The sequence below is a fragment of the Poecilia latipinna genome, unplaced genomic scaffold (assembly GCF_001443285.1).
Source record: "Poecilia latipinna isolate Pla-1442-1.1 unplaced genomic scaffold, P_latipinna-1.0 Scaffold17, whole genome shotgun sequence".
Lineage (NCBI taxonomy): Eukaryota > Metazoa > Chordata > Actinopteri > Cyprinodontiformes > Poeciliidae > Poecilia > Poecilia latipinna.
Window position 1 is genome coordinate 758,519 of NW_015112633.1, and position 61,114 is coordinate 819,632.

The window sequence follows — 61,114 nt, forward strand, 5'->3', positions numbered from 1 at the left end:
CACTTTAGTGTGGAAGTTTATGATGGGTCAACACAAAATAACAATTAATTGTCAAGTGGAAACAAGAAATTAAAATTCAGCCTCCTTTAATCTAGTAGCCATTAGTGCAAGCAAATGCCTTCATGAGTCACCTTATTAGTAAACAGAGTGTGATTCTGTGTGATTTACGTCGACTGTAATGCATGGAGGTTCGCTCATCAGGTGGGCGAATCTGTTGAGAGGACAACCATTAGTCATATGGTCCATAAATCTTGACTTTATGAAAGAGCTGAGAGAAGAAGAAAAAAAAAAAACGTTGTTGCAGTTTATTTCAAGGTATGTTGAGGACACAACACATGAGTGAAAGAGGCTCTAGATAGATGACGCATAAAAAAATGATTTGATTGAAGCAGAAAATGATGTGAAACTAAATTCACATGACCATAAACACATCACACCCGTAGTAATGAAAGGTGGTGGCAGCATCATGCTGTGAGGATACATTATATCAGCAGAGGTTACATATTTTTTTCCATTTAATGACTTTAGCCAAATAGTTATGTATTTTTTTTAAATAACTGTTTTATATGTTTTGAACTGGTGATTAGTACCTTACATTACTAATCAGTCTGTCACATAAAATTCCCATCAAATAATGTTAATGTTTGCGGTTACAGCATGACGACATGTGAAAGATCTACAGGGGTACCAATACTTTTGCAAGGAACCTGCATGCAAACCAAATGAACCAATATGCACCAGTGTGAGGTAATTATCCAGATTTCCACTGAGCTCCCATAAAGTCAGTTTAAATCATTATTTTATGGAATAGTTGTTCTCTGCATTGACTTATTTCATCATACTGCAGCTCACAGAATGCAGTTTTGTGCTTCGGTCAACAAGTATTTCAGTTATTTTGTGCTTGCATATCCATTCTGTGCCTTCCCCAGCTCCTCTTTCTTCAATTTCAATCAACTTGTGCATGATTTACACATTAGATGACTCATTCCAGCAGCCCGGTGCCATAATCCAATCAATGTGAGTCCGAATTCAAAACGAGGAATGATATATGACCGTATTTATGCTGTGCTACTCATGCACTTTTCTGTTTTCATTCGTCCTCAGTCTATCAAACTTTTTAAAAGATTTGGAAAACATTTCACCCGGAGCTTTTAAATCAGCCTCACTTCCCTCCATCATGGACTACTTTGAAGCCATTTAATATTCCTAATTAGTTAATGGAGGCGATTGCGTTCATAAAACCCTGCAGTAAGCATTTTTATCCTCCAAGGCATCCATATTTTTTTTCATGTCTTCCCTTCTCCTTCTCTCTTTTTTTTTTCCTGTAGAAATATTATCAGTGTGAGCACTCTAACAGGTCCTCGGGCTCCTGCACAACCAAAAGTGGCAAAGAGCCATCTCCATCTCTGCCTGAATGAAAAAAGGCCTCTTTTTTATTCCTCTCTTTACTAATTGAAGAGAGGAGAAAAATGGGACTAGAGGGAGTTTTAATCCCTCTTCAGATCCATGTGATAATTCTTCTCAGGATTCTAGCCTGGAGGCTTTAAGCCAGCATCATTAAACATTGTTCAACGGTCATCTAAAGACTGTCCAAGCTCCTTTTTCCCTTACTTTGTTTTTGCCATCTCCCTGTAAGTGATTTGATGTTTTGTCGAGGCCCACGGTGGTTTTATTTGATCAAAGACAACAGAAGTTTAGAGCTCAGAGAGACTGCTGTGAAGGGGCGCTTTTACATATTCACAAGTCGGAGCTTTAGTTGTACAGCAAAAACAGATTGCAGGAAGACATCAAAAAGGTTTCTAACTTGCATACATAATCTTTTGAACAAATAATTGTGTCAAAGCAAAGTTGAAGTAACTGAGGTAGATCTTTTTTTTTCCTCCTCTCTGCGAAATGCACCAATAGCATAGACAGTGAAAAATAATCCCACAGCCTGATGCTTCCATCTCCATGTTTTTACCTTGTAAATTCCAGACCCGTCTGAAAGCATAAACTTTTATTTCTTTGTGCAGTAAGACTGGTGTTTTGGGTTTTGGGTTGTTCTAGAACACCCTAAACAATATTTTTTTATTAGCTGGAGACTAAAAGACAGTTCAGTGTTCCAGTGGTACAATAATCCCAAATTTTGGTTGGATATTGAAAAGGTGTCCAGTTTAAGCTCATAAAAGAATTAAATATCTCAGTTGTTCATAGGTCAGATCCTGTCTTCAGCCACAGCAGAGTCATATTACCTGTAAAAAAAAAAAAAACTTTCTGCCTCACTGGAGCATAAGTGATCCTTCCTGTTGTTTTAATTACTGGTTACTGGTTACATTTTGCAGCTTCATTTCTTTTCTTCTAAACTGTTTGTTCCTTTCAACTCAGACATCTGTATCCACTTTTTATCAGAACTTTACACTAACTCGTGTGCATGGTTGTCATGGTAATTTTAGGCTTTTAATCATTTATTTTAATAATTACTTTCTCATGATGCAATACACCTAAACTCCCATCTTACACTTGATCACATAAGCTTTGTAGTTTCCAGCAAGCAGAAAACTGACAGAAAACTGTCAGTGTAACCAGTTTTCTGGTCACACTGACACTTTTGGCAAAATCGACTAAGTTAATTTAAATCCTGGAATGGTCTTCACTTTTTATTGAGGTTTCAAGTTTTCTGCTTATACATTTCATATCCAGTTTTGCCTGTAATTCTGATTTGTTTTACTGTCTCCCTGTTGATGTTTACTGGGAAATTTGAAAACATTTCTCCGTCTTGTATTTTCCATCCAGTTTGTGCAATGCACCAGTTTTAAAATGTGTGAACCCACAGCATGATGTTGCCATCACCATTCTTGGCAGTTAGAACAACATCATTAGGTTTAACCAAATATTAATACATACATCTGTCTGTTAAAACTCCAGATAATAAAGTGTACTCCCCTGATTAGATAATGCAAACCTTTCACTAGTTTCTATATTGGAGATCATTTTTGACTCTTGACATAGTAAAACACAGTCATTAGTTAAAAACAATGTTTATTTGCACATTTTGCTGTTATTATTGTGAGAAAGGAAATAAACTGTTGTTGATTTGTGTTGGACTTTGCTGATATGAAATGTTGATGCATAACACAGAAAATGCTCATTCTCTGATCGGATATGCAAAGGTTCATCTTTGTTAATATAGTGTTTGTTTCTTCTTTTTCTTCAGCTTTGTATGTCAACTTTTTATAATAGAAACCTCAAATTTTACAGCGGGTGTCCTTTAAAAGTTTTAATCTCACTGTTATTTACAGTTAAAGGAGAACTTGAAGCTTGGAGTTTATTGAATCTATAAAATTGAAGATGCCAAACTTGTCTCATGGATGAATGACCTTATCTAACGGAGGAAATGAGGCTCCATATCTTTTTTTTTTCTTTTCCCTGCACACCCTAAATTAAGTTTTCGCCTCCTATCTTCTGAATATCTATTACAGTTTCTGGTTATAAAGTGCTTTTGGTTCCTAATAAATGATTATCAGCTCCACAGATATTGCTCCATTTTGATTTTTATTCTCAAATCAACCTGAACAAGAACTGAGCCTATAACAAAGCCTTCAAAGTCTTGCACTCAGCAGTTTTAACATGGTATTTTAGCTTGTTGAATTTCTCTGGCTTGGTATGTAAAAGAAAAATGGTTGTGGTGAATGTGAAAGTAATAAAAGTAATATTTTTTTATCAAAATAAAAGCTTTTGTGTGTCTTTATCTGTCTTTCTCCTCCCTATCTTCACACTCTCTTTCAATCTCCCAACTTTTCTTTTCATTTATAAGCAAATAATAATAATAATAATAAAATAAAAAAAAACACTGATCCTTATCACCCTATGGAACTGGTGGGGAGCCTGGCTGAAGAGTACAGCGTTATATTCTTCCCTCGACAGACTGAACACAGACACTACAAAAGGTTTCTGTGTGAGATTTGTTGTTTGATCTCTTTAGAAAACTTTAAACGAGATCGAGGCGATTGTACCGAGCGATTTCCATCTACAAATGCAGCTGCTGTGTGCTGACAGCGTCGGAGATGGACTGATGTTATCACAACATGATCTAAACTCTGGAGTAAGTGAGTGGACAGGGGAGATTAATGCAGCTTTTCTTTCTGTCTCTCCAACAGATCAGAAGCCTAAAGATTCCGGAAACGATCCTGTTTTCAATCACAAGCAGCACATCAATGAAGGTAAGGTCCTCTCCTCCGGCAGCCAGAGGCTACACTGTCTGTCTCACCCACACACTTTAATGGAAATACTGTTAGCAGAGGCATGCCTGTAGCTCTTCTTTATACATGAAGTTCCACAAGAAATAAGCCTGTGGCAGCAGTCTGACAGAGTTTGCACAGAAGGAAGAAGAATGTTAGCGAGCATTCAAACGATTTTTTTTTTGCATGTAGTGTCTTTTTTTGTCGTTGTTTTTCATGTTTCAATGACCCATAAAGCACGACAGACAGATCACTCCTGTACACACAGAAAAACATGACTGTAGCAATCACAGTCTAGAGAATTTTATTTATTTATTTATTTTTTTGCTTTTTCCAGCCCCTAGACATTTACAAGAGAATACTTGCAGTTTGTCTTCTAAAATGCTTGTTTACTGTCTGTCTGGAGCGTTTTTCTGTGTGGGCTTCTCATAAAATGCTAAAAAAGAGACATTTGCATCACTGTTTTACCACATAGATAAACAGGCATCATTCTGAACCAATAAAAGAAGTTTAGACATTGAAAAGCCTCAACACGTCTGCACTCTACATTTTGCAGATGCAAAATGCAAAATATAGTATTTTTGTAATAAAAGTTTTTAACCATAAAGACAATTAAAAAGGTGGGTTTAACAGTTCTTCATGTTTTTATGCAATACATGTGTAGAAAATCTACAACAGAATGGCAGCAATTGTACAAGACTTGTAAAAGTAATGTTGAGGTTTTGATTTATGTTTTTATGTAGGCTACCATTTACAAGTTTTTGCCCTGGGTAAAAATTTCATGATTAATTTCTTCTAAATATGAATACATGTTTTAGTTTAATTTCATTAGCTTTTCAATTACAACAGATCATGTAGTGCATATTGATACATGTAATCTTTTTGCGGTTCAAGACATTTTATTTTGTAAGTTAGGGGAGAGAAGCAGCTTATTGACTTAAAAGATCAGAGCTGTCCAACTCCTACATCAAGCGTCTCCGTTCCAACATAGCAAAGGCGATCACTGAATTACCCTCTCAGTATGTCATTAAGTTCTGCAGAGGCCTTTGGAATTCGGAATGTAATGTCACAAATTAGCAAGCACCGCCTATCACCTAGCAACCCCAGTCAAGCCCAGCCCGTTACCTGGCAACCCAAGCTGAGCTTCAGCATTGGGTCAGTTGGTTTCACTTATATGCAGTGGCTGCTGGAAAGACAACTGTTTTGTTGTTGACTTAACATCCAGAAACCACTTCCTGCATTATTGTTGATTGTGCATGAGGCTCCACTTCTGCTTTTCAAAGATGTATAATTGTGCATCTATTTGCAGTCATTTTCACGTGCAAGTGTAAATGTTGAGTTGGAGGGCGTGGCTGCTTATTTGGATTTAAAGTGACAATACGCCTTAAACAGCTCATTCTGAAAGGACCTCAAAACGGCAGAACCGACCTGACTAACATCTCATTACCAAGAAAAACTTTGTGGAAAAAATGTAATGAACATGTTGACCTATCTTAACCTGTTCCAGGAAACATAACAGGTCGCCTCTAAGGACAAGGATTTGTCAACCCTGCTTTAGATCAGACCACATCCATGCATTAGAACGACCCAGTGAAAGCCCAGACCAAAATTGAAAATTTGTTGCAAAACTTCCAAGATGGACAGAAACTTTAGCCTGTAGGTTTTTATCGCACGTGTAAAAGTATTTTTTCCTAAATTTCTTGTGTTGTCTCCAGATTTTGACTTCACTGGCTGGCCGTCGTCCTTCTCCACCCCGTCCTCCGACATGGACCCATCCTCAGTGACGCTGGTGTCGGAGAAGGACAAGGACAACGCCTGGCTGTACACGCTGGACCCCATCCTCCTCACCATCATCGTGATGAGCTCGCTGGGCGTCCTGCTGGGAGCCGTTTGCGCCGGCCTGCTCCTGTACTGCACGTGCTCGTACAGCGGGCTCTCCTCGCGCTCCTCCACGACGCTGGAGAACTACAACTTTGAGCTGTACGACGGGATCAAGCACAAAGTGAAGATAAACCAGCAGAGGTGCTGCTCAGAGGCATGAGGAATGACGGACATCCCCTGAAGATTTTCCTTCCTTCTTATTTGGACAGAGACATGAAAAAGAAGCCCTATCTGAAATTTCAACCCTCGTCCCTGCCTGAAATCTTGCTACTCCTTAGCTCTGATGTCAAACGGGGGTAGCACTGAACTCTCTATGTGCTGGCGGTGGGGGGTCTAGAGCGAAGGAACGTCTGATCCCTGATTCCCCTTAAGCAACTGAGTCCCTTTTCTCCTCTGCCTGCAGGAGAAACCTGCTCGATTCTAAAAGCCTGTGAATGAATGATTGAATGAAGGAATGAAATAAAAGAATATAAATGACTGAAGTACCATAAGATACATCCCACCAACCACTGGAATGAAGTGGACTTCAGCACCCGTGACAATCTGGACATTTAGACGTCTAATGGCAGCACAGTCCGGGGTGTTCTAGTTACGAATTTCTGAACGGTACTTTGCAGAACTTTAGATGTTTTTCCTCATCTTCCAAAAGAAGATGGGTTGAAAAAATCTAAGTGTTTGCATCCGATTGCTTGTGAAGACTTCTCCAGTGGTCCGTTTTAATCTGGGTACTTTTGACTCAAATCAACACATATCAAGTGAATGCCTACCATTCTAAATAGCTTAAAAAGGAAACGACGTAAAAAAAAATCTAGACCTTTTTTTTTCCAGTGAAAAAGGAAAAGGAGACAAATATTTTCTTTCCCTTTCGTTTTGTTTCTGAAAGTTTCTGGTATGAGTTCTGTGAGTTTTAAACGTCAATAAGCCTGCCATGCGGCGCCCGCTAGCTCCTTTGTCCGCCTTCGGTCTGCGCTTTGTGAAACCAGTGGCATAGAGAAGTAATGGTGACTGTTTTTGTTCTGTTTTAGACTTGTGTCCACTTGGATGAAAAAAAAAGGTGAAGAAAAAGCGAGCTTCAGTTCATAGCAGCCCTGTAGAGCTTTTTATGCCATTTTTAGACCTTTCTTTTAGAGTTTTGTTGAACTCCATGGTCTTAGCTGTTACTTTAGTCCTTTTTCTATTTTACTTTTCCCATTACAGATTATCAGTCTAAGAGTAGGGAAAAGTTATACTCAAGACAGAAAATCAGAGTTTTATCAAAAAAAAACAAACAAATCTAACATGCTGTTATGGAGTTGTGCTTTAGATTCAGTATTCTAGAGTTTTTGGTTTTTTGGTATATATATATCTATATTTTTTTGCTTTTCAGACTGTATGATGCCCAAATGATGGACAGACACTGTGTAAACAAAATGTCAGTAATTATTTTATTGCAACCTATGGATTGCCAAAGAGCTGTGTATGTGCTCAGTGGGTCTGAACAAGTGTTAAATGTGGCTGGGCGGACTGGGAGTGATGAAACGACATGATGTTGTAGCATCGCTCTCAATTCTAAGAAGCCTGTTTGGGGGCAAAAATGCAGAAAGATGACTGAAGATAAGGATTGGGAATCATACCGTTGACTTCTTTAGACACACAATGGAGCCTTAAGCAAATTACAGTATACGCTGTATTGGAGGACAGCCATTACGGAGGGCCAGTGCTGCTGGAGAGACTGATGCTTCAAATGAGACACACACTCACATCTACACACACATGCAAATATCTACGCTCCTCTGTTTTCAGGACTTTACGTAATCCTCAGGCCCACACCTCAACTTTAAAGGTGGAGTTTGGTTTGTTTGATGTTATGCAGAGTAGGTCTGAGCTGCGAGTATCTTACCTGCAGCAGGAACCTCAGTTTGGAGAACCAAAAAGAAATCACATTTTTCTTTTTCCAGGAACATCTTGTTTTTATTGCAGTTTCCCAATGTCTACATGTTGAACCTAAATAACTTGAAATTATTACTAAAACATATTTGAGAGTTTTCCCTAAATCAAAAAATACTGTAATAATTCCAAATGAGAACTAAACCCCTCAGCTAAAATTCACTTTGTTTGTTATTTGACTCTATTTTTATTTTCTATGTTCTATTCTTGAAGTATTAGTCGTTTTGTAAGTGACTATTTTGGGGTACAACATGATACAAGTACACATTTTTTACCAGCTATCCATCAATTTCTACCACTAGTTGTTTGAAAGCGTATTTCTGTAATCTAATCTTAGTCTATTGTAAGGAAATGTGGCAACGTAACTACAAAAATATTGTCACCCCTGCTCATATCAGTCATTTTAATTTGATCTTGGGTCATAATCGGCTAGATTTTATAAGGAAACATCAAATTCAGTACAAAGTTTTCACTGAATGATACGCAAATCACATTAGATTTGAGCTTTTTCAAATAATTCATAAAAATGCAAAGGTACAAAGAAGAATATATAGATTTACCATGGTTTGACAATGGAAGTGGATTTTGTTTGTGTATCTGGGCAGTTGTAATATTTTCAATGCAATCGTAATATTGTGTGCCCATTAGCCATTATTGAACATGTCGTGATTGAGAACATTTTTAAAAAGTAAAACTGTTCAAACTGTTGAAAAAGTGCTTGATAGTTTTTTGGCTTTAGTTGTTTCATATATGGACAATTTCCTTTTAAAGTGGAACTTTAGCTAGCTTAGCTCTCCTTCATCTCTGATTCTCCAAACTGAGATTACTCTGACTGCTTTCTAATGCAAATAAAACTCCACTATTACTCTACACAATCCCACTTAAAACACACAAATCATGTTTTTATCATAAACTAAAGATCAAATCCTAAACTTATCTGTTTAAATTTCTATGTCTAGTATTTTGATTCCCATGTTTCACATCTTACAATTTATTTCAGTTCTGATACCTGACAAATAAAAGCTCAACAAAAGACACAGAGGAGGTCAGAAAGAAAGTAACTTAAGGCAATGGTTATGTTTACTTGTCAGAAAAAAAATCAAAATAGGTCCAGACTTTAATCAGTAGGAAAAATTAGACTTAAACACATAGGCATAGTAAGTTTTCAGACTCATTTTCTAATTTTATTAAGAAGAGCACATAAAAAAATCAGAGCTAAATGAAAATGTTACAGTTTTTCTTGTGGCCTTGTGTTGTTGAGCTGGTGGCAGAAAATTCAGATGAGGTGCCTTTAATGCTTCACATAGTATAAAATATCAACAAAATATTTACAGTGAAAAATAATCACATTTGTCCTGTGTCATTTATAATGTTTTAAAAGGTTTGTGCAAATCATGAAGGATAGCGAAGAATGCTGTGCAGCTAGTCTGAGTTTCCAAGGTTGGTGTTGACTGATTTTCATAAAGCGCTAATCATAAGCATTGGTTCTGCTAACATGCTATACCAACATTAGCAGAAGCTAATGCTAAAGCACTAGTTAAACTTATGTTTATACCCAACATGTGTTGCAACATGTAGTATATCGCCCTAAGCAGGGTCACATTTGTTATTTCACACCCACATGTATGGTTGCGTTTCAGGAAGTGATTCTTTCAAACACCGTTTATTTCAGTCTTATAGTTGTTGAGTATTGCTAATTTTGTGCTGATTTAGCCTAATTGTCCATTTCTGGCTTCAGTCGGCAGATTTTAAATTGTTTGCCAGTTTTACAGCGATGCGTTCCGGGTACAGAATAATCATCATTTGCTTCACCGCAACAAAAGATGGGCGGGAAACGTGAGGCGAGGAAATTCCTTGAACTGTACGCATAAACAGTCTTAAAACACTTCAAAATAAGAGCATGAACATATACATATCTAACTACTTGGAGAGTTTTCAACAGTCGACACCCAAAACTTCAACACAGATGTTAAACTCAAAGTTAAAGAAACCGCCAAGTACATTAGCACTTTAGAATTTATCTGGAAAAATAATTAATAGGAAACTAAGTGCGCTTAACATTTTCAAAGTTAGCAAAAACACTAAGGGGCTAAACAAAAGATTAGCTCTGCTGTTAGCGCTGATCTGCTGATTAGAAGTAAAAGTATTTATGACCAGATGACTAAAAATAAGAAACACCCTGTTGGAAAACCCTTCAAATCCACAAAATACATTGAACTATTGAACTTAAGAGATGTGAATACTATTTTTTTCTCTTATTGTATTTAAAGCACTGAATGGACATTTTTTTAGGGATTTCTAAAGCAACAGAAAATGAGAATCCATGAAAGTTAAAAAAATACATCTTGCCAGAAAACAGGGCATGTTATTCACATTCTATTTATTAAAACTTGGTCCTCTGAAGAAATACTAGGCTGGTGGTGGTGAGGAGTGACAACGTCATCTTCAGAATCAGACACAGACCTCTCCCTGTTTTTCACTCTCTATGTTCACGTTTCACTCTGCTGGATGATCAGATTTTGTCAAGTCCTTCTGAGTCTCTGTTCCCTGTGAATCCGATAGGATTTGGGTCACACTTGTCAGAAAAGTGGAAGTAAAGGAGAGAAACGAGTTGCATCTTTGCCTGGAGCCCATTTCGATTTCCTCTTTCGTCTCTCGACTGTCATAGGCATGCGTTAATGTAGCCATAAAATGCACACAGAGAGTAAACGCATCATCTTTGTTAAATGATTGCCAAAAAGAGAGAGAGAGAGAGAATAAGGAAACAAAAGAAAGAGATGAAGAAATTTCTCTCCATTATTTTCTATTATTATTATTATTTGGACTGTTTTCCAAGTGCCTTGGAGCTTTCTATCTTTTTTGATCTCTGACTCTTTCTCTTTCCCTACTGATGTCTCACTCCGACTCTTCTCTTACACACAATGCAACCAAAACATCAATGAGTGAGCAGTGAGCACATGTGCAAGGTTAACCTGTTCTGTCTCCCGCTTGGCTTTGCTTCATTTCCCTCTGAACACCCAGATAGTATTACCTCTTCTGTCTTTGAAGGCTACACACAGGCACACATATTGACTTATGCACAACTGACTGACACAAACACAGTACATTATGACACACCGACGGCACTGGCCAGAAAACTCAAACTGTTGTTTGTAGACTTTGTACAGAAGAATTTCTTTTTTTAATGTTATTATTATTTAATAAAGGCTAAATAACAAGTAATCGCTCTGTATGTGCTTTTCTTGTTGTTTGTTTATGCTTAAGATGTTAATTTCATGCAACCCTAGAATGACTAATAATTTTCATAATGAATATGCAAATGGTCTCCAGACTCTAAGACATCAAAGGCTAGAAAAATCTACAAGTCTTCTACCTTTGAAATAGTTTATTATATATTTTTGAATGTTCCGTAATGATATACAGCACACCATAGCAGTTGTTTATCAATTTAATTGAATTTAATCTTCTTACCACCAATTCACAACAAATACCATCTCAAGGCAGCAGATTAATTTCATATACAATTATACTATATATCATTTTCATCGTACAGTCCAGTCATGCACAGATTCAGATCTAATTGCATGCAGTCAAGGGCTGCATAAGCTATTGAATCATTAAATTTGCAGCAATACTTTATCCTGAGTAAGCATCCGGTGATAGTAGAGAGAAAGAACTCTATTTTAACAGGAAGTTCTCCAGCAGAAGTGGCATTGGTACCACTGACAGTGACTGGCTAGGGATTTAGATTTCATGAAGGAGACATTGAAAAAAACACAGAAACCATGGGCAATGGCTATTTTTTTATGAAATAAGAAAGACAAGCTTTCTAAATAGCTCCAGTTAGAGAAGAGACATAGTTAAACACCCAAGCCCAAAACCAGGTGTACTTTCTATGGTAAATTTTGGCAAATTATGACCTAACAAGTCATTTGAAGGTGTTCTGAACCATTTTCACTCAAACCTTTTTCCACTGCGCCTTCGGGTGACACCTGCTGGCACAATGATGCACAGCCTTTTAAGGGTTGCTGATTAAACTTGTATCTCCACATCACAACCAAAGTAACATTTTTATTCTCAAGAATCCATATGAAATGACTTTATGAGGCGCTAGATGTAGGTACATGTTATTACAATATAACGTGCAATATGAATCGGGTCAGAAAACACAGTGAAATCCACCGGTAACTCATCAAGCTCCTGGCCAGTTAAATAATCAGAAGAATAAGAATTGTATTAACTTTGTGATCTTTGTAGTAAACAACGTGGAAAAGATACATGCTGCACATATTTGCATGTTGAGCAGCTCATTTTGCAGCCCACACACACATCTCGCTGCCTCAGCAGGACACTCATACCCACACATAACATTTCATATTTCCAACTTCTTTTCTTGTTCTCAATGTTTAAATAGACTTTATTCAACAAAATACTGTGACTTAATGTTATTACAGGATTAAGGAAGTAAGTTTACATTGATGAAATATTTGTAAATCAAATAGCGACAAAAGTTAGCTTCATCTATGGCTTTGGGAAACTCACATAATCATCACTATGCAGCTTTAGAGTAAAATTTTGTCTTTGATAACCTTATATAATGACTTTCAAATGATTTGGATGTGCTAATATACATTTTTGGCCAGTTTAAGTGTTTCAAACGTCAATTTGTGCTGCACTACTGGGAGGATATGATGCATCATATCAATGCCTTGCATTGATGGATGACTTCTCATTACTTCTCAAGGCCAAATATACTGTTCAACGTAGCAGAGAGTGGGAAGAGACTTTATCAGTCTCACCCTTGTAGTTCAGAAAGCTGGAAATGAGTGGATGTGTAATGAACTGCTAACAACAAGTGAATCATTTGATAATGTGCACAAAAACCAAACTTATTGTAGATATTTTCATAACCTTTGAACTATTTACAATTTTTGTTATGTTATCTCTATCTTATAAAACCTGATTGTTGGTCATCCAAACTTCGACAAAGCATACATGTCACCTGCAACCACATATAATAAAGTCTGTATTGTTTGTATCCGCCCTCTAATTATCTATGGCACCAACACCACTGCCCACCTGCATCAGCATTTCTTCACCGTTTTCTTATTCTTGTTTCACTTCTCCCTCATTTATCTGTCCATCATCCCACTGCTCCTCGTCTCCCCAGGAGACTGACCTGATTCTCACGCTTCTTCTGACATAAAACAGCCAATTGCACACAGAAGATGTCTATGCCAAGCACAAGTGTCAAACATTTCTGCACACTCTGAGTTGAACAGAGGCTTACACAACAAACTGGAGCACGGCGGCGTAAAGCCCATGGATGCACACGAGCACTTCAGACAGGTCTCTTGTGGCTGGCATTTGCTGAGAGTGTAACCTACTAACACGGATTTTCTTCTCTCTGCTTAGCAGCACAAATCACTGATCAAACACACATGTACACAACAAACTTCAGCTACTTCAGCTTGTTTTACTGCTGTACTGGTGATTAAAATTTCTTAAATAAACAAGATTACACCTTAAAGAAGAGAAACATCAAACATTTATGTTGTTTTAGGTTGTATTAAAATGTTCTGACTAATTCAATTTAAATTAATGAGCACTTTGAGATAGAACGTTTGATAGAAAAACACCCTTTTTGCTGTCGGTGCAGTTTATCGGGGTCCAAACGTTGGAGGCGTCTAAACAGATGGACAAGAATCGCTCTCCGTTGTGACCCCCTGAAGCTTGTCCTCCTCAGGGAAACTGAAGCGTTTCCATGCCAACCAAATGACACATTTTCTCCAGAGTATTTTGAGCTTGCCCTGGGCTCTTCTTAAGGCAGAAACTATCCAAAATACCTCGCTCGGGAGAATGCTATGAGACAAAACACAGTTTCAATATTTTAGCTTTGACTCACATTGTGAGCCAATGACAGAAGTCAACAGCCACCAGTAAAGTGCAATTAACAAAAATATAAACGATGGGGATGCCAGGAGTTTAAGTGACTCCAATGTTTTTTAGGGTTAATGTAATAAAATATTTGACTTATCAGTGGCGATTAGAATAACTTTTCAACATAATACAGGGTTTATTCTGAGATAGCTAGCTAGATTTAAGGTAATTGGCTTATGTCTAGCTAGCTTAAACGAGAAGCTAGCTAGCTTAAATCTTGCTAACTCTTCTTCAGAATAGCTCTGTATTGTAATAAAAATTATCCTAATCCTAATCTCCACAAAACTTTCTATCGTTCTAGCTAGCTAGCTGATTTCTATCTAGCTAGAACTATAGGCATAGATGGATGGATGGATGGATGGATGGATAGATGGATGGACTGACGGACGGACAGATATATCACACAGATGATAGATCAGCATCAACAACTGAAGTCCTGTTTGTCTGTAAACCGCCCATGACCTCCTTATAAATCAGAAAATTAATTCAAAAAGCTAAAGAAAAAGAAGTACACATAATTCTGCCACATTAGCTGCTGAGTTATCCTTTGGAGAACCATTTTTCTTAACCTAATATTCTCTACAAATATTACATTTGCATAATAAGCATCAGTGCACTACCAACAAATCCTGATAAACAAAATTTATTGAAGTAAAAACTCACAATTTACATCACGTAGATCAATATTTCTGCTTCACTGAGGCCCCACTCAGCATGCTGAGGAACACTATCTGCCTTTTCATTTTTTTATTTTCCATGTGGGCATTTTATTATTATAACCCACACAGTGCAACTTGCAGATGTGATTTTTCTGTAATTTTTCTATAATTACATTGAAGACGTAATTATAGAAAAGGTGTAATGAACACTCTCCACTATGCTAATGACTCATCTAACGTTAAAGGTTCATGTATTTTTCTTCTTCTGAATATAACGTCACTTTCTTAAAGCTGCACTAATAATGGCTTAAATAATCAGGACTGAAAAACAGTTTCAAAATAATGAGTTTCAAATTTGGTTTCTGAACTCCAGCTGAATCCTTTATTTGCAAAGTGATTGTAGGCTAAGCTCACATGTCTCCTTTAGTGTTTATAATTCACGTCCTTGTTTTATCTTCCCCACCTGTGTGGGTTTCTTCGGGGGAGAGAGCCTGTTCGTTGTCTTGGCAGCTTCCAGCAGCCTGCGCCGCTAAAGTCCAACACTCACCGGCTGCACGCTGCGAAATCAAATTACATTTCATCAGACAAAAGCTTTTTATTTCTCGATACACATGTTCAAGTTGGATTGTTGTAAATCTCATCACAGCATAAGGTTTATTGCTTTTGCCTCTTTGGCTTTTCATGCTTTTGGCTGTTGGCCAGATACGTGCAGCCGTCCCTGAAAAATTTGGCAAATCAAAAATTTACACTAAAGCTGTGACGCTCACCGGAGAGGAAAAAATAATTATTCACTCTTTATCATTCAGGATTTGATTCTCTGTCTTTATTTTACACCCATCAGTGTTCTCATTCATGTTTTAAACTTGTTATTCTTCATTTCTTTCATTTCAGTGCTGTAAAATGTTCTTTGCTCTTTACAGATCAATTTTTTCTTAAATTTTTCATCAACTGCAATTACAAAGATATAATAGCTTAGTCAATATCATTAGTTAATATCTTTTAAAAAGGTCCATCACATACCCAAAAAAGTGAGCATCTTGTTACATCTGTAATAAAACTGATAGCATTTCAGACATAAAGAGCTATATTCAAGGATTTTGAAAAGGTCTAGTCAAAGTTGAGACTTAAATCCAATTGAGATGGTGTCATATATCTTTCAATCCGCTGTTTATTATCAAACACCATCCTGTGTGACTGCTTTAAAGTAAATGTATAAAGAAAAGAAAGGTTGCTCCATAGTGATCCAAACACTCATTGTGAATCATCACAAACACTTGGTGACAGTTGTTTCAGGGGCAATTACTTTCTCACATACATACAGGTTGTTTCGAATAGTTTTTTTTTTTCCATTAATAAATTAAACAATCATTTAAAAACTACTTTTTGTTAGTAAATGGGAAACTTTTGGTCTGGAAAAAAAAAACATTTATCTGATGATGAAGGAGATTTAAAATGTCACAAAAAAGCAACAACAGCAGAAATATTTTATGGTCAGAGTTTTTCATTGCATTGAACTTTAAATGCTTATTTGCTTCTGGAGTCGTTTTTCGTCTCCCACAGTTTATGATCTTCCTCACTGTTTAATATTCAGTCATTATTAAATCTGTGAAACACCCTGTCAGTGCAGACTCATTCTGTTATGATGATATCAGTCTTTCCACTCAGAAGCCTCTAGTTTAGACAAAGCTTTTTGCTTGGCCATTGACATTTGAGCTTTTAGGGGCGGCTGTTGACATTGAGTAGGTGGTTTTCCACTCTTGAAGGACTTAGTGCGGGAATGTGTGTGTGAGTGTGTGTTTTGGTTAACGACAATTAAGGCAGGAGCAAAATCAGACACATAAATAAATATCAAAATGATCCTATTTGGAAAAAAAAACAAACATACAAAATCCAACATATATCACAAGCAAGACAACACACTCTGGTATGACTGCTGACTTAGTTCCCCATAAATGGCAACAATAGTCTTCAACAGGCCCTCTTGGGGAGCTGCAGAGTGGTCCGCCATGGAGCCAAGTCTTTCATCTGGGTAGGTGGCGCAAGTGTTTAAAGGGGTGTTTCTGGCACCGGCAGCAAAATGCCTGTGTTTAGCACTCGCTGTTCTACCACACACAGCCGACTAACTTCACTTAGCTGCAACTGTACCCACACACACCTGTCAATATGTGTTGGATCAAACACAGCCTGCCTACAGAGCTGCCTCTCACTCTGTAAGCTGTTCGCAGTGGATTTATCCCTTCCTTTTAAACTTGGTTTGAGGTTTTTTTTTTTTTTTTGGGGCCTTCAGGTGTCAAGGAAAGAGGTGTTGTTTTGTTGGGGGGTTTTTACGTGGAGGATCGATGGTATTCTGACATTGTTTTTAAAAATTAATTTTTGAACAATCTCACACCAGCTTTACATAAGTTGTGACTGGAAACTGTAAGTTCACCTGCTCCCCTGAAAATGCAACTAAAGTCAACTAGAAAATGGTTTTTGTTTTTAATCAGAAAATAAAGTTTATCAAGTTGATAAAACAAGAGACAATTTGTCAACATTGCAAAAACACTAAATTTAGGTTTAGTTTCTCAGTACACTTGGAATAAGATAATAAATTTCTTTTCTGTACAAATTAGAAGCTTCTTTTAAGTTAATATTTCTGCAGCACTGAGGAAAGGTATAGTTTCACTGGCAGATTATTTCACTTATAACAAGGGAAACATGGCTTGTAAAAAAACTCAAAGTCTTTCTAGACAATTTCTGAGATTAGTTTCTAAATGTCTGAGTTTTGGGTAGAAATATTCTTTTTTCTGTATATAACGCCATTGTATAATCTTGATTCATTTATATTTGTTAATATTGACATAATTTGTTTTAACTGTCTACATTTGTATTTTTTGTTGATTGGGTCTAAAATGTGAGAAAGACTGAGTTTGGAGTATGGTTTATTTCACTCACATTACTTGAAAGCTTCACTGTGCTAGTGTTCAAGTCCAATCAGTGTGAGCTGATTATTACCGCACTGCTTGGTATAATACGATTCAATGGGACACCATCCTAATAAGTGAAAATACATTTTCTCTATATTTGATAATATCTGCTATATATCTAACCAAAAAAGAAAAATCTGTGACTATTTTCTTGAGCTGTCATCTCAGTACGAACTAGGGGATCGTGTTTGTGCCACAGTGTTACCTCTTTCTTTTTGCTGTTGCTTGGCAACCCCACGCTCACATTGTTTGCACCAGAAAGACCAGCTGATTACATTGATCCTTACCAGTATGGTGACGAGAGTGGCTGTGAACATCCACCAGTAGAACAGAGAGGGAAACGTAGGATCCAAAGAGAGCAGAATAACAGGACCAGTGCAGACAGCAGTACCTGATTCACTGGAAAAAATGTCCTTTATTTTTCCCTATTGCATTCTCTTTAAAAGCCATTAGATTTATTTTTTACATTTGTATTTCCAATGAATCAACAAAAAGTAGGAACATAAGATTCTGCAATAGAAAAAAGAAATATTTTTGTAGTGTTTTCTGCAACAATTAAAAATATGGGGCCAAAATACTGTAACTCTTTGGTTTAACCAGCCACCTGATCTCTGGTGATTAATCCAACATCTTTTAATTGTCCTTGGGATGGTTTTACAACTTGACTACTTCTATATTTACTCATTGGCCTATTTGGGTGTATGTCAGAGGACAAGACTTTAAATGAAATGTCCATGAGCAAACAACAATCTGTTCATTGCCAAACCTAGAACAATGTCAGATTTATACATAGCATGGAGAGACTCACAGAAAGCCAGTCATCAGTGGAGAACGCACAAAATTATGCCTTTTTGAAATGGCTGAGAGACTGAAGTCTCACAAACAAAGAATGTAAAAAAAAATGAAATTGTGCCATATTTTAGCAGTTGTATATCTAGAGAAGTAAGGCCTCTCTGAGCTCATAAAGCCATAAAAGTGATTTTTCCTTTAAGAAAATCTTCTTTTTAATGATAAGCATTGCATTATCTAGTTTCGCATGTTTTGTTTTCCATTACATCTGGTGTCTATTGATCTTTCCTTGACGATGTATTGTGATTTATACATGTGCAATACATGTATTGTACATGTATTGTGATGTATTGTACATGTACATGTATTTGCCACTTCTTTTGACAAGAAGTGGCAAATCGGGACTTTAAAAGTAATTTCTCCGTTTTCATAGACTACTTCTAATAAATTCAAGTTAGAGGGAAAGGGGACACTTAAAATACAGAGCTTGAGGTTACTCTACAATGTAGGATTTATCCTAAATCTTGGCAAAGTCCCCTGGATCTGGAATATACACAGCTTTTATTGTTCCCAACATGGGCTTTTAAGCTGACGCAGTCTTTACTAACAACAAATGATCGCAAATTAGGAATGAGCACCTTCCATCTGATGGCGAGGGACAGATGGATCGGCCGTCTGAACAGGAAACTTCCTGTGCATCTTCCTTTGGAGATTTCCTGGGTATGTCTAGCTTGGAGGAAACCCCAGGGCAGGTCCAATACTTGCTGGAAGGACTGTACATCCCTTCAGGCTCAGGATTGCCTGAGGATCTTTCATGAATAACTAAAGAAGATCCCTTGAGTAAGGGAATGTCTAGGATTCCTTTCATCCTAAACTTGTTATTTCTGTGATCCTAATTCAGCCAAGTGGAAGAAAAGAATGATTATGTGACATACCATTATTCAGTCAACATGTGTAGGTAGGCCACATTTGCTCACCCTACGTGTGGGCTAACGGTGGCTTGGCACACAATGGTCTCTGATTTCTATCGGACTTATGTGGGTTGACAAAACACAATCCAAATCAGTAAACCAGTCGTGTGCTAAGTAGGTCTTAGATGGTCTGCTCAGTTCTGCCAATTTTGAGCTCCTTCAGAATGAGCAATTTTAGAGCGTCTTGTCACTTTAAATCCACGCCACTCAACTCAGTGTTTATACTAGCACATGAAAATGGCTGAAAACAGATGTGCAATTCTACAACCATACATCTTTGAAAAGCAGAAGTAAAGCCTCCGGCACAGCCAACTGGATGGTAAGTCATCAACAATATACTTCTGTTTTTCAGCAGCCATTGTAAAGTGCATACAGTGGCAAAACCAGGGTTGCTTGGTGACAGGCTGGGCTTGGCTGGGGTTGCTGGGTGAAGGGCAGCGCCAGCTGATTTGTGACGTTACATTCCAGAGGTTTCTGAAACAATTTATTTTCCAGACACCAAAGAACACTGACTTATTTGAGAAGCAGTAGAAACTCAAATGGAAGTTCAGAAACATGCAAGATGTGAGTTTTACACAACAGATCCTCTTTAAACAAATTTAGCAAGAGTTGACCGGCTTCAACTCTCTAAAGGCATTGAATTATGTAACATGCAGACAGTCCCATCTGGGTCCTATTTTGCAGGCTATATCCTTCTCATTTAGTCCACTTACATAAATATTGGCCAGGAAAATAATAGTAACCCAGATATTGGAACCTTAACCATTTCTTCCATGCTGTAAATCAATTTTTTTCTAACCCTATTTTTGTTACTCATTCCTATAGTTGTCCCTTCGAGAGAATTTGTTCTGGATTTCTTCAATAGTAATTCTTGAATTTCCCCACAAAGTCTTGACAAGTAGGAAATACCCCACAATATCTGGTGAAGCAGTTTTTGTGTTGGGTTGTAGTGAAGGATATAAAAACCAGACGACTGACCTTTCAGAAATCCCAACCAGTAACTCGAACAGTAAAAATCAGACATTCTCATTACTTTCAGAGATAGCATCAAAGACAGATTGCAGAACCACTGTAGCCCAAAAACCTCCCGCTACTGAACAAAAAAAGGTGCCAGAAGGTGATGAAGGGATTTAAAACTGTCCTCGTTTTTCTGAATAGACATTTTTTATTCTCACTTTGTGTCATTAAGTAATGGTAATTACTTAAAAATGTGTTCCTAATGAACTCCTAAAGGTATTTCAGACAATTTGCATACAAGCCATGAAATTACTATTCCTACCTGACAGCGAGAATTTGCAGTAATAGCTGCCTTTGTTCCCATTGTTTCATTTCACTTCATTCTTTCCAAATGAAAAAAGAGGCTTGTGGAGTTCTGTGATGTTTTTTAATGAAAAAAATGACACATATCCAAACTGAAGAAAAAATAAGCAATGATGTATGAGAGCAGATCTGCCATCATGCATAAAGGTTGGAATAATGCCACTGTTTTCCTGTGCATCAGTGTGTGTGTTTTCTATACCTGCAAGGGATGTAAGGCCACTATCAATTATTTTCTTATAATGCCCCCATGGTTAAAAATGTGAACAAAGCTCAGAAGCATCAATCACTGTTCAGAGCGTGCCTTGGTGTACTGTAAGTGGTGTTTTGTCTGTGCTTGTGCAGCAAGGTTGTTTGTACTTACTTGTGTGGTTTTCTTTGTGTGTCTGGGTGTGTTTTTTTGGTTTCTCCATGCTGTGCATTTACAAGCAGCTCAGGGCGATGTGCTTATTGGATTGGTGACAGATTGGTGCATTATTCATCACCTGATGGAGAGTGACAGATGATTCCCTTTAAGAGTGTGTGTGTATTTCGACGTGTTCATTTAAAAAATACATAATGGAAAGGTTGTGCTGTTATTCCAGCTGTATTTACAAATAGCTTGGACATTAAATATGTGTGTGAACATGTTTTTTTTCTCTTTGTTTCTGGCCATTGTAAGCATACAATGACTAATTATTGAAGTGAGGAAAGACCAAAGTCAAACTAAACAAGTCAGAATAAATACCTTTATTCTTTAATCTCCAAAGGATTTTCACAAAAAATGCACATAAATAAATAAGAAAATCTATGGATAAATTATTCAATTTCTTCCTTAACATTTGATTTACAGTAGGTTTAATGTTTCAGAGTCTCTGATTGGCTTCAATGCCACATTGTTTATCTGATCTGTAATAAGTTGATGACGGCATGCTGCTGAAACGCGTCCTGTTCTTGCCCTAATTAAAACCTAAAAATATTTTGGAGTGTTGGTTATTTTTTTTTTTTTTATTTACATAAGGCTAAAGGAACTCTTGTACCAGTCTCAAAGACCATCAGGTCCAATCACATCAAATGTGTTTTAGCAGGATCTAATCCATATAGTCAGATTTACATATAAATCCAATGAAGTTCAAATCAATGAGATACAAAATATTTTGCTCATATAATCTCATTCCAAAAAAAATTCACAATGAAATATTTACAACCACAAATTATTGTGAGATTAAAGTAGGTGGACAAATCAAGTAAACAAAATTTTTGTAACATCCATCAATAATCACAAACGTCCAACATTTTACGAAGAACTGATAAATACGGCAATATACTAAACGTCCAACCTCACTGAAGCACTTGTGTGATTTGTCTAAAATAAATCATGACCGCTTCAAGCCAAAAACAAAAACATGCATTTTTAGTTCAAAAACGATTTAACAGTGCTACTTAATACTGTATTAAAAATACTAATATGCTGTATTTTCAAGACTGCAATGAAGAATTAGTATAAATTGTAAATCAATGGCTTTCGTTTGTCAGAATATTTCTGACTAAGCCAGAAATATTCATAAAAAGAAAAACCTCCAACATATTTCACACAATATTTACAGAGTTAAGTAATTGATACACTGCTTGTACTCAGCACCAGACTGGCTTGAATCATCCATCAACCTGCTAAAGTGAATAGAGTCAGCAATAGTAGGCAAGGTTCCTCTGTTTCCTGCTGAGTTAAGAGAAGGTTACTTACCCCGAACACCTTCTGCACAGCGTGATGTGTCCTTGTGTGTGCGACAAATAATGCATTTTGTACACTTTCATGCTCGCTTTAATACGTGTGCCTTTGTGTGTCCTTTTCTGGTCTCCTCTCAGCGTGTAGTGAATGACAGCTGGTGATTTTCTGCAACAACTGTTCAGACTTGAGGAACCCCAGTGTTCAGCTGTAAATAAAAAGCTTGTTCTGATTTAAACACTGGAACCCCGCCAGTTTGGCCCTAATACATAACTTACGTCCTGCCTACAGCTCAGCAGGTAGATGTTTTCAGTGGGAAAGTTTTGATAAACCCACTGTACGCTCAAAAACCAGCAACACACAACAACAAAGTGAGTCACAGCCAAAGCTGTTGCAGCAAAAGCATAGCAAGACATTTCACAGAGGAGTTGTGCTCTGCAGGAATAAAAAGAAGCTGTCAAAATGCCAAAATCTTGCTTTATCTTAATAGCAAAAAGAAAATGGGACTGATGGGTAATGAAAACAGAAAGTCGTTTTAATTACAACATGGAGTCCATAAGTGCCATTCTCTACCTGGAGTATTGTTGGCTCATTATGTTGCACCTGAATATAATTAGAGGAGGAACATCCAACAAATATACCACCTGAGGCTGCAATGCACATGCAAAGCCTGCAAATTTCCAATGCTGCTAACTGGTAAAAACAGAAATTTCATTTGTAAATGTAAAAGGATGGTATTTGAACCTCTGAGCAACATGACAAATCTTTTACTGCGTTTGAACTTTCTTTTTCCAGAGTGTCTTAATTTAAAAAAAACATGCAAAAGTTGTAGCCCATGTCAGGGACACATCTGTGTGTGATGGATCTGAAAGCAATGACACTATCTGCAGTCCACGACATTCGACTGTTCCAAAAAACTCTTGGGTGGCTTTGCATCGCAATCCTTTGGTTATCCATATTTCATGTGCACATTTCTCAATGTTTTAATACAACAACACCCTTTGTGATGTAATTTCTATGTCAAGTTTGGTTCAGTTGAAGGTTGCAGAGATTCTGATGTAAACAGATTTTTAGTGACTTCTCACATGAATAGGTTTATTCACATGTGTGATTTTAATTGCATTTCTTATTTAATGGACACATTGCAATTGCAAAAAAATGTTGGTTTTTTGTTGTTTTTGTTTTTTGTTTTTTTCTCATTTTTTGTTATTAAAGTTTTGCAAACTTTTGTAATGGAAACACAATCCAGTCCAATCCAAGTGACTCCATTCCAACACAACTTCCAACTATAGTCTTCAAATTTTACAGAGATGTAACACGCTAACTTTATGTTTTTCACCTCTTAAAGAAAACCCCATGTCAGCTGTCAGCAGTTACAGCTCTTTTGACAGTAAAAAAAAAAAATCTTTATCCAAAAACTCAGTTCTCTATTTGCTCAAGATTCTTTATTTTTCTTCCAATGATATATATAATTTATTTGATGGATTTAAGGTTCCCTTTTGTCTCACAGTCAGACTGGTGTCCCACCATATTTGTGTTTGGCCCCATCATTTTAATTTTATCTAGAGTTTGCATAAACATCAAAACTCCAGTGGTTCTCTCGTCTATTATCAATTTGGCAAAGGCAAAATATCCTATGAACATAAAACCTGAAGAAATTGTTCCCAGGTTTTCTGTAAAAATATATTTAAAAGTAAAATATTGTCATTTTACACTGCTTTTTATTTTTCTGTTCAGGTTTTCAGAATTCTGTGTCGGCTATATTGGTTTTGCATCATAGAGGTAAATTATCCAGGTTTATTTTCATTTGTCAAGGAACCTAAATTATGCATGATAAGAGTCACCAGTGTGTTTTATTTCTGCCAGCTACCCTTGCTTTTGCTCAATAAATTCTTCATCTTTCTCGTGTTTTCTTCATATTTGCTTTCGTACACATCTGTCCTCTTCCTCTCCTCTCCGTGATTCACTCCCTACAGGCAATGGCGGTCCTTCTCTTATGAGAACCCTAGATCTCAGTCGCAACTTTTACAGAGGCTCAATATTGTACAATCTATCACTCTGCACTGAGCTGCAGGCAGCATCAGCCTCAGAGGACGGGGAACAAGATTTACAACAGAGGATGACGCCCTGAGTAGGTGGTGGGAGGACAGACAAAGGGAGATGGAGATGCTATTGGACATACTGAGACAGAGAGGAATCCATGCTGGAAAGTATTCAAAGAGGGGAGGGAGGGTGAAGGAAAGGTGTTCTTTAGAGATGGAGGAAGGGGAGAGATGGATGTGAAAAAGAAAAGTAAGCAGAAACATAGATGTATGGGAAGAGAGCGCTAATGAGGAAGAGGGATTGAAAGTATAATGATGGTGTGCAAGTGTGTGTGTGTGTGTGTGTGTGTGTGTGTGTGTGTGTGTGTGCATGACAGATGTGGTGCTTAAAGGCCAATCCAGGGCTGTGTGTTCATTAGGCGTTTAGTAAAAAGTGAGTCTGTGAAAATATTTGTGTATTCACTATAACCATCTGTGTTAGAGTCGTTGATGATTGACTGGAGCTGCTACATTATATTCCCTCAGACACATGGAATTGAGTGACATTAATCCACAGGATTTTATGTGATTTTGGCCCACCCTGAACAAATATGACAGCTTAAACTTTTCTTGGAGCGTTTTCAGCAAGGTTTAGGACAGTGTTTAAAGGAACCTTCAACCATTCTTTCAGAGAAGTATTTGTGAGGTGAGACACTGATGCGACCTGGCTCTGGTCTCTTCTGTAATTGAGTGAACTGTGTTCTGTCAACTTGAGGTTAACACTGTGTGAAGGCGGTCGCATGTTTCCACGCCCAACTCATTCGTCCATGTCTTTATGGAACTTGTTTTGTGCATGGTAAGGACTCAAGTTACAGCATGAAGTAACCATCATAAAACTGTTCCCACACATCTAGGAGCCTGAAATTGACCAAACTGTCTTGGTATACTTGAAGCAATAAATGCTGCACACTGCAACTAAGGGCAAACCCAGCTTGTTACAAACAGCCCCCACACCATAACCTTCTCTGTGCCACACCTTACACTTGACACAATGCAGCCAGGTAAAGGCCATCCTCTCGCCTTTTTTGGATTGCCAAATTTGGCCTGGGCATTGCCTTCCTACGCAATTTTGTTTGATTCTCATCTCCCTTCAGTCTCCTATCTGGAATTTCTCACAGTGATCTGGTTGAATTTCAACCGGGCCAATGAGGGAGCAGAAAGAGGAACGATGACGTTGAGCTTCTGTGCTATTTTTGAATTGTAGTCTGCCTGTGGTTGTTGTTTGGCAGTGGAGGAAGTGAACAAAGTCATTCAGTCCGTGTTGGCTATGCTTCCAAATATAAAGTAGACGCAAGAGGAATGAATATGACATTTTATTGCTAGATAATATGTCATAACAGAGTTGTTTGCAGTACATGCAATTTCCGGTAAACTGAAAGTCTAATGGAAGGACCAAAAATCCTGTACTATGGCCCTCAAGACCAAACGTTGGTGATTGGGTAAAATCAAACCCAGTCGTTTATAAATTCAACAGAGTCCATGTTCCTCAATATCCAAGGGTCCAGACTCTCTGTACAAAGCAAAGAGCACAAGGGGCTGATTTTTACTAGACTAATTCAGATTCAAAAATCCTTTATTAATCCCAACGGGAAATTAAATGTCATAATAACCACTGTTCTTCAAAGAGTTGTTGTGGATGCTGATTGCTGAGGGCATTAGGAATCTGTTGAAATTCTGCCCCTTTCCCAAGCTGGGCCAGATCTTAACATAGTCTCTGCAGCAACGCCTCTAATTACTGTTGGATATACTACTCGTACTGGCATTAATGAAAGAGTTGGGGAATGCTGCCTCTTTCAACCTGTACATCAATTAGTTACTGTAGACATTTTGGATGCAGGCTATTGGAGAGACATTGCTGTCTATGAAGTTAGATTACCAAGAATGACAAGTTCTTCTACTAGTGTAACTCTCCTCTGTCACAGATAACTGCATGGTCTCCAGACATCTGAATGCCTTTGTTACATTCATTACTCCTTTGTATAATGTGCTAGTCCCTGTATTTTGGTTCTCCAATCACATTTTTCATGTAAAAAGAATCATGCTGACCCCAAATAAATTTTTGTGGGGTTTATTGGTATGAAAACAGAGGACAAGTGGATTTTACAATTGGCTGAGACCACATTGATAAAAAGAGCAATCAAATCAAGAGTTATCTTTGCTGTTCTTCATCAGTTGTAACATTACAACAAATAACATATTTTATAGATCACTTTCAAGGAAAATGGTCTTAGTTGCAATTGCTACAGAGACAAATGTACTCAACCTTTCCATTTTCAGGCTGTCAGGGTCTTATTATATCTCTGACCCTGCAGTTACTATGACATCTTCCATAAGCAGGTCCAATAATTGCAATTTTTCTTGAGAAATTTAAAACATTTGGTAAATACGAGATATTACACAAAAGGTAAATGAGTGTGACACATCTAAGTTGATGCAATGGGACAACTGAAAGAAAGAAGAGAATCCTAAGTGTGTGAATAAAAGGCAACTAGACTTCTTCTGTTGTCTCTTGAAGACATTTCATCTCTACAAAAGGCTTCTTCAGTTCTACAGATGGGTTGAAATCTAAGCCTATGTACAATGAAGGGAGGTCACTCATTAAGAAGGAATAAAGGATGTAAAAGTTGCCATGAATGACAGATGAGTTTGAAAAAAAAAATCATAGAAAGTAACGACATGAAGAACAGGGGAAACAAAAAGAAGCAAGACAACCATATTGGTGTGTGAGTATGAGAGAGTGCAAGTAAACCAACCTCAGACAGACAATCACCCCACTCCAGCAGTCTGGATGCTCAACTGTTCTCAGCCTTTCCGATATAATTCACCCGTTCCGCCATGTCAAGTTTCCTATCGCGGCTCTGTAGGGCCCACCACGCCTCCCTTTCTCCTCGCTTCCAAATATGGGTATCCTGTCCCCCCATGGAGCTCAAAGGGATTATTATGTTTATGTCTGTGCTGCTCCAGTGACTCTGTGACAGAAAAGAAGAGAGATTGGCCTTGCCATTTCCACCCAGCTTTCTGTGATGGCAAGCCGTCTCCAAGACTTCAGTGTGGCACTTGTGAGACTTTGCGAATGAATATACAGAGAAAATGTGAAGAACATCAAACCTTTGTACATTTGTACCATAATTTACTCAAAAAATAAAAGTTCAAAATGTATTGGTAACACATCCCTGAAATGCAACCTGCAATGTCGTATTTTGCATAATAGTGTATCCTTTACCCTCTTGTCAAGTTGTAGCATTGTTTTGTTCATTTGTTCATTTCTAATGTATTTGCTTTTAGTGTTCTTTTTCAACACATAATAGATATTATAATGCATTTATATTATGCTTTTTGTTTACTGATACATAACACATAAATAGACATGGGATATGGTGTTCCTTTGGTGTTTGTTGTTTAGTTTGTACTTATATTGTTACTATGCATTTTACATAAATCCTTTTTGCCATATTATTAAAATATTCAAGATATCTAATGCATGTAATGTGACAAAAAACACCATTTAGTTCTTTTAGCCCCACGTAAAAAATTTTCAGCAATACGACAACATACAGAGCAAAATAGGAAACAATGTGACAACAGCATAATATTTTGATATTAAATCATAATTTATAATCAATATCCAACCTCATTACATACCCTTTTAACATGACATTAGGAAAATGTGGAATACTATTTTACCATAAACTAAGTATTGAAATAAACAGGTTTATTTTTCTTGTTACTTTTCCAGACTTTACACATCTTCACAAAATGACATTGTATTTTCATCATAAGTGTTGTCACCTGACAGATTATGAGAAAAAAGCCCTGGGTTTCTAACATATTCATCCTAAAAGAAATGGTTTTCAATCATTGTGAAATGTAGATAAATGGCAATATGTCTAAATTGGGCCAAATGTACAAGTCTAAACAGAATAAACTGCTCAAATGTAGACTTAATTTTAAATGGTATTTATGATCATTTAATGTCTTGTCTAGTTATGGCCTAAAACTCCAACATAACAAAGAAAGTTTGTCAATATGTCACCTACAGTAACAACTTTGCTCCTAGCTAACAGTCCACTAAGGATAAAGCGCATGCTAGCATAGCCTTTAATCTGGATATAAGCCTAAGTAACCTACAGAACCTTAAATGTCATGCAACTTGTTAAACTGTTTTGTTGTTTGGTGTGTTAAGATTTAGGTTGTTCATATAAACTACAAAACCAACAAAGCTGTGTTAGCTAGACGGTGAGGTCGCTACGTAGCTAACCTTAGCGTTCATAATTGTCCTCTCCACCCTAACATTTTATAATGACATTGCTGTAGGTCTAAACTCTTTTGCTAGACTTCTAAGTTAATGTGTTAGCTAATGTTCACTAAAACATTTCAAAATGATATTGCTGTAGTCATAACAAAAAGAACTAGTTTATTTTGCTAGACTGCTACAAAATGTTTTATTATAGTGTTGTCCTAGTAAGGAGGGCTACCTTGTTTTGCTAGACCGCTAAAGGCCTATGACAAATTCAAAATGTTTACACATTCCTTGATTCTTTTTGAGAAAGCAAACAGTTTCTTATTCAACAGTCAAAGATATAGACATTGACACTGATCTGTTGATTCATGTTAAAATGCTGAATTGTTTTCCTTTAATGTTATTTGACTGCCCAATGTGAAAGCTGCAGCTTAGGGTGTGTTTCTTAATGTAGAATCATGTTTGCCAAGTTACTAAACTGAATCCCAGAGAGGAAGACTGAGACAAAGAAAAAGCCTGCAGAAATAAATCCCTCCAGCACTCCAAAAAACAAAAAGATAAAAACGGGTCTTTAAAAGAGTGTGTGGAAAAGTTGCCTGGCATTGAAACAGACACGCCCCATCACACAATGTTTGAGACATTAACTTCTCTGCTCTGTTTTTTCCACTTTGCCATCATTCTTTCTCTCCCTCCCCCTTTTTATCTCTCCATCTGCTCTGCCACAGCACCTGGCCTCTTCACTTTCTCTCACTCCGTTTCCCCTCTTTTACTTCTTTTTCTCTTTTCAAGTCCTTCCTCTTTCTTTTCAGTTTTCGCAATTTTACCCGCCTTCTCTTTCTCTATATTCTTTTAGCAAATGAACCATTTTTGTTTTCCTCTTCGGTGTTGTTTTTCCATCTGTATCTTTACTGTTACTGTCTCCTTCCTGTCTTGGCTGATTTTGCAATTTACAGCTTCAGACTTTATCACCAAATCTGCTTCTTTCTGTGTGTTCTGTGCTCTTTGGTTCCTTTCAAGACAAATTGCTCTTTTAAAACCAGCTTTTCTATCCACTCTATTCATCTCCATTCGCTGGCATTGTTTTCCAATCTTGACCTAGCATGAGTGAGCCATGTGTGGGCACAGAGTGTTAGGAGTTTCCTAAAAATTCCCGGAACAGTGGCCATATGGCGGAGCATTGAGCGAAAAGCTCTAAACATTCAGACAGTCACAACACACAGTCTAACAGACGCCCAGTGTGATGGAATAAAATGTGTCCTCTGTGGCCAGTGGGCATGTCCACCACTCATTAGTTTCCCATGGAGAATTGATATTATTCTGTGAACTGCTTAGCTTACCACAGACCATAACCCTGACCTCATGAATAGGTGGATGACATGCGTGCGAGGGAATGACTGTTCAGGGCGCAGGACGATAAAAGAGGTTAGTGAAGCATCTCAAATTTAATGTCAGTCTCATTAAAGAACAACTTAGTTTCACCTTGAATGAGAAAGAATATATCATACCGTGTCACAGATGTAAAAATGTTCAATCCAAGCTGAAATCTGGACCTTAATTTTCGTTCAGGAGGTATTTTTTGGTGTCCAGATCCTGAGGCAGCAATGTTAGACACCAAAAATAAAGACTTTTTTACCCAATAAGGTAAACTAAAGCCCGTTGAGCTACAGAGTCATTGCTAACTCAAAGCTTAGTTTGAGCAAATGCTTCTTGTGGTACAGCAATAAAAAAACACTGATGCAGACCAAAGTCCAGAGGGAATACAAAATCCATTTGTTATAACTTAACAAAAGGCTCTGCGAGTGCAATAATCAAAAGGAAAGACATCCAAGGACATTGATAATAAAAAAAAAAGTTCAACCTCTGAAAAGACAATCATGATAAAATTAATTGAAATAATTAGTTTTGCGTTTAAATCATGGAGTTTTACATAAGTTTTATGTCTAGCCCCTCAGGGATCCTGCATATGCTTAGTAGTTTTTTTGTTTTGTTTTGTTTTTTACATTTATTTTTGATGCAAATGGTATTCAGTTTGGATAGGTTGTGTTTCTGTGGTGGGTTATTTTTTTATGATTTCCTTTATGTTCCTTTTTAATATTTTTTTCACTCTCTGATGTAGAAATCCTTTTAAACTGTGATTTTTCTATGTTCAGTCTTACGTAGAGCTGAGCGATAAGGCTGAAAAACGTTTCACAATACAAGCATTTTGTATCAGTCGATATCAATAATTTTTGATGAGTTTCTAGTTTTCCATATCTGAAATATTACCAAACTAGTGAAATAACCTGTTTTATTCACAGTTTTCACTCTGCAATGTTGTTTTTCATTTCTAAGTAGTTATGAGGCACTGTGGAAAAATCTTAAACTGCTCCTGCTCAAGTTACTCAACATATTGTTGCTAGGTAACCCAAGAGTGAGGGAATTAGTTGCCACCAACCTGAGTGAGCCTAAAGCCTTTCCTCTTCCTACATCCCCCAGAATGCTGTGCGGTTCTGGGTCACAGGTCAGTGAAATTATTGAATATTCTATCAGACATATTATCTATTGAGATTGCTCATGTGTGTACTGCGATACATATTGTTATTGATTAACGTTGCTGCCGATTTTGGACTCATCTAGGCTTGGATCTAACCCAGAATCTTCTTGCTACAAGGCTAAAGTTCAAGATGTATACACGGCTTTTCACCCAATGACCGCTAGAGATAAACACTTACACTGAAGAGCAGGTGTAGGCAACTCTAGAACCAGTTTCATCTTTACTATGATTCAGATTTTGCGTTATCTCCATGACTTTGATTTAATTTTTCTCGGCTATCTGTGACATAGCAGGTATCATTCATTTTCATAGTGGTACATTAAGCTCTATTATGCATGTCTTGATGATGTGAATGCAGTAGAGGTCGTTGTTAATGTCACTGAAATATGAATCATGATGTTGGGGGTCATGTAAAGCTCAAGAGTGTTCTCACATTGGCTCTTTTTCTAATAAGATAATTTTTTATGCTTCTGATTCAGCCCTATTCAGTGTGTTCCTCATCATTACGCACATACTGACTAAATTAAAAAGATTACTCACTTTTGACAATTTCAATGTTCCTTTTTACGGCTGGCCCATCTCAGCCACAGTTCGTGTAAATTAAAAATGCCAGCATGGAGCAGAAATCTTGTTTGTCTTCGTGCTTTGTGGTGTTTTGGTGTCTGCTGTGGTAGCTGAGAATCGGCTCAGCCTTGTGATAAAAGAGTCATCAGAGCACATTAAACAGAAATCAGTGAAAGGGAAGAGTAAACAGTCCTCAAAGGTTCAAAAGCATTTTAAACTGGCCATGTTTTGGCCAAGACAAGTCTGGAACTGGCCTTTACTGCTGTTATTAACAATGGGAAATAAGAGATTTTGTAGGTTTCATCTTCTTCCTGCAAAAGTGTTCACAACTCTTGAACATTTTAGGACTGTGTCAAATTCCTCAGTTTCCAAACTAATCATGTCAGATTTTTCATTAAATTCATTTTTTTGTATCATTCTTATTGGCTGCAGTGAGTCAACCAACTCCCTCATTATGTATGCATGGTCTAATATTTGCATATGTAAAATTTGTTTGTACGAGTGTCGATTTTAGACTAATATTAGCTTGAAGAACAAAGCGGCGAGTTTTAACTGGGGCATCTGAACATAAAAACAAACACTCGGCAAGGACAACAACTCTGCTTTCAAAAACAAGCAAACTCATCGACTCCATCCTCTGTGCTCAGCCATCAAAGCACAGAGGCACAAAGATGAAGCTGAAAACTGAGTCATTCACCATCAGACTGTCTTTATCTAAACCACTATAATGATTATTAACGTCTGCTCTTCTTTTCTTTGTACACTACCATTGATGTATTCATTATTATAATAATCATAAAAGTGTGTGGACTGCTAAGTATTTATTTTGTGTAAAAAAAAATATAAGCTTAATAATACTGCATTTGTGCATCTACACAACTGGTTTCTGGGAAGAAAAGACAAACTGCTTTTAAATGGTGGCATTTTCACATTTCTAAAATGTATTGCAATAATAACCCTTATTTATTACAGACAAATTCAAGCTGCTGACCTATTTACACTCTCCTAACATCAATGATCCAGCTTCCCCTTTCATTGGACATCACTGGTCACTGATTGGAAATGTAGACATTTTGAAATAATTTCCTTGTTATCAAGCGGTCTAATAATTATGGGGTCCTGTTACCAGCTGTGGACAGAAGAATCTCCTGTAGCAGTCTGCCTTACAGTCCATCTGAGGGAGCCTCTGACTGAACACACTTTGTTGTTTGATGGTATATAAAGAAAATGGCATCTTTTTTGCACTATCACCATAGTTGTAATGGAACAACAACTCCAGGACAACATTTTCAGAATTTACAAATATTATGTATTTACAGTTTCTACTTTGTTATTACGTGGTAGTTACAGTTTGTAAATAAATATTTGGTGACCAGAATATAACCATTTTCAACCTGATTGGCCCCGATCAATAACAAAAAAAATTATTAATGACTGCATCATACCCAGTTGGTTACACAACACTCTTCAGTGCAGAAGTTGTTACAACAGGAAGTCATTTTCAGTGTCAGTGAGGTGTTTAAAAACAAAGTCAGAGATGATGAGCACAACGTGTAGGAAGTTGTTTGAAAGGAAACTGTATTTTTATACAAAAACATGTTGGTTATTCAGTCAGGCTGCTGTAACAGAGAGAAGGATTATGGGGAATTTTGTTCGGACTTGTTCCAACATAGAAGTTCCTCTTTCTGTCATAAAATATCCAGGTTTTAAAATTGCATTAAGGTGATGATCTACACTAAAGGAGCCACACGGTAGATGATATTTAAAGTTAAGAATTAGTAAAACCCTGTTTTACAGCGACTCTGAAGAAGCCTGAACTCTCTACAGACTTCAGTCCCCTTTTTCAGTGATGGTTGTTATGGAAACAATGTTTGGTGTGACAGATGCGTTCATGCCAACCAGGGGTGCAGCGAGCCACAAGGGACGGACTGAGACGGTGCTGGGGATAGATAGCTGAAAAATAAGACAATCATAATGGCCCCTGTGGGTGAGGACATTCAGATTCATAAAAAGGGATCACAAATGCCAGCATGCTGGCAGGAAATGTCTCAATCTGTGATATTTTTCCACCTGAGTAAAGATGTAAAGACTTAATTAAGTGTTAAATTATTAATCATATCATTCCTGATGCACAATAAGAGGACGTTTCAGCCATTCAATGTGACTCAGTCTTTGTTTTTATCATTTTGCAGCGTTTGATATTAGTGAGACATGCTAATTAGACATTAATAATTATAGATCTATAAATATTGTTACGTTACACAGCCAAACAGTATTTTCATTCAGTGATGATTTTATTTGGTAGTTAGATTATTTTACACAAGAGGGCAGTGTAATCCCAGAAGCAATAAGTGTGGTTCAGGCGGAAAAAGGTTTGATGTGGAGTCAGCTCTGTTTGTTCAGTGTTTGGGAACTGAACAAACAGTTCCCAAACAGCTTGTTTGGGAACCTTTGAGATGCTTCTAGTATGAATCAATATATTAGAAATGAATCAAGAAGTAACGCTCAAGTCTTCTGAGGTTTTCGTGTCATTTCCTTCAGTAGTTCTTGGCGCCACAACAGACGAGGGGGTGAGCAGGTTTTTCAATTATCTTGGATCATTTGACACAATGCATGGTGAAAGCGGCATGTAACAAATGTTGCAATTTTGCTCCCCAATCGAACAAAGTCTACCATATTATCAGGCGGAAAACAAAGAAGATTATGTGCTTAAGCATTTGTTACATTAGGGTGGATATCAGCGTGTCCTCTGTGTCTAGTTAAGAGGAACTAACTCAACAACTGTTGTAATTGCAGTAGAGCACAAATTTTCAGAAACCTATATAAAAAAACCCCAAAAGAATCAATAGCTTAACTCATTTTTAAATACACAAAGTGTGTTTCTGCCACTTTAGAAAGACCAATTGTTAGATTCATTACCAAACTTTTTGGGAGCAGAACAACAAAACAAAACCACCGGCACAGAGTTTCAAATGTTTCTTGTTTCTGCCTATTAGCTGAGTTGCTGAAGAGTCGCTTCTGCAAACAACGTGCATTTGGGCCACTTTAAATTCAAAAATCCACCATTATTTCTGACACTCTGTCACGCAGCTGTTTGAGTTGAGAACGCTAATGTTCTGAATGTATTCAGTTCTGTTTGTAGTTTTAAGAAAATGCCCTAACAAGGGCCAATATGAGGTAAACAGGTCCTCATTATTTGGTACTGCTTGACATTTGTCCAATATTTTGACCATTAAAATGTACTGAGAGCCTGCTGCTATTTGAACATTTTATCCCAGCATTTTTTGAAAATGTGTGTGTGGACACTGCTGCAGATGTTGCACCAGGTGTGTATGCTCTTGTGTGCCTTGATAGGTCAGTGTGTGGTCTCTCTGGCACTCGAGATGCCTGGGACTACCGGTTTGGCTCCGGAAGATAACACACAGGAGAACAACCTCCTCAAAGGAGCTCTGTCAAGCTGTCTGCTCCACAGAAACCCTCTCTCTGCCTCTCTTTCTTGCCTACACACAACCCTAAAACTCAGTGTGTTTTACTTTGACTCTTGTTTTACCCACAGAAAATCTTTCAGGTTTTGAAAAAAAGAAAACACGCGCACACACACATCACAGCGCGTGAATCCCCTCTGGATCGCCTGTCAGCCTTCATGGTGGCCAGACAATAAACCTGGCTCACTGACAACAAGCAACCACCACTGTCTCCTGTAAAAACCAGATATTTACCAAACTCTAAATATTTTTTTTTTTTTTTTTTTTTTTTACATTTGCTGATTTCAAGAAGAATATTTTTTAAACTTTCTTCAAATAAGTTAGTTTGCGTATTATGTATTTTTTTGTTGTTGTTTTTTGAAGAACTTGCTGTTTAAATTTGGGTTAAACATTTTAAGTGTCTTTACGAAAACTTCTCACACTAGTTTGCTGGAATTTTGGCCAATTCCTCCAAGAAGATTGGTGTAAATGAGTCAGTTTTGTAGGTGGACTTTTCTTTTGTGAAAATATCTTTTGAGCTCTTCCAAAATCTTTTCTGTAGGATTAAGATCAGATTCTTTGTAATGGCTGCTCCAAAATATTGACTTGTCTTCAAGTTGCTTCAAATTTGGCAGTATTCTTTCTGTCACTGTCCATTTGAAAGACCCATTTCTGTTTGAGCTTCAACTTCCTAGTGTGTCAAGTGGTTCCAATTTCCAAACCTTTTAAGTTTAGCTCCAATATGCCACACTGGTAAAAAAAAAAAAAAAAAAAAAAAAACAGCCCCTTGTTCTACGCTTCGCTTCACACAGGGAGACTGGACCTTTGACTATTTATTAAACCTGAAGGTGTGGACTATGTTTAAGTTTTAAAACTTACCTAATTGCTAATGTTTGCACCAATTCAGTGCTATGAAGCATACTGGAAACTATGTGCTGTAAACAACCATCCCTTAATGAGAAGAGAGTAAATCATGTTAATCCGATATCTGGAAGCGTGGCCAACGCTGACTGAACAGCTTTGTTCACTTCCTCCGCTGCCATTGCTAAAACTGCAGGCAGACTACAATTCTAACACGGTCCTAAAGCCGATAATCAAGTGTAATTCAATTGGAGAAATTTACTTCAGTGGGAGAAAGTCCAGCTGGAGCACTGAAGGGAGATGAGAATCAAACGGAATAGTAGCCACGTTACTTCATTCAGTTAAATTTATTTTTATAGCACTATTCCACAACAAATATTGGACTTTAGAAAAAAAAGTGATTTCAATTTAATTACACATTCACCCAGCAGATTGCAATGAATCACTAATGTGCAACATTCACTCCTAATGGATGAGTAAGTACTGACAGTAGAGAATCACTTGCATTTTGTGGTTGACTTTACAGCAATCCTTCATACCAAGTATGCATGTGGCGACAGTGGAGAGGAAAACCTGTCGTCCAACATGAAGAAACCTCTAGTAGAACCAAAACCTGGATCCTTCTGACTCAACTGAGTGGGGATTTGAGAAGACAGGGCACATACACAAAAATACCCAACTGGTTAACTCTCTTTCTAAATATCTTGGCTGATTTCTTTTGATTTTCCAAAAATCTCTCTCCATCTCTCCAAACTTTGCTTTGGGTAAGATACTGAATACCGAATAGGACTTTGTGGAGCCCCACTGCAAAGTACTCAAAGCATCCCTTTAACAAATAACACTCAACACATGACAGATAAATACTAATATTTTCCTAAAGAGACACAAAGTGCTGACATAAAAACTGCTAATTAAAGCCTGTTTGGTGCGATTCAGTCCTTGTGTGGATAATGAGGCTTTTCACTGAATCTGGCACATCAACGTCTCACCTGACAGACTCACACATGCAGACGGCACACACTGTGTGGCACAATGCACCCCTTTAGGAATCAATTACTACTCAGTACTCACGTCTTTATCATCTCACTGTGAATATGAATGCCTTCCCCACACTGACCGGAGACACAAACACAAAGGATGTAAACCTGCTTTGAAAAGGAAGATGTGCAAGCTCATTTTGAAAATGCCAAATCTCACAAAGCTGTCTCCAAACAACACAATAGTCATTATTGCAATAATGCACAAGGAATCACGTTTGTGTCTGTTTTTTTCCACCCCGTTTACAGAGTTTACCTGTGGATATAGTAGAACATCTGGATGCAGAAAGTCTCTGAAAAAAGAAAAAAATCACTAAAAAGGAGCAGGAAATTCAGCTCTTCTATGTGCAGATGTATCAAATCTAATCAAGCTCTGTTCTATTTTTTTTTAATCTGCTACAGAAACAGATGCGTTCTCTCATTAGCATCCGTGGACTTCATGCAGAATGTAAACATTTATTTTAGCCAGTAATGGAAAATTACAGAGCATTTGATTTTGCTCGTTATGTAGAGGAACAAAGTATTTCACCCCGGCAGTTTCTTAACACAATAAGTCAACAGACCTACTGAATGTTGAGACATTTAGCATTAAAAAATTTATTTTTCTTTGACTTTATCAGAACAGCATGCAGGTTTTTCTACATGTGTGTTTTAAACTAGAAAGGTGTAGTGTTGATCTCGTTTAATCTGCACGACTGGGATGCATGAGGCAATTCAAAACCAAAGATTCACTGCAGATCTGTTTTCTAAAATAGGCATCTATGAGTGTTTGTAGAAGTGTCTCAAGGATTTCACCATTTTCAAATGCTTAAGAAACATTAAAGCAGTAACGTACAACCCCATCTTTCAGAGTTGTCTAAATTGTAAGCTAACACCATAGGCAGAAATGTTAGCATTGGTATCAGTTGCTTTTCTTTCCAGGTGATTAAATGTTCATTGTTATCAAGAATATGTGCACCTAGAGGTTCGGCACTATTTTTGAACATCTAAATTGAATAATAGTGGCTACGCTGAGCTAAAACTCCAGAGCCACTTTTCAGGAGTTCAGATCCCCTGCAACATTTGTGAAGCTTGAAGTCTGCTTTGTAAGAAACAAGAAATCAAATAATCAAAATTGCAGGAGAATTATTGTATATGTTTATGATAATACGCTCCCTCCCACCCCCCTTCACTTAATATAAACTTGCTAAAATAATACAGATAGAAAATTAGTCACATAGTTAAAACCCATAGTGCTGATTTCTCTAGCATATTAACATTTTTAGAGATAACAGATTTCTGCTAGGTGTCGCCACCAGTTTTGCCCACGTTTTTGCCAAATTTCTGATCATGCTTCAGCGATTGTGACCTGGCATAAGGTCTGTGTCTAAAATCAATTATTCATCTGGAAGGTGGAAGGGAGGCGGCCCATCTGCTGAGGGGAGCAGTCCTGGTTGACTTATTGAGCTGCGGGACGTTCTGCTGCCTCATAATCATCCAGCTATGCTCCGCTCTGGAACTTGGGCCAGTCGATAAAAAGTAAAGTTCCAGCAAAGACTGTGCTGTTTGTTACAAAGATTTTCTAATATTTCCTTTTACTCACTTTAATTTAGAAATGTTTACCAAAAACCTAAAACTCGAAAATAAATTTCTCCTCTTGGGACAGGGTTTGAGGATGGATTTGTCAAAATACGATTTACAAACTACTCAAAAATACATAATTCTCATCAGGGAGACCATCATAATGACTACTAGGGTGTTAAGACTGATTTACATATTACACATTGGCACAATGGGTCTGAGTTGTGCTGTAAAGTTCTACAAATAGAATAGAAAATAATAAAGAAAGACTGATTTACATACTCGATAAAGTCAGAAATCCAAGAAGAGAAATTAGCTGCAATCTCAGCTAAAAACTTAAATGTTTAAAGTTTGATGACTGGCACAGAAACAAATTCCCTGTACTGCAAAACGGCTTATTCTGAGATCGTCTGGTTAATCCAGGAGCTACACTACCTCCTAGAGTTGAAAATAAGTACTGCATGTTTTAAACTCCTACCCGTTTCATAAAGGTTCAAAACAAAATGTATTTTTAGAAACACCAGTTCATAGCTTAATGATTCTGTTTAAATGTCTACATTATAACCATATAGACATGTTTTAAAAGCTTTTACAGCTTAAAGTTTTAGTACAGTAAGCTGTTAATTGAATCCCGAACGTAATGTTGGAATTCTCATGATTTTGGCATAAAACACACATTTTCTTCCATTTGTGGACATTTTCTAAACATAATTAAAAGCACAAATGAATAAAAGTAACCGTCCTCACAAAGTGTAAAATATTGAGTTGCAGTGCCATCTAGTGGTAGCAAGGCCAACATGCAACATGAATCAAATTAACGACATAAAACGGTAGGTACAAAACAGATCTGTTAGATCATTATACAGTTACACATTTTTATGTTTTATCCTTAAAGTCATTCCCTCTTTATTTATATACAAGCAGTTTTGTTTGGAATTTGAGGCACCTTTCTCACTTTGAGCACTCTGAATTGCCTTGTTGCTGAAAATGTGCAATATAAATAAAATTACCTTACCTCAATTTAAAATCGATATAAAGTTGGCTGGAGGTAAAAAGTGTAAAAATTGCAACTAGAAAACCACTATTTTTCAAAATCACCAAGCAAAAAGAAATATTTTCATATTTTTCAGAAACAGAAGAACCAATACTATCTGAAAACTCTCCAATCTCAAAATGTGGAAAAAAAGTTAAACAATTCATTTCAGACTTCACTTGACGGTTAAAGTCAAGACATTTTTTAAAGATGTGTACAACCCCATAAAATGAGGGTACACCTACATGGTCAACTGGTTAAAAAAGCATGAAGAGGAACTGCTTTCAAATGTAACAAGTGTGAAGCACGGTGGAGATTGCATCATAAAAGAATGAGTGACAGTCGTTTTCTACTGTAGCAAGGTTTTACTGAGACATGATCCAATAATAGTGAACAGAAGGTTTGTAGCATTTGAGATGTCACGAGTCGTTTTTCCAGTTTTGTACGTCTGCTACTACTTTTTAGTTAGAAACACCAAGAGGTCAAAGATCTGTAGTAACTGTACTGTTTAGGTAGTTTCAAAAAATATATATACTTTATATGATTCGACTTTATATCTACAGCCATAACCATTTGCTACGACATTTCTTAGACGACACAAAGTTTGAACATTTGCCAAATATAAATTATCTACACCTGCTAGAGTAAAACAATATAAAACATTTGTCTGTTTTATTGTCTGGATAATTACTATACATCACTGGAGTGAGATACTAAAGTAAAAAAGGAAAAAATATAGAGTCGGTGTCAATACTTTGCAGGGTGTAGCGGTACATGTATCTGAAATACATGGCATATGGAAGGATCAGTCGGTTACAGGTGACCTCCGCTTTCAGGTAGAAACGGGTGCAGCCAGTTATTTTTGTTGCTTTAAATGCAAAAGCAGAAAGTCAGGAGATCTGGCCAGTATCTAAAGCAAACCACACCAAACCAATGCAAGAATGACTAAACACAAAACTGCTTTGTCTTGGTAAAAAGCAGACGTAATGTTTTGTGTACTGCAGCAGTGAGAAGTGTTGGAAATGTGGCAAGTCACATAATTGTGCATTTACTTTGTGGGGCATTAAACCTGTTTCATGGCAAGAAATTTAATTTAATTTTAATTTAAGGAGAATCTAAAAAGTGGTAAATAAGAGAGGTTTGTTTCTGATTAAGAGAGAAAATGGCTTGCCATACATTAATAAACCAGCCATAAGTTTTCTTTTGCAGAAATAAGTCTTAAGAACAATTTGTTGGATATTTGTAAAAACAGAGATATCCATCAGGGTTCCTACACAACATCAATTAAAAAAACATCTGCATTTTTCCAGGCTCTAATTTCTCAAAGGATTTTTTGAGCAGAAATTTACTTTTTGGGGTTTGATATGTTTATTGTTGAACTCAAGCAGCAACTTAAACTAAAGTTGGCCATTAATTCAGCAGTGAGGTAAAGGGCTAAATCACTATTTTTTGTTGGATTAATCTTTTTTTTCACAACCCAGAGATTAGACCTTAAAAATCAGAATATCATTCTTTTATATTAAAAGGATATTCTCTAAGGTGAAGTTATGTTTATTCTTTTTGTAAATATTAATAAAGTAATAGTTTTAGTGCCTTCTTTGGCAACTAAATGTTATGAGAGCCATTTAATGAACCACAAGGCAATTTTAAAACCCTTATCGGCAAAAGAAGCAACAAAATTAACCCAATTTGACCTTTTAAGTTATTTTGTATTTATTAGTGAATTCTCAGAAAGCAAAATGTCCAATGAGTTTGAAAAATTACTCAAGTTGTGATGCATAAAATCTAAATCCTTAGATAATAAAAAGGAATGAAGTATGGAAAAAATGTTTAATCCATACTTATCTAGACACACACACAAAAAAGCAAATTTTACACTTTCCGAGACGAGGTACGAACCCTGTTAGCTTATGAGGTTTTAACTTAAGGCATGACCTTCTACCATTTAATTCAAACTGGATTTTTAAAGAAAGTGTATCTTTGTATTTTAGAAATTTAGCAGTACGATGATGCCTTGTTGCTAATCTATGGTAATTTGTTCTCTCTTTGTTTGCAAGACAGTTGTTTCTAAGAAGCAAATATATATATATATTTTTGCAGTCCAACCAAAAACCTAAGAGCTCTGATTTATGTACCGCTACACCCCCAGAACCTTGTGACTCCAACAGTCCAACGTTCGCCGTTTACAAAACCAGCCTTAAGAAATTTCACACTTTGTTTCTCCTTAATAGACTACTTCAGCTTTTGTGGATTTAAACGGCGTCGGACACAAACATGCTTGAACTGCGGCATTTCCAGCATTCTTAGATCACACGTGTCGAATACATTCATTTTACATAAGGCATGAGAGAAGCTACAACATGTTAAGACAGAGGTCGAGTCCACGCAGTCCCGTCGTCACAGCTTGTCAACAGCTTTCGCTTTTGGCATTTCGATGCCCGATTTAGAAGCTAAAAGAAGCGTGTCTGATGTGTGAAAAATGCAGATTAAAAAGAAGGGGAAGAAACTTTAATTAAAAACAATAAAATAAAACTTAATATTAGTGGTTATGAAGAAGCTTACTAAACTGGATCAAAAAAAAAAAATGATGCAGAGCTATTTTCTACACCACTGAAACATCCTGGAATGGGCATTTTAAAACAAAAAAAACACAGAAAAACATATTTATAAAACCAACTTTCTTTGAAAAGTCCAGTGTTGCAAAGAAAATCCAGTGAAGCTTTCATATCCAGTGCTAGAGAAACTCAAAAGTGGACTTTCGAGGTTCAGGTCGGCGTCCTGGAGCAGCTCAGAGATCCAGCGGTCCCAAACGCCACGGCTACAATGAAAACTAAGTATCCAACACTTTGTGTCTCTTTTGTTTTCAGGTTTTAGCTCCACCTTCACAAACACAACTTGAAGATACTGACGTCACTAGAGGAGATCTGATCAGCTTGGATGGATTCAGTTAAGTGGCAGGCAGATCAACCCCCTCCTAAAAAAACAAAAACAATCACATGCGGTTGAGATGATAATGCTGCACGTTTGCAAAAAAAAAAATAGAATTCATCCTATGGTGAAAGTGATTGTAGTTCATGTGAAACGTGAAGCTGCCACAGTTTGTGGGGAAACAGTCTGGAAGCGGAGTGACTTCATCAGAGTTCGGTGGTCAGGAGGCCTCTGGGTTTGGCTCCGTCCTCCATGACGGGCGGCTGAACGTCGGCGCTGTAGGGAAACACGGCCCGTTATACGGCTACCTCACACAGGTAGGAGCAACTTCATCGATAAACAAGACGACTTGCTTCGCTACATTTGGGTGTCAGAGTAAAATGGATCATAATGACTTTTCACATTTCTTTTAGATGCAGAAAGAGATTTTGATTTTATCTCATGGTCAAGATTATTCCATAAACTTACACCTTTATTTTAAAAATGTATTTTCCTTCTCAACACTAAAATTCACATTTCCTGTTTACTGCGGTTTCAACGCTCAGAATTGCAGACCGCAACCACATAGCTTTGACATTACATTTCAGTTTTTGTACTCGGGATATAAAAAGGTAAATAAATGCACCTTGAAGAGAGAGCGTTACGTGGGTGAGCGAGGTGAGCAGGGGCTGATGGGAGAACTGCTCCCCCATCAGCAGGGGGGAGGAGAAGAGCCACCTTGGACGACGGCTCCATGTCAACCAGCCCGTTTGTAAAGAGGCCAGCAGGCTGATTTAGAAAAGAACCATGGAGGTCAGTTCTTAAAACAAAGCTTACGAAATCGGTTTCATGATTTTCAATCCTAGATGAACTTTATTCGACTCACGGCTGATGCAGGAATGATCCAGCGAGGTGTGATGAGAGGTTTGGGATGCTGCAGTGGTGGCAGCTGGAACACAACAAAAAGACTCATGTTACGTCTCTAATATAGAAATAAATAGATAATTTGTCACCTAGTAACAAACTTTGGACCTGGCACTTGTGTTGGGCTCTAGTTTTTAAGCACACATGGCCAGGTAGAAGATGCAACTATAATTCATTTTGGGCAGGTGACCTCATAAAAAAATAAAAAAGTTTGCTTCATGTACCATTAATGAAAGGGAAAAAAAGCATCGAAACTCACTAGAGGAGTCGGATCAGTGAAGTCGATCAGGTTCTCAGAGAGAACACCAACGTTCTGAATATCAAATTCCTCTGCTTTGACCTGAATGGAAATAAACAGTCACCACAACAAAAAAACCCAACAGAACTAAGACCGACTCCAGATTGGCTCTACGATCCAATCAGCACCAGAACCTGGACTAAAACAAGCAGTGATGGACACGATGAATCTATTCCTAACTATTGAAAATGACTTCAAATGAAACTCAGTTTCTGACTTTACTATTTTGTTTTATATTTTTATTTTATTACTTTGCAAATAATCTGCATGGTTCTAGACTCTCCCAGCAGATTCACAGTTCCCATTTTAAATGAGGCTGAGTTACCTTTGGTGCCAAGCCTTCACTGACGGCAGGAATCTTGGGAACAGAAGGGTTCGAGTCCTCTGCCAACCTCTCTGCACTGGAGTGAAACAAGAGCGTAAAAAGCACTAAAGATTTCACACGACGGTTAAGAAAGAAGATAAATAATCGTAATTGCAACCAGATGAACATTTTAATAATAGAGTGGTAGATTAAAATACTTCCACTACGGTTTAAATTGCACCAATGAACCTGGAGTCGTTAACAGTTTGTGAATCTATTGATCAAAAGTGCATCCGTGTCTGATTTTTGGTGTGGCTCTGCCAGCAGTTTCCAGGGAGAAACCAGGTCATGTGACTCACCTACGGCACACATGCAGGCACTACACAAACAAACCAGCAGATGTCAGCGCAGACTACAAAGAAGATTATGAATCACTGCGTTAAGGCTGTGATGTCTGGATTTCCATGTCAAACAAAAAAAAAAAAAAAAAAAAATCTTTTTTTTTTTTGTTTCAACCAGAAATTATTTTTTCTACACTTCAATTATCTTCAGCCAATTCCAGACACGCTTTCAATTATTTATAGAGATGTTTTTAAAGAAGTCATTTAGGTTCAGTGAGCTGAGTTTCTATGCATTTTTCAGGTCCTTTTCCCAGAGTTCCCAGTATTTACTACAAAGGCAATAAAGAAGTCCCATTGAATGCAATGCAAATATTTTTATTAAGTACGAAACACAAATTGCAAGATGGATGGATAGGTAAAAAATAAACAAGATGATGGAAGGAAAAAATTAATAGAAAACAGATAACAGATGGTCAAAATGGATGGATGAATAGATTGATGTTGGCTTATCACAATAAATTGTACCATAAATTATTGCGATCAACGATAATATTATTGCTTTGTGACAATTTTCAAGAAATATATTGATAATGGTATAATAATGCTAATCCGCCCTCTCAAAGACTAATAAACTTTGATTTTGTAAACAAAAACTATGTACTGGACCTGGGAGACATTTTAAATATCTAAAACAAAACACAACAACCAAAAACAAATAAAAAATAAAATCCACACACAACCAAAACCATAAATAAAATGACGTACGAAGGCTCCGTAAACAAAATTGCTCTTCAAAAAATATTCAGATATATATAATCAAACTATATATAATCAATATATATATATAATATAATTATATTATAATTATAATATTATCATAATATTATATAATCAATAATATAATCAAACTCATTTTAACTTATGTGATTAATTTATTAATTCCTTATTGAGGCAGGCTAAGTTGATGAATTAAAACAAAAGATAGCAATAAATACAAAGACAACTAATCTGAAAGAAAGAAAATCACCAATAAATAAAAACTCAAACCTCTTCCTGGGTGTAAACACACACATACCTGGCAGCTGCAGAGGAGACTAGTGAGGCCGGCTTCAGCAGGTCCCAGGAGTCTTGGGGGTCTGGTCTGCTGCTAACAGAAAGAGACGAATTACTGCCCAGTCGGCCCGTACGAACCTTCAACCTGCCAAACACAACACACACCGTTGTAGCAGCGAGCAGCAGTGTGTTACGCACAACTAGTCCAATTTACAGAAACAAAACAAACCGTTTTTCTTAAAGGAAGGGATGAAACTGATTCTTCTGCAGTGAGAAATTCTCAGCACAAACAGATTATTTGTTCTGAACCAAAAAACAGCAAACATTTAATGTAAAAACATATAAAACACAGTTTATGACAAATCTAAGATAGCTTAAACAAAACCATTTATAGTCATTTATGTCTGCTATTTATATATCCTAAAAATGTTTCCAAACATACAGAATGAGCACAACTTTTGTTCATTAATTGGACTGATTTTATGACACACACTTCCCTCCCTATAAAGTTACAACACTCATCTAGAGTTTATTTTATCCAGTAATCCAGTTTATTTCAAAACGCACGACATTCAGTTATTCCCTTTTAATTACGGTCAAAAAGCTCCTTAAAAAGTAACAAAGGATAAACCTTGTTAATGTTCTGAGTGCAGATGATAAGTTTTGTTATTAGTTTGAACTGAAAGTGACATAATGCTTTGAGCTTTGCTGGGAATATTTAAGAATATTTAGGAGGTCAATCTGTTCTAGAAGCCAGAGTGTTGAGATCGGCTGAGAATGCAGAGAATGACTCAGTTCATGACTCAGTAGAAGGAAAGATGAGATATTTCGACAGAGAAATTTTGAGGGTTTAAGTTGTGTACATTTTCAAGTTAATATGCTAAACTGTAGGTTTTATTTAAAGTATGTCATTGTTGGGCAATATTTCTGACATTGAAATCATATTTAACCAATGTAAAAACAAATTTCTTGGAAAAACATTTCTCCTAAAAGAAAACACTAAACCAAGAGTGGAAATGCATTTTACTCCACATTTATCTACACATGTAGAAGTTGTAAACTTAGCGCTTTTCTAGATTTCTGCTTACAAATCCTAAATAAATAAAGCATAATACTACATCAGTTTTCTATTATATTTTTCCAGAATCCTCATGTTTTCCATGAGATCACTTTTATTATCTAATGTTTTTATGAAACACATACCTTGCAGAGGCTTCCTGCAAGTTACAGTTCTTGTCACCAGCCACCATGAGAAGTTCCTCCTGATGCCCCTGCACAGAAAACGTCGATGTGCGCCAGTAAATGCAAAGAAAGTATGATTAAATGTATTATTATCTATTATTTTTCAGATCAAACAGTAGAGTATTGATGCTGCTGGGTTAGTTGAGTTAGTAAAGTCTGGTTCTCACCTTCAGAGCAGCAGCGTCAGCTTGAGCTTTCAGGATGTTGCTCTTGAGATCCTCAGGGGTGCGCAGCGGAGTGACAACCGGACTACTTCCTGCACTGTTCAGAACGCATTTCTCTGTGAGCTTCACCAGGTCGTCCTGTTGAAATTGGAATCAGAGCATTAAAAAAAAAAAAAAAAAAAAAAAAAAAGACCGCGCAAATAAAATGGCTCAGCATTAGCAGAAATGGACGCTCACCTGGTTGTTCATGGCCACATTAATGTTGACATTATTTCTTGGGGTGACAGGAAGTGGGCTGCTCTCCAACTCCAGCTGCTTCAAACGAGCTGCTGCTTCTGAAAAGTTAATAACTCGCATAAATAAACCCAACTCAATGTTATCAATAAGTTCCACTACCTTTTAAATGCTCCATTTTACATGACTGTCTGTCTGTGTGTGAAATGGGAATATATACTTAATCTATTCCAGGGTATCTGCAGCTTTTAGAAAGTCAAGTTGAAGACTTTTTAAATGCCACCTTTAATAAAATGTAAGACTGGAAAACTCTAAATATAAAAGTTGGATAAAATCATCAGTGCAAAAAAAGCTAGTTAACTAGCAAGAGTATATCAACAGCACAAAAAGGTAGCATGTTAACAGTAGCCTCAACCACCTGGAGTCACAGGATGGAATGACTTCTGACAGAAAAGTCCCACAAGAAAAAAAGGTTAAGTAGTTCTGCCACAACAAAAGACCTGGAATGTATTTAAGACCAACTCACATTTAAAAAAAAAATGAATTTAAGGCCTTAGTTTTAGACACAGAAATTTCTGATTTTTTTAAGGATAACCTGTATTAACTTTTTGGCCATTTGCTTTGTGCATTTTCTTTATTCATATGGTCTTTTTTTTTTTTTTTGGTTAACGCTGATGGGAAATTTCCATTTTCTGCACTTTAATGGACTAAAAAGTATCCTAAATATTTGTTCATAGGTCCTGATAGATTTATGGGTAAAACTGCAAAAAGCTTTTAAATAAATTCACCTTAAATATTTGGAGCATTTCCAGTGCCTTCTTAAATGATTACTTTTGTTATTAAGAGGCCAACGTGCAAATGCATTTTCCCACCAATCCAGTTGGGGGTATGGCTTTTCCAACCTTACCAGCAAGACTGAGTGGATCTTCTGCAGGTACGCTGGCAGCGGCGTAAGCAGCACACGGTCCAACCTCTTCTGCAGCTGTGATGGGAGGAACTATGGAAGCCCTGAGGACGTCATCAATGCACGTCTCCATCAGGTCAGCAACTACGGGCAAGCTGCAGGTACAATGACAAGGACATAGCTAAAAGGATCTGCCATAAAAGCACTACATTTAGCAATAGATTACCAAAAAATACAATAGTAGTTTTTTAAACAAAAATACCCAGGATCAATGCTTACCTGTTATCCACAATGAACTCAGCATTGATGGTAAAACTGCTCCATTTATCAGAAGACAACAGAATGTGAAAATGAACTCCAACATCCCCAAAAACTAAACTCAAGCAACAAAAGTGGATATAATACACATAACCCACTGAAAAACCATTTAATGAAGCCAAGCTGCTGTGTGAACACAAACATTCAAGGAAAGCAATAACTTCTGTGGGGGAACAAAAAAAAAAAAAAAAATCAAAGCAATATTCTCAGAATCATCAGAGCTTGAAGCAAAACATTTGATACACAGACTTTGTTACAAAAGCTCCAGCAGAGGCCTGGTATCTACCTCATATTTCTGTTGCCTGGAGATGAAACTTAACTCAAACTATGATGTGTATTACTGTCCACTGCCCAGAGATGACTGGAATTAAAGGATAAATATTCCCAAAGACAAAAAATCCAAGTAGAAAACTGTAAACAGCCAGGAAAACATTGTAAGTTATGAAGTGAAACAGGGCCTTGCACCCAGCCCTTGTACATTTTCACATTTTCTCTTGTGAAAACAACAACAAATAAAGGTGGTTTACTGGGATATTATGAAGAGGTAAAATGATGCATAGTTTTAAAAATTATTTCACCAGTGAAAAACTGAATGTGGCCGGCGTTTATTTCCCTGAAATTTCACTCTGATGTGTTTAAATAAAATTCAGTTCAACAAAACCACCTGTAGAGCTTTAGATCAGCTCAAATCCTGCAAAAACAGCATAATTATTTCCAAGAAGTTACACAACCACCTGTTTCCATATATTAGTTTATTCTTTGAAATTATTTCAAAGCATTTTAGACAGATACATAATTTGGTTGCAGTCATGTAAATGTGTTCTTAATGACTAATATTGTTAAATCACCTTCATTATTTGCTTTGTGCAACACATAATCAGTCTACCAGACTAACCATACTAAGCATTACAATAAATTTGAATTCCTTCCATGAAACCTTTCAGTGTAAGTACTATTGATATTATTACAAACAGCATAATTGTAGGATTTACTTATGATTCAGCATAATAAATATTTAATCAATTGTGGCACAAGTCGGATGAGACGACACCTACAAAAAAAAAAAAGAGATCCGACACTGGAGACAGAGACAAGAAGCCGGCTTCAAGCAGGAGATAAAAAAAAAAAAATCCTGCATTTTCTGTCAGTGAGGATACGGACCTGATTGGGACATTTTGGAATGTACCTCTGACAGAGGGAATGTGGTTCTGTTCTGTGGCTTCAGTGTGCTCATGCTTTAATGCCCTCTTATCCGACTCCCTTTTACAACAAACAGATGTGTGAAATGTTAGAACAGATTAAAAATTTAAAAATTGAGACAAAAAAAAAAAACAGGACTAAAATAAAAAGCAAATCAAACTACTGTAGCTCAGAGAGAGTTTGTAACAGTTGGGACCATCTGATTCTCGTTTCCTCCGAGAGCTGAGACTGAAATGAAATTCCCGCACCTCACACTGATACCTGATGATAATTTCTTCATTAGGTGGGGAGGAAAGGTCAAGGAAGCACGTTAGGAAACAGAAAAGTGGCGAGAAACGGGACATAAAAAGCACCTCATGCTGGACTCTGGAAAAAGTCAGTGTTTTACCCCATTAGTCTGACAAACAGTCTCACTCAGGAGGTTCCTTCATAAACACCAGCAACTTTGAAAAGAGAGTCACTTCGGTTCAGAGCCTCTCATCATTTAGTAGGTAACAAAGTCATCAGAACACAAAGTGAGAAGATTCTCAGTTGAGCTTTGATGAGACGGAGGCAGGAAGGATGGATGGATGTGTGGATGGGAGGATGAACGGAGGGAGACGGAGACCTGATGAAACATGTAGAAAGAAGAGGTGAAGGACAAGGGAACATACAGGAGATGGGAATAAAAATAAAAACAGGAAGTGAATGTGCTCTTAGGTTAGTGACGGGGAAAATCAGGAAGCAGGAAAAATGGGACTGTAAATCTCAAAAGTATTTGGTGAAATCATTTCTTTTCAATTCAACATAAAAACGCTCCAGTACATGGGTATGAAACTATCACAATGGGTGGGGTTAAGATAATTATAGGTGTGTTGCGTAAATTTTTAAGTTAATACGATTTTCTCTCAGGTATTTTTTTTAAGTTTATCCCGCTTGTTTGGCAATTTGTCACATTGAAATCATATTCAGACAATGTGAAAGCATACATTTCTTGGAAAATACTAATTTATCCTAAAAGAAAAATGTCTATATGTATCCACACACATCTAGGAAATACATCAGATAATTTCTGTAAAGTGGAATTTCTGTGATGCATAAATGTGCAAACTCTTGCAGTCAATTTTCAGTTTTATTGAAATGAAGTATCTTGGCAAAGGAACCTGCTGGATCAAGACAAACATGCAGCTTCAGATTTTCTTCTTCATTGCTCCCAGCATTTAAAACATCCTCTGAATATTAGAAATTTTTTGTTTTCTTCCTTCACAGGCAGGTTTTACAGAAAAGAAAGGTCAGGAACCTCTCCTGTAGTGAATGGTTTATGGGAGCATGCTGCACATCTGGGATGATTGGGTTTAATATGTTCAAATCAAACAAAAAATCTGAAGTTTTACTTACTGCAGCACTAAGAGTTTAGAAGAGATCATTCAGCTTAAAATGATCCTGGTCGATAATCGTTCAATGACTTCATATTTTCATATCCATATCTTAAAGCCAAGAGATAAATTTGAATCAATTTGGCTGTTATTTGTGCCCAAGAGATGTATAATTTTGTTTACATGCCAACTTTGTGAACTCTGAGTACCCTCAACTAGCAGACTTTATGAAATCGTTTAGTTTGGGGATTTTACTACGCGAGTATTAGATGTTTTAGGGTTGTTTTTAGAACTAATCTAAGAGGAGGAATTGGTTAAACCCTTATCAGACCTTAGGCTGATTTGTCTTGATTTTAAAGGACAGGCTAATTAGCTTTTTGTGTATGCCGAGATATTTATGCAAAAGCATACAACTTTGAGAGTCTAACAGGAATGAGCAAAATCAGAAAGAAGACAGATCGCTTCATGAAACAAAAGTGACTTTAAATCTGGTTGATATTTTAATCAGTGAAGTTCCGTTTTTATTAAAGCAGGTTTGATTTATTTACATATCTGAAAAGTAAGAAAGGACACACCTACCAACTGATTAAGCATAAGCAGAAGTGTCAGGGTCTGTGTCAGCATAAAGTGTAATAGGATTATAATCCCATGAAGAGTGGCTGCTCATGTTATGAGAGCAGCTGCAGGCTGCGGCACTGCATACAAAAACAGCGACATCAAGCAAGAGAAAAAACAAAACAAAACAGAGAGTTATATTAGTAATTTAACGTTGTCACACTGATAGCCTCCTGCTTACTTAAACTGATTTAGTTGTGGTATCTTTTGGTTAATTTAACTTTAATGCTGAGCTCATCCTGTTATTTAGACAGAACACACTGGGACCTTTAGATCTTCTGTCTGTGCTTGTAAAGCCTCGACAGCTCTGCCTTGTGAAGACAGCAACATGTTTGCTGCTTGTGTTTTTATTTTTGGCACCATGTAAGAATCTTTTTGAACTTTCTTAAATTCAGTAGTAATATAAAATTGTATAAAGTGTAAGGTTTTGTGTGTACAAGTCTGTCAAAGGAAACCATTTTAGTTTGTTTCTCTTAAGATTTTTGTTCCTGTGATGTATAGTTAAAATATTTTCAAGAAAGGTGTTTTAGTGAAGTTTGCATTGGAGAAAGCGGACAGGATGCACAGATGACCAGGAAAAAAAGAGAGAGAAAAGAAGCTGCCGTCTCCAAAGCTGGAAACAGAACAGATAAAAAGAAGCTGAAATCAAATCCCATCCCTGATTCAAGCCACTGAAAACATGATCCAAGCAGAGACTCCCAAATCATCACAATTTCCTCCACCAATCAGGTTGGCACTTCATGCTGATTCAAAAGTGGGCAAACAGCAGATCACCATGAACTGCAGGAAAACATTAATCTAAAGCCAAAAATCAGGATGCCCGCTGCAACGCTGCGTCTGATTGGTTAAAGCCAGAGCCGAGTTTCAGAGTTTGGTTGTACCTACCAGCCTGCTGCCAGACCAGGACAATTTATCCTCAGTACATGTTAATACTGTAACACACAGGGGGACAATGTGGGTTTATGACAAATAAAGTTACTTAAATGCATCTGCACAGGGTTCTTATTATCACAAACTCATACAAGTGTATAAATCCTTAATTACAGGGTTGGGAAATTTTTCCCCACAGCAAAATTCAAGCATTTTGAAGGTATGTTTTCAAACTTTTCCAGCATCGCACTTTGGAGATTCAAAAACAAATGAAATGAAGACTGTTTCAAATCACTATGAGTTATTACTGTTATTAATAATATTTTGTAATAGTATCCTACATTCTACAGCACAAACAAGCTAAAGGAAAAGAAAATTTTGTCTGATTTAAATTCTGACAGTAAGAAAGAAATGTGTGAGAGTCATTTTTAAATATCTGGTTTTAACTGTAAATAACAAATTCCTAATTTAGGCTTTTAATTAAACAATAAATTGCACTTATTCAAAAATTGTGCAGTTTGAATATCAAGCACCTACAAGGACTTTATACAGAAATCAAGCACTTTCCAAACCTTGAAAACACCTTTTTGAAATCGAGGCATTTTCAAGGATTTCAAGCACTCGTCACCAAAACCTTTGTTAAATTAAGCGCATCTATATTTGATAGCAAGATTTAAAAAGTCCAACAGTGCAGATATTTAGATGAAAATGTAATATATTAAAATATATACATTTAAACTCGTTTTATGTTCACTGCTGACAAACACACTTGAATTTCAACAAGAGATCAGCCTGAATGCTGCATTAAGCAACTAAAGTCCAGTGAAAATCCTTATGCAATGACACAACATGCATCTTATGCTCTGCTCACTTGCAACACTTCTGAAACTTGAATATTTCACAGTGCGGTCAAGTAGCTAAAAAGTCACACAATCATTCATTTTTTCTCTGGATTTGGTCTTTCTTCTTCCATCCTTTCACTGCTCCCAACAAGACAGGGTCAGCGGATAAGCCATGCTAAGCCACTCACAGGGCATTACACCATGAAAAACACACCTAGCTATCTGCCCAATTCTATCAGCTCCCAGCAGGGAGCAGCCAGCCTGGCCCAGCCACTCCTAATCTGACTTTGTTTTCATCATCATTAGTGAGGAATCAAGCCACAGCCACTTATAAAAAATCCCATGTCTGTTGTATTTTCTTATACGGGTAAAATAATTATAAGTTGATGTAAAAGACTCAATGGATTCTGAAGATACTAACCCTCGTTTTTCTCCACCGGGACTTCTGGGTAAAGCTTCGATTTCCATTGGCCCACAGGTTGACGCTGCTACCGGGCTCACCACAGGCATGCCGGACCAGGTGCCTCTGCTTGGAGAAACCTGAAAAGAAAATTAACACAAAATGATTTAAAAACATCAACTACTAACATATAGGAACACGAGAGTAAATTGAGCTCCATTATTTCATCATCAGGTGTGATAATAGGAGTCTGGTGTTGAGTAGCTTGGCAGAACTTGGTAAATCTGGAAAGAAATTCCCACATGTCTGACTCTTCACAGAACTTTATATACTCTGTGACCGTTTATCAGTTATCCGTCAGTTTTAGTTTTATCTTTTTGTATGGTTTAGCTGTCTCCCTCCCTTGGTGACCTCTCTGTTTTTTTGAGTGCTGTTTATTGTCCTAGTTGTGATATTTTATTTTATCCATTTGTATTTTTTCTTTTTTTTTCTTATTGGTATAATTTCTTCTTTTTTTCTTTTTCTTCTTGTTATTGTTATGGTTTGCCCTGTGTAAAAATCCTTTCAAAAGTAAAGTAAAAAACAAAAACAAATTATCAACAACAGGACTACACTTTGAACACCTTTGATCTAAATAAATGAAAACAGCTCGAAGAGAAAAACTTACTCTGACAAACGCATAAAAATATTTCAGTTTTGATTGTTAACTTTGTTTTCAGTGGGTTAACATGTGGAATTCAACATTTTGCTCCACATTCCTGATAGAATCATACTTGAGTTGCTCACCTTGTCCTTGTTGGAGCTCACACCATTACCTGAAGAAAGAACACTGAGAAAAGAGACAAATAGACTTCAATAAATGACAAACAGAAAAGCTGACTTTACTTTCAGTCAATTACTCTGAAATATATTATATTGCATTAACTAGGTCATTTACAATCTGTTATAAACTAATTTGCAGAACAATTTGTTATTTTACAACTGAACTGATGCCAGAGCTGTAATAAAAACAAAACAAGGGAACTATGCCTGTTGAATCTACATACAATTTAATTTTATAGCCCACAACAAAAAGCAGCTGTTAAAAGAACAGAACAGTCACAATAAAATGCTGTTTTGTGAAAATGTATAACAGCAGAGTGGACACAACAAATCTCTCTAAAACAAATAATAGAAAAAAATGATATTTGTACTTACTCCTGGGAGTTGAAATATCCTGTGAAATATAAACAGTTCATTGTGAGAGTAGAAGATTTCCTCCCTCCCCACCTCACCCCCAAAGCATTCAAAGATCCAGAAAAAGGAAACATGAATTCTCAACTCTGGACATTTTTTTTCTCACAAAACAATTTTGTGAGAATTTCATTCAGGGGAAAGCAAAATTGTCCATAGTTGTTGAGAACAATGTAAGAAAAACTAGTGAGTTGTTACAAACTTTTACTCTCATTTTCTACCGCCAAGAAGTGTCCCATGTCATGTTATGGGCAATGTGATTTTAAATCAAAGAGATTGTGGCTCTATATCAGTGTTTCCCAACCCTGGTCCTCAAGGCACACTGTCCTACATGGTTTAGAGGTTTCCCTGCTTTAATGTGCCTAATTCAACTGATTGCAGTTCAGCAAACACCTGTTAATCAGTCATCAATTGAAATCAGCTGGACTGAAGCAAGGAAATACCTAAAACATGCAGGGGGGCATGCCTTGAGGACCAGGGTTGGGAAAAACTGCTCGATATGACTCAAGCATGTGTGCCACATAAAAATGTTGTGGCACATAGGCTAATTTCCCGTCATTTGCTGAACTGTAAGACTGTTTTTCCAATTCTACAATTCACTCTAAGAAAGGAATAATTAGAGTAGATTAAAGTCAAAGTTAGATTCAGTTAATGATATCCTCAAATACAGTGTTAGTTAATTTCAGAACGATGAGCCTTAGTTTACATCACCTCTGTTTTGCATGGTTCTTCTGGAGTATCGCCGACTGGGTCTCCTCTCAAACGAGGCTGAGCGCCTTGTTTTACTGGCCTTGGTTGTCTGATACTCTGTCTTTCCACTGGTCAGAAAAATAAAGCAGAAAAACTTCATTTTTATCTTCACCATTCCTAACAAACCCCAAATATACAGTGAATTTCACTTTTACTACAGTAACTATCAGAGCAATGACCCCTGCTGAACTCTGTAACCATCCAGGCGATAACCTCTTCCTAACAACAAAACCCTGCAACCCCTGTGTTAAATCAACACCACCACCAATGCTTATCTTACTGGATACCCTTTAAACACACAGACGGGAGCAAGCTGACTTCTGCAGTATGTTGACACCGAGTACCAGTGGTGTACTAATTTAGGTATGTATGGATACAAAATGGAATGTTTTGCACACTTAAAATGAGTTTTTAACTTTCCAAATTCTTCACTGGATACACAAAGGCCTGGAGAGCAAACTATGACATTTTTCTTTCACAAGTACCTGAAGTTTTTAGTAGTGACGACATCACTGCTAAAATTCAAACTTCAGTGCCTTTTTCCCTTGGTATTATTGGTGCATTTGTTACCTGTATCTGAAGCGGGACCCCATCCGTATGAATCCAGAGCGCGCAGAGTTTTTCTGTACCGGTCCTCTGAGCCTGAAGAACGCATGGTGCTCCACTGCACACTTCCACAGATGCTTACAGGCTTTGGGGTGGTCCATCCTGAAGACAAAGGTGTGCTCCTGCTCTTTACCCTAAAGAGGGATTTAGGGTAAAATAAAACGTTTTCAGAGAAATAAAATAATTTTCTTGATTCAAATGCTGCTGTTCAAGTTCAAATAAAAATGAAAAGAAGACATCTCTGTTCCCAGTTGGAGTTTCTCTCCAGTGGTTGCATGAGTCTTAGTGTTTCATATGTTCCTAACAGAGTGGTTTAGCCTCAGAATGCAGGATTACTGGTGATTTCTGGAGTTTATAAAACTGGAATGGGAAGCACCTCCAGTTGTAGTCAGTGAGGCAGACACTCTGTCTACGTTTAAGACCAGGCTTAAAACTATCCTTTTTTTCCAGTAGCTTAGGTCATCTTATCTCTGAGGAAAACTTGTCTGTTTGTCCTCCAGCAGGTTAAGCCTATAACTTCACAGACATCTTCTACTTTCCATTTATGCATTATTTCAGTCCAATCCATCCATATAATCTAATCTCTACATTCATTTTATTATTTTACTATACTAGATAAACATAGTATAAAATATATAGTATAAGATTATGTTTTATTTGTAAGCTACTGATATATACTCAACTGTATTTTAATATAATGGGATATTGACAATATATTGAATATTTTTATGAAAACAGTGATGGCAAACAAAAAAATCTATACTGTATAACTAAGAAATAATCGTAATATTTTTGACCTTATTAAAGATGATGAGAATGTTACCATTCATCATAGTACTTTAAGGTAAATATTAGTATATTTGCATCAACTGAAAATATATTTTAATTCTGAAATAATAGTAATTTTACTGTGCTCTTACTGAAGCACAGCTAATACTCTTTTATTTCCATGTATGTCACTTAAAACTAAGGCAAACCTTTTTTTGTCCTCCCCCTACTTTGCAGAAATAACTGGCACATTACTTGTTTTCGGTATGAACCTGCTGAACAATGGCTTAGGGCTAACAACGAGCTGGGAGTCAGCCTCACTCAGACAGAAATCACGAGATTTATTTCAGAGTTAGAATGCTGACTCACCATGTAAAGACATCTTAGAAACACAACCAGATTAAAAACTGATTACCAAGTAAAAAATTAACATACTTATGAATTTACCAACATTCTTGGAAAACAACAAAGTTTGATGAAAATGTTTCAGTTCTTTTTATGTAAAGTTTTGTTAACTTTAGCATTGTATATTCTGATTTGGAAAGCAAAACCAAAAATATGAATGCCACCCTTCGATATTTCACTAAATAAAAGGTGAATAGCTGAACTGAGAACAAACTAGTGTGACAATATAGTTTAATTTGCTCAGCAGTCTAACTGCAGAAAGGAGGAGGTTTTCAAGCTGAAATTGAACTTCTGTGTGATGTGTGCATGTGTGTGTGACAGAGAACGAGGTGGGGGCGACTGTGCATACCAGAAATACCAGAGAGGGCAGGTTTCTTTATTAACCTCACTCAAAGACCCCCTGGACGGACATAAACAGACTCTTTGTCTCTGTTTTACAGTATTATTACAGTAGTTTTATTTTCTTCTCTCCATAACATTGTAACACGTTTTACGGCTCATGTATTCCAGAACATATTTACAGAAAAAAAGCTTCCTTTAAAAGGAAAAAAAATAATCTCTAAATTAAGATGAACATCATTTATTTGAAGGACCTGAAATTTGGTAAAATTTTAAGATTTATGAAATTGGTTTCTTTTTCTTCAAAATGATAACTCAGGCTTTGATATGTTTGAAATGGCTAATATCTGTACGTTTTACAAACTTTCTCTCCCTTTGAAGTGGCATCTTAAATGATCAGAAGCTTTTAGCTAGAACAGCGGGTTTTAATCCTATCTGTATCCTCTTCTCTCGCCTAAAAAACGAGAACACAAATCCATGTCAGCAAAACCCCTTGGAAAATCCCAGGTCCTATTGTTGCAATACACCTTGTGTGACCATAAGAGACTGTTGGTTTGGCACTTGACTAATGTGTAGGTAGATGTACATTTCTGTCATCTGGGTGATAGTTTCGGTTCACCTGGTCATCGTCCTCCACCACTACCAGGGTCAGTTTGCTCTTCTTGAAATCTAGACGAGTTATCTTGGGCCTACAACAGGGAAAACAAAAATATAAAATCAGATTTAGAACTTGCAGGAAAAATGAGCAAAACAAAAGAATATATACACTATGTGATAACTAAACATACCAGAAGAAGAGTCCGATCTTAGTTTGACCTTCAAACACCAGAACTCCAGTAGGAGTTAAACCCAGGCTGTACTCATTACCATCTCTTGCCTAAACAGACCATGGATGATTATTAATGTTTCTTCTGCACAATTAATTGCTTAGATATTCTTAATCAAGCCAAATATTATTCACCTTGACCATATGCATGTCCACTCCGTACATTTCCAACCACTTTGCTTTATTTAGGTAGTTAATTTCAGCCAGTGCAGGTGTCTGACCTCTGAAAAAGAAAGCATGAAATTGGATGAGCCACAAAAGAAATGGAAAGAAAAAAAAAAAAAAAACTTACAAAGTGTAAAAGTACAGAATGAGGGAAATTTAATTCTGAAAGAAATATTTGTCCTAAACTGTTTACAGATCTATTTTCTTCTAAATTCAGTGTCAGTTAAATGAATACCTGCACTCCTTCCATGTATTGTAAATAGCAAGCTCCATATCCTCCGTCTGCTCTGGAATGAACCGAAATTCTGACACCAAGTCCAGATTATGTTCCAGTGGGTCACAGTCACCTAATTCAGCTGAAAAAAACAAACAAAAAAAAAAGCAGACAAGTACTTGAGATTTAAGAAGATACAAAGCAAAACAAAGCACACTAATTGACAGGCATATCCGATATACTCATTTAAACTTTTGGCCCTGAGTAACACTGAGGGGAAAAAACAGAAAAAAGGTAGAAAAAAGACTGACTGAGGGAAAGAGAGAAAGCAGAGAGGGTGTTGGATTAGGGGGCCTCTGAAGAGGACTGAACACTAATGAGCTGGCACTTAACCCAAAACTAGCTATGTATGTGTAAGCACGTCCATCCAAGAGTCTGCGCACGCAATGCCATTCCATAAACGTCTCCAGTGATTGACTTTTTTTAAACAGCTTATGAAATCACTCTTTTAGGCGAAAGAATGAAGGCTGGTTTACTCTTATTAAAGGAATTTCGCAAAAAGAAAAAAAAAAAAAAAGGTTGGATTCAAGGAACATTGTCGCTGTTGTACAAATTGTATTATTTGGATAATCAGGTAAGAACCCTGATGAGACAAAATTTTACTGAAACTACCAAGTACTTAACAGCAAAGAAGGGTGCAACAGTGCAAAGTCAGCTTTTTTACATTTTAGGTTTCAGCACATTGTGTATTAATAATTATAACAAAGACTAAATTTAATTGGAATATTTGAATGTTTTCCTACATATGTAATAACATGTGCTTGTTTTAATATAAACTATTCCAAGAGTTCTTCTGACTGAAGTTGGCCTTGAATGGAAAGCAGGTACTTCATATGCAAATGTTCTAAGACAAGAGAAACAAGAGATGCCTCTCAAAAAATTAAATATTTCCTAAAGTTTGAAGACTAGAGCAGGGGACTGAAGCCACAGGTGGTTCTTTGGACATTCCTCAATGGCCCTTACAAATTTTAGCTGAAAATGTGAAAACGATAAAGAACTGACTAATATTTTGTGAATATAGATATACAAATATTAACAGTTTTTTTTTTTTTTTCATGGAATAATTGCATTGAATTTCCACAAGCAAATCACTAAATATTTGCTTCTTATATCAGTAATATAAGAAAAAAGATTTGCTTTTTCTTATCATAAGGTTGAAAACTACTTACGTTTTCCTTTTTTTCTTACATTATTTTTTGCAAACATATTTTCTGGAAAAGTTTTATGTTTTTTCTTTATTATAAAAAACAAAAAATAGAAAAACAATGTTTCTTTTAAAATGACATCAACTTTCTTAGAGTGGATATTTACTAGGAATTGTCTTTTTCCTACAGGTCAGGTAACATTTTTGGCTCTAGGTGAGTTCTATTCAGCTGGACTGAGCCTGTTTAGTTGGCAGAGGCTGGAAAAAAATACATCTGAGCATTGTTACTTCTCTTTGTTAAGCAGTTATACATAAAAATTATTTATGTGATGAGAAGCAGTCTTTTGCATTTGCGATCTTACACACACTGGTATTGCGATGATGAATACAATTCAATATACAGCAGTCCTGCTTTTTTACCACAAAGATCAAGAGTTTACTATAAAGAACAAAAACGTAGCTGTACTTACCCTGTAAAGAGAAGGCAGCCAACTCCACCGCTGTGTCAAATGGACATTCAAGCCTAAAAATCAAATATTGGAGAGGGTTTACTGTAAAACTCTAATAATGGCACTAATTGCTAAAATAGCTCTGCTCCAAAATGTAAATTTTACATGGCACTGCTGCTTTACAATTACAAGGCCAAAAGGGACTTTGCGGAACTCACAATCCAAAAAGTCAAATATGTTTCTCTCATCAGTAACAGTGAGGAATAATTTTGACTTATAACATTGTAAAACAGACATGACTGAAAAAAAAAAATCACCGATAAACAAAGCTTAGGAGAGTTTAACGTCTTTTTTTTTCAGGTTTAAAAAGGCGTTTATGAAAACCTGTACGGTTTAACAGCTTATATTTTTGGCTTGTGAACCATCAGGACAACTAAGTG

At 36.8% G+C, this 61,114-nt stretch overlaps 2 protein-coding genes across 2 annotated transcripts in view; one reads left to right on the top strand and one right to left on the bottom strand.

The window, feature by feature from the left end:
• The window catches only part of LOC106948550 (neuropilin-2-like), a 118,369-nt gene extending 107,123 nt beyond the window's left edge, over positions 1-11,246 (top strand). The window contains exons 17-18 of the mRNA XM_015034308.1: positions 4,137-4,199; positions 5,933-11,246. Coding sequence (XP_014889794.1) covers positions 4,137-4,199; positions 5,933-6,258 — 389 coding nt within the window. The 3' untranslated portion in view covers positions 6,259-11,246. The remainder of the gene's footprint in view (positions 1-4,136; positions 4,200-5,932) is intronic.
• Positions 11,247-40,097: 28,851 nt separating this feature from the next.
• LOC106948445 (band 4.1-like protein 5) lies at positions 40,098-60,748 on the bottom strand (the record flags this gene model as incomplete). The annotated part of the gene is made up of 20 exons (XM_015034117.1): positions 40,098-42,948; positions 43,298-43,440; positions 43,538-43,600; positions 43,835-43,915; positions 44,199-44,274; positions 45,594-45,716; positions 46,775-46,842; positions 46,981-47,115; positions 47,215-47,312; positions 48,119-48,270; positions 53,737-53,855; positions 54,502-54,544; positions 54,913-54,931; positions 55,660-55,766; positions 56,269-56,438; positions 58,403-58,505; positions 58,605-58,693; positions 58,778-58,865; positions 59,043-59,163; positions 60,696-60,748. Coding segments are annotated over 20 exons (1,921 nt in total), but the record flags the coding sequence as incomplete, so codon positions are not given.
• Between the last annotated feature and the right edge of the window lie 366 nt (positions 60,749-61,114).